Consider the following 50,915-nt stretch of genomic DNA (forward strand, 5'->3'; position numbering starts at 1 on the left):
AAGCTGAAACAGAATAGGTGCAGCATTCTGTTAAACAATCCTTTCTGAACTAGAGGGCTTTTACAGTTCACAGTCTTTGTTTTCAGCTTGAGATTCTAGATACCAGAATAGATTGATATCAATGCAACACACTGTAGATAACACTAGAGGTCTAATTCCACATTCAGGGGATCTGCTCAGTGGAAAAATATGTAAGAGAACAGTGCCTCTCCCCAAATAAAAATCCAGAGCACACCTTGAATTTTCTTTTCCTCCTTGCGAGAACCAATAATTGGTAACAAAAGCCAAAGAAAAATTTTGCTAAACTACGTCAAAGTAGCGTTGGGAACTGACCTTTCCGGGCCACAAACCAATAGGCACGTCAGAGTTCATCTCATAATGGCAACCCAGACTCAAGAGTACAGCAATGACATGAAAAAGTGTTTTTGGACTTGTTCACCTGACATAAGGCAGTATCTCCAGTAAATATTTATTTTAGCAGTATGGGACAGTACTTCCTGGTGTGTTGCCTCAGAACTGTTCGGTGAGTGGGATTACCATCGTTGCATGATAAGAAAAGAATGGCTACAGGCTGAAACCAGCTGAGCCCTGACCCAACTGGCTCAGCTGAACGCTGGTTCTCCTGGGGTTACCCTATTGAAATGGATGCTGATTTAAAGAATTCACGCAAAAGGAAGAAACAGTACTTGGAGAAATGCCACTGATTTTCTTGAGTCATGCCAGGGAAATATTTGACTTGCAGAAACTAGTCACTAACTGGAAGAGATGCCCTAAGGCTACAGATGAGGGCTTGACCATCCACACACATCAGAAGCAGCTACACACCAGTGGCAGCAGGATCATGGTCAAGTGCTTACAGGGAAGCTTTTCCTGGAAAAGGTGCCTGTGTTTAACTGTGCCAGTTCTAGTGGGGTGATTGTGACAACAGCCTAAAGAAGGAAACACAGGCTCTAGCCGCAGCCCAGCTTTCTCAGTGAAAGTGGCAATGCTGCTGCATGCAGAGGCAGAGCCACTTAGCAAGTAGGATAAGCTTCCAAGTGGGTCATTGTATCTATTTGCTTCCAGCCTAATGCATTCCTGAGCAGCCTGAAATCTGCTCGGGATTTTTGTTTCTATCCATTTAGGGGGTGGGGGAAGTAGACAGAAGATGTTTGACCCATTGACTGTCTCTGAGCTCAGAAAGCTGAAAGTTCTCATTGAAGAGGCCTTGCCTTGTCTCCATCTCAGCTAAATAGGACTCTGTACCTGCAAACAGATAACCAATGAATTCGCTTTAATATCTGGCCATTGGAGCTGTAAAGTAGTATTTCACAGGCCAGTTAGGTGTTGGACTGACTGAATAAATGAAGTGCCAGGTGTAACTGGGAACAGAGAAAGAGCATGGGAGGTTTCACATGATCCTCAGTTCAAAAGCACTCTGGAGATCATAGGATCATAGAATAGTTAGGGTTGGCAAGGACCTTAAGATCATCTAGTTCCAACCCCCCTGCCATGGCACCTCACACTAGACCATGTCACCCAAGACTCTGTCCAGCCTTCCAGCCTGGCCTTGAACACTGCCAGGGGTGAAGCATTTATCACTTCTCTGGGCAACCTGTTTCAATGCTTCACCACCTTCACAGTAAATAACTTCTTCCTTTTATCTATCATCTGTATGTTGGAGATGGGAATATGGTTTTGGTTCCAGCATTTCACTTGCTTGAAAAGCAGAATACATGCCAAAAATGAACAGGAAAGTACTCTTTTAAATCCATGCCATTCCCAGTTTCTGTATACAGTCTCATCATCACTAAAACTTGCAGGAGAACAGAAATCTAAGTACACCTGGTGAGATTAGATTGTGGTTTGTCTTTCTCCCACCTGAAGATAATGCAGAGGTGGAAAAGGTTTCTAATTGTGTTCTTGATAAGTCATCCTGCTGAGAAAGACTGATTTGCATGGTTTACATGAGTGTGTATCTGACTACTTAGAGTCTGTTTACTCTTCAGATGACAAAAGCATTCAAGAATGATTTCTTCCTCCTCCCGGAAAAGCACCGGGAAAAGAATGTCCTTTTTTTTGCAGTTGTTCTTTGAATTGTAAAAGCATGCATGCACTTGATTTGTATCAGTAAACACTTTTTCTGAGCTAATATGAAATTTATACATGAGCCTCACTGTCAAACAATTGCACACATGCCTTCTAAGTGAGTTGCTTTGCTCCAACAGTTAACAAAATTATTCAGAAATTCCTACCCTTTATAATCAAGCAAACCAGTCCACTGATTATTGTAAGGCTGGGAATGAGAGAGTTAGGTTCAATTCGATGATCCTTTTGGGTCCCTTCCAACTTAAGATATTTTATGATTCTATGATTCTAAAATTCATTACTTCAGCACAAACATCTTGTTGGATTTTGTTTTTCCTGTTACCACTAGTACCCGCAGTACACCACTGTGATCGTCAGGTACACCCAGCATCTCTTTTATTGTTTAGAAGGAAATAGAATAAAAACAAGCAATGAAATTCACCTCCTCTGAATTCAGCTAAGTTGTCTACCCTGACTCTCAAAATATCCAGGGCTGAGAAACTGGTGACTCTTCCATCGCTCTTACTGTAGTCTTAGGCTGAGAAAAATCATGCCAGGAATGAGCTGTAGGACAGGTTAGTTAAAACAATCTGAGCCTGCAGAGGCATAATACAGATTGCCCTATTGCATCACAATGATGACCCAATAAGCATGGGACTCTCAGGTAAGAATGGAGAAAAGAATGTACCATTCAACTCCAATGCCTATTCAAAGTGAAAGATTCCCACAATTTTAAGATCAGTAACATCATAATGGAACAATACATATGAAAGGAACCTGATATCAGCCAAAATGATTATTATGAAAAAGAATTACATTAAAGATTACTTAGGGCTAAATAGCTGCAGCATTCCCCTCAGGACAATTCCCAAAAGCCCCCAGAGAGAGCTGCACTCTAAGAAAGGACTCACAGTCCTCATTTCTCTTTCAAGTCACAAAAGACCAAACTACTCAAGGAGCAGAAATATGTGCCTTCCCTGTGTATTCTGAAGGTATTGGTGTATCATTTTGATCCCTGTTCACATAAGATACTGTCATCAGTACAATTGGACATGCTAGCTGGGAGTCAATCATTTATAACACAAATCATAGTCATGTAAACAGTAGTGAGACTGAACATCAGTCTTTCACCTCACACATGCAGCTCAGAGTTTGATGTTGGCAAATAATAAAAACCACTGCCAAGATAAGGACTCACAGTACCGGTGCAAATACAGTAACTTCGTAGTGTATATGTTAACTATGTTTTCATGCTCCTGATGCAGTGCTCACTGTGCGGAAGGAAAACAGCACTTTGCTTTCCTACAGTGACCCACAGTCACAGCCAAAGTAGGTCCAGGACTGCTGGGGAGAAGAATACAAATGTGCTTCTGAGCTGAGTCCTGCCTCTCTGACTGAACTGCAGTTGTGTAAATGATTGCTGGTTCCCTTCTAAGGGAAATGAAGTGATGCGTGTGTTTATGGGTTTATAATGTGCAGTCTCTTCAGACAGGACTTTTCAAGGGCATCAGCTGTCTCTAGACTGTCTTGTAATAACCTTGGTTTATACACCACTATGGGATTAAAGATTAGCCACCTTGCCCCATTAACAGCATCACTGAAACAGGAGAAGATGTCCTCCTTGAAATGCAATTTATTCGACAAGCATTTAGAGCAAAATATTTAGCTAATTTCCATAACTGCATATAATACTAAAAGGAAAAAGAACAAGAGAGAAGTATGGTCATTTGAAGGTTACTCACAGCTGTTTTATAAGGAAAGCATTTGCTAGGGAAGCATTAAATGGGATTAATGGATAAATGGGAAGCATGAAATGTTTCTTTCAGTTTATGCTCATGTTCTCCTCTTTGGGCATTTTGTTTCCACACATCCACATTCATCTACATGCATGTATGTGAATTGGACTGTTTTATGCTCAGAGCAAACCAGTTCCACCTTCATTTCATGACTCCTTTTTTCATGGCAGCAAATGCATTTGTGTTCCATTTCACTGGCCTCAAAGGAATACCTATAGAAATGAGATTTGCACATCAGTCTGCTGCCTGTTGTTTTCCCAAACTGATCCATATTTGCTGCTCAAAAATGGAAGTACTTCTAAGGAGCAGAGGAACAAAATTTCCTATTTTTCTGATTATTCATGGCGTATTTTATCAGGATGCTATTAGCCATGCAGGGTCAGATCCTTTGATATCAATGGGGAAAATCCCAGTAACATTACTGGATTTTGGATCAGGTCCATTCTGGCAAGACAGAAAGGAGTAATTCATGCAGAAACCAGAGAGCAGGAAAAAACTCCAGTAAGCACAAGAGCTGTTAAAAACCACATAAGAATATGTGAAGCAAGTTGAATTTAGTTGATGTTTTTTCAAAGGGATCTATTTTCCTAAGATAAGGCGTTCAGGTCCCACTAAAGACATTGATAATGACTGACAGCACACCCAGTTTCTCTACCAGGCCCTTCTAAACAGCAGGAAGGGGACGAACAGCTGCAGCCCGTTGGCAACAAGAACACAGGAAGATCAGACATGGGGGCAGGCAGAGAAAGGTTTCCTACTTACACAGAATAGGTACTGCACGTCCCTTCACAAAAGGGCACTGGGACTGGAGCAGCTGATTTACAGTTGTTGTGGACGATATACTGCTCCTTCACATTGCGTTTGCATTTATGCGGCAGATCGATACCTGTGCAAGAACATACTTCTGTTAGACTTCTTCAGACTGGGAAGTGTATGTTTTGCAAGTTATGTGCTAGGAAATCAAGGGCAGATCAACCTACTAAAACTTTTTTGCAGTTCAAATGCATAACCAAAGAAGCAAATGAGGGTGCAAAGAGGCATTAACACAGTGTCCCCATTGGAAGAATGAGGCAGATTTTTAGCCTCAGCTGTGAGGTACAAAACTTCACTGCTGCTGTAACAGTCGAGTCTGTGGAAACTGCAGACTCTCAGTGCATACAGAAACAGGACTACAAGCAGGGGAGAACCTAATAGTGTTGGAATAGAGAATCAGTGATTTAATGCACTCACATGTCTTACAACAGCCATCTGAAGTCACATCAACTGTCCCCTGTATTGAAAGCAAACATGACCAGAATAGTTCAGAGGCAGAAATTTCTAAGCAATTAGTAGCAGTCGTGAGAGTTCAGGCATATTCCCTCATCTCTAACCTATGCAGATTCTGCATCAGACCTGCTTGTACCAATTATATACAAAACTGCTTAAAAAAAAAACAAAAAAAAAAACAACCCAAAAGCAAAGGCAGTGAATTTTCTTAAAACTGCCTATCCTCTCACAAGCCAGGTAAAATATCCTGTAACACATGCCTGACCTTATGCAGGTACTACTGAAGCCGGAGCAAAACCCCAAGCCCCAGGGAATGACAGCTGATCCTGGAATTGAACAGCCTGACCAAAACCTACCTCAAAGCTAATTCAGGTCAATGGCTGTCTTTGTCCCTGCTTTGGTTTTCAGATCAGCTGTGAAGCCCTACAACAGTTACTGGAAGCCACAAATTGCTGAAAGTCAGGGCATGAATTGCTCACTCATGTACCACTTACTTGCTTAGTGATGCACCAGTTACCAGCAGACATCGGTTTCCTCAGGGGCCCATTGTGAGTTACCTTTTTGCTCAACTGCATTTCTTAACACTGGTGTTTCTTAAGTGATGAAAAATCCCACCTTGCTATTGCCCCAGTAATCTTCTCTTTCAAGTTCTAGTGCTTATCCCACAACAGTAAAATATGTAGGTTGTTTGCAAACAGTTTTTCTTACTTCCATGGGACACTCCATTCAGGGATGAAAAAGGACATTTCTTTAAAACAAGGACAATCAGCTCAGAAAGATGAAGAAATACTGAAGTGTCTTATACAAAACAGAAAAGAAAACTCCCAGACCAGCAGGGCTCATTGCAGAAGTCTTTTTTTCTGGCTGTAAAGTACTTACTGGGACACAGTTTGATTCTTCAAATGGTAAGCAGACCTTTACTGTGCTAGTCAAGGAAAACTGGCCCGCTGATTCAGTGCACGTGTACTGAGTACAGTTATCATATGGAGCTTTATAACTCTTTCCAACCTAAATAAAACCAGGAAAAAAACAAAACAAAACAAAACAAACCTAACCCAATATAGTATAACAATAAAAATAGAATAATGCAAAAATACTACAGTCAATGAACTGGCAGAAGCACAGGGTTTTTCATATCACTCTGAAAGTACAGAGGCATCTGGAATTATATCTGCAAATCAAGTATTAGATTCACTTACTACCAGCCCATGCAAAATCCCTTCTGTGGCCACTTAGGTGGAAAGAATTATCAGGGAATAAAAGATGAAATGAAAATGGAAAAGATGTAGAATGCAATAGCAACCAGAGAAGGGATAGCATGAAAGACAACAGTGACTGGTTGACACAGTGTCATTAACCCTTCACAGGAGTAGCAGGCTGTAATAGAATCAAAGAGCTAGCCTTGAGTCTCAGTCCATGTCTACACAACACTACACTACAGCAGCTATGCCACTTTTTTGGTTTCTGCCTCAGCAAATTCAGAACTAGGGGTAGAACAATTATATCAGCTCATTCACACTATTTAACCCTGTATCTCCAAGACAAGATAATGACCCAGTTTCACAACAAAGCAGTATGATGTGAAGCCAGCTTATGCATCACTGCAGTATTACACAGTGTCACCATCCTCTCCAAATTCTTTCGGTTGCATATCAGAAGGAGGTAGGGTAACATGAATTCCATTCCTGCCAGAGATGCATAATTCTCAGCACAGCAGAGAGCAGCTGTATAACATCTACATTTACTTTGGATATACAGACATTTTTAAATCTTCCAGAGTTCTTCCTAGCCTCAAAATGTATGACACTGGTTCAAAAAATGCTGAGGTTTTTTTTATAATCTAGCCTTGTGTGCAGAGTAGGGAAACGCTTACCTCAATGGTCACATTGCCAAATGGAAAACTTGCCACACATGCCACTTGCTGGCACTGGCTGCAGCACTGACCATCCTCTTCCACACTGCGGAAACCCTGGGGGAATAAAGTTTGCATTTAGCCATGTTATCTGATGTCTTGTTCATGAAACACCTTTGGATCAAAGCCACAGTGGAGATGACAGAGAAAATGAGTCAACTTTCTGGTTTCATTTCTATTGTCTTTAGAAACCACTGTAAGTCTGACAATCAAAGCTGATAATTCTTTCTCTTATTGAATGGTGACTTCTGGGTACCTCTGTTACCATCAAGACCCTGTCTTTGTTATTCTGGCTAACATACAAGTCAGGCCAAATAAATTCATTCAGTGTATGATTACTGGCACAATCTACTACCAGTGCTTGGTCTGATACCAGTATCCACAAGAACTGCTGCTGTCAGACATGTGAAGATCATGCAACAATTATTCCCTCCCCTGCGTTTGAGGTATCTTGGTGGGTGTGGCTGGCTTCAGGATAAAGGATAATGGTTTTATCCATTTTTAGGACTGACAGCGGTCTGGCCTTATCTGGGCAAGAATGGAAGAGAAACCACTCTGCTTATATTCAGTAATAGACTGAACAGTTTGTGTGCAAACTCTCAGCTCACAGTACTGAGAAGTATCTGAAAATGTATAAACTATTGTGCAGTTTCTTTACAATCTTAATTTTTGAGATGACTGTGGGCAACACCAACAGAACTGCACAAACGTTGTCTTTCAGCAGTCAGTTTGCCCTTGCTCTCCCTCAGGGAATGTCTCCAAGGGTGGTCTTTTAAACATGCTAGACCAAAAATAACCAGCATCTTAAAAAGGACTTTACAAAAAAATCTAATAGATTGTATCCTTCTGTCTTTCAGTGGGGAAGCAGTTATTCTATGCCAGTTCTAGAGTACAACACCTCGACAGCAATTGACCATGGTTGAGCAGGCTGAGTGTGCAGCACTGACCTGCTGGCAGGTGGTTTGGCATTTCACTGGAACACACCGGATATGATTGGTCTGTGTTACAACATCCTGTTCATCTGTGCACACACAGTCCTCACAAGAGCTTTTAGGCACCATTGCCCCAGGCTGGAAATATAGAGAGAGGAGACAGGCCATGGCAAGAATTCAGTGGGTTCTAGAATAAACGTAACATCCCCAAGACTATCAAAACTGAATGTTATGCTTTTGATTTATTTTTGGAAGAACTTCCTGAAATTAATACCTCCAGATCCCTAAAACCTCACACTGCCAGTATCACAAAATGAACTGAAGGCTGACACTCCCAAGTGCATCAGTGGTGTTAAATAAATTATTACAATATCTCATAAATTCCATGCATCAATTTTCATTAATTTTGACCTAGTAGTTAATCTTACAATATCTAACAAAATTCAAAATTTGTATTCAATCACAATTCTGACTTACTGACTCTGAAATATAGGTAAAATCCCATTTAGTAAGCAAGATACTGGTCTCTAACATTACCTGCTCAGGAACAGTTACAATAGTACATACTGTCAGGGAAAAATTACGGGCATTCTAATCCTACTTTTTATGTGCCCGTGGACAAGAAAATTTCAGAAAATTCTTACTTAGGCAGCATTAACCTGTGGGAAGAAATGTCTGGAAGAAAACCTACCTTAAATTCAACTCCTTCAGAAACACATACACCTTTTGGTACTGCAAGAAAAAGGAAAATTTAAACGATGTGCTGGAATGATGTAAAGAGTTACTCTTCTTATCTGTGAATTGTGAGTGATTTAGAGGAGACATAGAACTGGACTTATTCAGTAGCCTTAGTATTCCACACAAAAGGGGAAAAATATTAATTAGTACATAGTGCTAATTGTTATTTGGAGCCCCACATGTAACATGTGTTCAGATGTTATGCATGAAGTGGAGTATAATTCTATATCCTGATATTTTCTATATGGGAAAATCTGTTTACCTCATGGGGTTTTACCCATACTTGAAATTAGTTGAGCTTTTCTTTATTGTTAACCACCTTACTGGTAGCAAAGCCAATGGGAAGCTGTGTCAGGCATGTGAATCTGGAATTATAATTTGTCAGCAGAGCTTCTGGATGGGTTCAATGTAGCTGACATTCAGTATCTGACCAATAACTTGCACTCACTGAATACTAGCTAAAGAGAACTTGCACTAGTTACTCCACCCACCTCCCTCCCCAAAAATCACCAGTTGTAAAAACTGGAAGGGGAAGGGAAGGGGAGAAGATACTGATTATGATTTTGACTCATTTAGAAAAAAATTGAGCAGTTCAATGAATAAGTAAAACCCTTTAAGGAAACATGGTACTTACTACAGGAGAAAATAGGACAGCAACCATCCTCAGATATAGCAACCACTGGCTGGAAGCCTAAGTCACATCCTGTTTTGTTGATAATGCAGGTTTTTATGTCACATTCTGCAATATACAACAGAGATAAAGTAAGCCGAAGCATTCCATCCAGCAGTGCTACTTGCACACAAAGCTTGAACATCTAAGGAATTGGGTAGAAATAGATGATTCTTGAACCACACATTTTTTGAGTTTGGGAGATGTCCAGATGAAGTATCTCTAAGCATGCTTTACTGTAAAGCTCTTCCCTGGACATATACTTCTGGCCCTTGTTCCCGCTTCTCTTCCCCCACTTGAGTTCTGTATTTCTGAAAAAATAAAAACCCTCACATCGAAGAAGTGACAGAGGAACAAATCGGGGTAAAGATAAATGAGTCAGAGGGTGATAAAAATGAAGAGGTGGTGGATGAGAGCAAAAGATGTAAAGGTTGGGACATGCAAGGCAAAACACCCTGACGATGTCCACTGTTCCCTTCAAGGCATCCAAGAAACCTAATGGACCTCTGCCTGGTAGCATGAAGGGATGAGGAACAGAAAACCATCCCACCACCATTATCAGGATACCCTGTCCTGCATTCGTAGGTACTGAGAATGGCCAGGGTTAGGGACAGGTTGATGAGGAAGTCCTGCGCTGCAGTGGGCATTTGGGAGGATGCAAATGGAAAGGTGAGGGCAGAGATATATCAAGAACCACCACAGGAAGCCTTGGGGGAGTCTGAAAGATGAGAACATACACCCTTACTGGATGACTCTCTGTGCAAGAATCACCCTCTAATCTCATAAGTGAGAAGAGCCAGAGGATACTTTGAAGCACCTGCTCATCCCAATGATCTGTGGGGGATTTTCCAACATAAGTGTCTGATGGTTCATGGCACCAGTTTAGAATACAAGCCAGACCAGAAGAAGTCTCTTCTGATAGCAAGAACTCCTGACATGTAGATGGAAGAAATGACCTCTCCAGTGTGTTTATCTGAATTTGGTACCTGTGGGGTGCCAGATCTCACTTGCGGGTTGCTGCTAAAGGCAAATGAGACTACATTATGACATCTGAATTATCTACTCACCACAGACTGTAGCTGTGCAGCATGGGTCATCCAGACGTGTTTTAGTTTTGCGTACAAAGCCCTCTTTAGTGCAGTTGATGGGTGGAGATTTAGCACAAGGGCGGGGGAAGCAAGAGATGTTCAAGGTCTCTTCATCACAAGTACAGTATTGACAGTCATGCTCCCAAGCCTCTCTAGGCTGTGTAAACAATAGGGATAGTAGTTCAGAGAGGAAAAACTAGAAGCATTATATTAATGCTTCAAGACAATGAAGGGCTGAATTACCCTAGTTTATATTGTAGGAAAATCACAGTTCAGATTCCAGAGGAAGAAGAAGGGAACAGTATGAAAAGATGCTATTATCTGACAACCTTCCTTTGCAGTTATATGCCTTTCCAGAAGGGAAGTCTGGTAGTTTTACCAGGAAACAGTGATTCCCACAAACTGCTATTGCAGTTCGTTGCTTAGGATTAAAAGAAGAAACTCATGCAGTCATTTTTACAGGTCACATCACCCAGATACAGTATAAAGACAGTATTTTTCCTTTTTCTCACCTGTTTCACTGACCCGTCTTGTGCAGTGCAACCTATAAAATTAATTACAGATTACTTTTATGGTAACTGAACTGGGGAAAACAACAGAAGCAGGAGGACAGGAATGGAAGGAAGGACTTGAAATCTGAGAAACAGCCACAAAGAGAGATCCAGAATGCAAAGTCACAGGTTCTGTGCCCAAAACCATCCAAAGGTCCTCTTTCTTCTTCTGAAAGTTGCACTTCCTGCATAAGAGCAGGCAGAAACTGCCAATCTGAAACAATTTCAGCCTAGATCAGGTCAGTATCATGGTCTTCCCCTGTTCCCTCTGTACCCAGAACACCCCCCGTAAGGGAGGCAGAACTTCTAGTCAGGCTCTTACCCCTTCCCATTGCCCCATTTACATTATTTCTTACCACAGACAGAAATACAAATGCCATCATGATCATTCAGCAGAATTTTTCCATCAGGACAGTAGCATCCCTCAACAAACACTGGTGTGTTATTTTGGGAGGGAAGGGTTTTTCTAATGACTCCTCTGTAAAATTAGAATATAAACAGGAATGAATGAGAGGTAGAAATGTGTCCCAGGGCAATCAGACACCTAATTCCCAGGGGAATGTGAACTTCCAACCTTCCTCTTCAATTTTCAAGATACGGACTTGAAAAATTGCCATAGGAAATGACCCACCTGCTGAAGCAAGTGTCTCTTTTTGCTTCTCCACATGGCTTGTATACCTGATCCTGAACACAGCTGGCCTCTGTGGAGCATTACAGCATACAAGTTAGAAAGCTCAGACCTATGTGTATTCTTTGTTGCACAAGGGATGAACTGCACAGAGTAACGCAGCCTTCCCCATGGGTTCTCGCAGCCCAGGCTCCTGCCCAGGGACGGGGTCCCCTTCAGCTTCAGCAAGAGGGGATCGATGTACTCAGCAAGCTGCTTGCGACAGTACTATTAGGGTTTACCCCTGAATCACTGGGTGCCCCTGAGCAGGGTAAAGCACTGAGGGAAAAGCTGCGTGCTGTCACCTAGTGACGGAGTTACAGGTAACACACAGGGCTCCTCAGCTGAGCTGCTCGGGAGAAAGAGCATGACCCTATTTCCCACTTGTTTTGTGCCATTTCTGGACTGGAACAACCTCTTTGACTTGTTCCTGCTTTTTCTCAGGTCCAGAGCAGCTCAGGAAGGATTGAAGACTGATGATGTGGAGGAACACAAACGGGTGTGTAGGTGAGGAAAGAACAGACCAGGGCTGTTTCACCACCAGCAGGTCTTTCCAGGCTTACCACACTCTCCATTCGCCTGCCTCCTCCAGTCCACACAGACCCCGTGGAGCCCACACAATGCTGCATACGTCTGCATGCTCTGGCACTCGGAGCTGGGGTACTGTTCCGAGCATCCACTGGCCACACACGCCTCGTAGTAGGGTTGTGGGTGGACCACGCTGTGGCACTCTGTCAAGTTCCTGTGCAAAGCAAGGAGACATGGCATTTCACTTTCTTGGGCTACTTCCAAGGAAGAATTCAACTCACAACCAAACTTCTCCCACCCCAGAGGCCTCAGGGTAAAGATGCAGCTACAAATTGCTCTAATAGGCAGTACACCCACACAGCTTAATTAAGAGTGAGCTTTATCTCCCATTCTTTACAATGCTTTGAAATGAAGCAATTTTATGTTGAGCTAGTACTTGCAAAGGGAAGTCTTCTGCACAGTTCACAGCCATTATTCTATATGCTGACAGTTTTATGCCAGCATGTTTGACAATCCTGGTTTGAACCATGGATTTATTTAAAGAACAGACACACACATTTACTTACTATATTCTGACTGAGTTCCTTTTTATCCAAAGCTTTGAGATACGGAATTATAACTACTTCCTGGTTGGCTCCTCCAGAAATGACAGGCAGGGGGTGTGCCAAGCAGCAGGCACTATTAAGAGAGGACTGATTTTGATGGTACAGCTGAAAAGTGTCTGCCAAACTCAGGAACATTCACACATAATTTTACTGCTCAGTTTTCCAAGGTATGCTAGCTTCATATTTTCATCATTTCTTATAAGCAGTTCACCTAATGCAATGTAGTGAAGCACAAAATTATCTTGTGGGCTTATTTTTTCTGGCACTTTTGCAAGATGTCTTACCAGATGATTTTACACAGATTGGAAGGCTCACAGTGCTGATGATCAATTTCAGCTGGTTCTGAAACACCTGGATTACAGTATCTGTTGGTAGGACCTGGGACTTTCCAATCTAATGCCATCTCTTTGAAGGACTTGATAACTTCACCATTCCTCTTCATAGCATCATCAAATTTCTGGTTGGTACAGGTACCTGGTAGCAATGTAAAAGCAAAGTGAAAGCTCGAGGACAGCTGATGTTGATGAATCTGCTTTTAGAGAAAACCTGGAGGGAAGTTCTCCTTCTTGTGGGAAGGTAGCAACATGTGGGGTCCTATCTGAGTTCACAAGAATCACTTGTGGGAAAGAAGGCTGGAAGAAATAGTTTGCCAGTTACTCATGAAAACCAGAGTTGATGTCTTGGTTGATGCCTTTCTCCTGATGCCAAAGCGACTGAGATGTTTTTATCTAGCACAGAACTCTCCAGATTTTGTACATTCACATATTAAATAGATCTGATCAAGAAGAAAGGCTTAGAAAGAGCCTATCTCCATCCACCAACAGGCTGTGAAAAGAATGAAAGTGACTTAAAACTCTGTCTTTTGACACTGTCTTTCCACCAAATAGAAATACATCTATTAAAATTAGGGAGAAATAGAAATCAGTGAATTTGCAAGCATTTAGAGATGTTTACAAGGGCATGAGGGAAAGAAGTAGAAAAATTTATTGCATTCATTACTGGCAGTTGATGAGGACACTCACCACACAGTCCCATGGTACTGTTGTAAAACTTTCCGAAAGGCAGTTTTATGTAAAATGCAAGTCGACTGTAGGAGACATAAACTTCTAATTCAGGAATTTCTACTATGACATAGAGGCCGGAACTGGTTATCCTGATACCATTCTTGGAAATGTCTGGAACAATTTTCTTATCATTAAACAAAACCTAAAAAGAAGAGAAACAAAAGTCTGTATGGACACCCTTCTGTTGAGTAAGGTATGAGGTTTGTGCAACTGGAAAGTAGAGCAGCACAGGTTCATACTTCAGGTGAACCAAAAGAAGTCTGTCAAAGGCAATCATTTAAGCAGTTCTCTATGATTCCTTTTTAATATGTAGTAATTTCTTTTTTATTATTCATGTCAGTGTCCTGGGTTCAGCAGTAGCAGTCATTTTTCTCCTTCTTAGTAGCTGGTGCAGTGCTGTGGTGTTGACTTTCAGCCTGAGAACAATGCTAATAACACCGATGTTTTTAGTTGTTGCTCAGTAATGTTTACTCCAACCAAGGACTTTCTGAGTCTCATGCTCTGCCAGGGAGAAGGGGAAGCCGGGAGGAAGCAGAGACAGGACACCTGACCCAAACTAGCCCAAATGGTATTCCATAACACAGCACGTCATGCCCAGGGATGTAGAACTGAGGACAGTTACCCGAAAGGCATACACTGCTCGGCTGGGCTGGGTATCGGTCGGCGGGTGGTGAGTGGTTGTATTCTCTTCCCTTGTTATTTCCTTTATCATTATTATTATTGGTGGCAGCAGCAGTGATCTGTGTTATACCTTAGTTACTGGACTGTTCTTATCTCAACCCGTGGGAGTTACATTCTTTCGATTCTCCACCCCATGCCTCCAGGAGGCGGGGGGCGGAAGAGGGGGCAGTGAGCAAGCGGCTGCATGGTTCTGGGCTGCTGGCTGGGCTTGAACCACGACAGTCAGGAAGAAAAACACAACTTTCAATCATGTGATAATTTCCTAAGTTTTTAGCATATACAAATTTTTCTTGACACCAAGGAAAAAATAGAGAGAGAAAGCAATGTAATTACATTTCCTACTCACTGCATTTTTACAAGTTTCATTCTTTGCTATGACAGGTCATTTGGCAGTACAGTAATACAACTACAGCAAAATAACACTGAGAATTAATTTTTCATAATACTTTACCAAGTTTGTTTCTTTTCCATATTCCATTGCTTGTGTCAGAACAACAACAGAGTTAGAGTGAAAAATGAGAAGGGACATTGAACAAATTGCTCCATCAATGGCACTGCAGTAGTAGTTGTCTATATGAATCCAGAAGTTGTGAGTGTCAGGATGAGTTGACTTCACAAGCACATAGGTGCAGTTTTCTTTAAAATGATAATACGTTCCATCAAAAGTCACATAATGCTCATTTCCCCATCCACTGCAAATACCTGAAAGACAGAGTGATAGGCTTTAAGCTAGGTTTCTGATCTTCCTGTAAGTACAAGCTGGTTTTAACCCTTTTACTTGTTTTCAGTGAGAGCTGAAATAACCAGTTTGGTAAAGAAAAATTAGCCTAGCAATGACGCTGTTATGTGCTCTTAAAAGCAAATGCATTAAATAGGACTTCTTTTCAATTATATCCTGATGAATTAATATGAACATAATACAGGTGCTGATCACATAGACATCTTTCTTATGACCAAACTGAACATAACATAAATTTCCAGATTTCTCCTGCTGCAGTACTTACACTGACACTCAAAGACTTCACAGCAACCAGTTTCATCATAGTGTTTTGTGAATGGGAAACCACTGACACAGAGTTTCAGTTGCTGAGGTGGGCAAATCACGCTGGACAGTTTAATATTGTTTCCTTCTCCCAGGCAAGTCGCAATCTGGCAGTTTCCGAAGTTCCATGTTTCATTAAACTATTGATGGATTGAAAAAGGAGAGGCACATAACAAAGCAATGTAACAAAGTCTTTAAAATCAACAGAGTTGATTGTCTAATGTGGCATTATTCACTATCATCTATTCTTTCTCTGGAAACCAGGCAATATGAAACATATAGCAATCAACAGAGCCTTGATACCTACTTCTGTTCTACAATATTTTGTATAGGACTCAGTATTAAGGGCCTGACCTCATTTCTGATGACGGGACACTGCCAGGTGTGCTTTCCTAGCCTTTGTTCATCTTAGGTAACTCTATCCACTTATGATCACTTAGATGTTTCAGGTGAACAGAATAATCTTTAATTTATTCCCTCAGTAATTTGAGGGTTTCTGGTACACTTCTAAATCATATAATTCAGCCACACCTGCAGACCAGCTGTAATAGTGTTACTATCATCAGAGGATAACACTAAATTCTGGCCGCAGGCAATGTGGTAGCTAAAGAAACACATATTCTTTCATTCTCTCACCTTTCTGGGGGGAATCAGCCCAAGACAATCGCTCACAAGAGTCCCTGTTGAAGCAGCAACTTGGCTTGGTGCACTGGGAGCAGGTGCTAGTGGACAGGCTTCAAAGTTTGGATCACAGGTCTTGATGGCCTCAGTATGACCACTTTTACACTCTGCCCAAATTAATTCAATCTGACATGACGCATTGCAAATGGAGTAAGCGCAGTGACCTGATACATTCACTGGCAAAGAAACATTTTCTCCTGCAAGACCAAACCAAAAGTTAGTGCTGGACTATGCATGAAACTGGTACCTCTCAAGGCCTATGCATCACAGACCAGCCACATATTCAGCCCTGTATTTAGCTATCTGTTCTGCATGTACCCAGTGGCCATGTTCAGATGTGACTGCAACTCCTTGAATTCAGGGACTGAATCAGAGCTCAATTCATCCAAACGGCAAAGGCTGAGGGAGAGCCACAGACAGCTAATCTAAAATTCTGCTCTTAAGTACGTCAGTGGGAATTGAAAATGAGTACAAGAAGAGAGAATATCAAGTATATCACTAAGTGCATCTGGTCTTCACAAAGACCAGGAGATAGGTGGTTCAGTAGCTACGAAGAGATGAAGAAGAGTCTTCCCTCGTCTGGTTTTGGAATATGACTGTGGATTACAAGCACATGTTCAGCAGTTTAGGATTTAGGGCTTGTGTAAGCTTCCTCATATCAGGGAGATCCAAACCAGGACAAAGTCATAAGATATAGGAGAGTTGTTAGTTACAGCTCAAAGATGTAACAAGATGTGGTAATGTGTAACTGCAAAAGGTTGAATGAGCACTTGCTGAAGCACTTTTATCTAACAGTACATCTTCCCACACCAGTGGTGCAGAAAAAAAAATTGGTTTCTCACCCATTTGTATCAATTGTCCATTGTCATTGCAGAAGCAGGGAGTGGCTACCATTGACGATGGAGGTGTAGATGTTACACGTTGCATTTGTGCTTCTGCAGGAAATGAGCACAATATTAAAATCCTTTGCTACTCTACTTTAAGCCCTATGGCATTTATTACATTCTCTACAAACACAAAAAGGGGAACAAAAAATAATTTTTATACCACCACCACATTCTCTACATGTACACACTACGAACGTCATCTCTGTATTTATATATATTTATTACACTGTGTACTACTAGAATAATACACACACACATTTCCTCTTGTAGTTATTTTTTTTTTAATCTATATAGAATACAGTAAACCACCCTCCTACCATTGCTTATTAATTCCAATTTAGGATTTCTTTGAACTTTCTAAACCTGCAGGATGTCACCTGACTTTGGAGAAGTGATTTTGCTTTTTAATGCTTTGTTGCAAAGAATCTTTTCATTTAAATACAGACAGATCATTTTGACATTCTACTATGCCACCTACACTCTGCTTTCAATAGTCCTTCCTTTCCTAGCTATTACTGCACTATAATTCTTATTTCAGTTAACACATTTAGTAAATACCAAACACATGGGTGTGTATCTTTAGCTCTTCCACTTGAGTGGAAAGCCTAACTTTCAATTTTCTTTGTTCCCTTTGTATAATTTGCTACTAGGATCATACACAATTTTTATGCTATAATAATGCATCAAAATTCTGCCTTTATTTCTTTCTACTTCCTATTTTCTGTTCATTCACATCCCCTTCACCCTGCAACTTCTCTTTTGAGAGGGGAGTAAAACACCAGGCAACTTTATTTTCTTGCTTCAGAGAGTATTTGAGACTGACTTATTCCAATGCAGAAAACAGTACAATAAAAAATAGTGTGATAAAGAAGGAGTAAAACAAGGTTTAGAAGTAAGAAATATTGAGACTGAGAGTTGAGAGTGTCAACTGTGGTATGCCATAGGTTATTGTAAAAGCTGTACTGAAAAATGGCTGAATCTCCCTATTCTCTGTTTACCCCATTGACAGTAAAAATCTATAAAAATTACACTTTTGGTCTCCACTATGAGACCCACAAGTTTTGACCCCTCATTCCTTAACCTTCAACTGCCTTAAATTCTTTGACATGCAGTAGGAGTGTGTTTCCAAGAAGAAGGAAACTTATTACCATTACAGACTTCCAGAAAATCACCACCAAACATCTTACAAATCTAGTACCTTGTGCTGGTGTAGATGGTGTTCTGCAAGGGATGAATGTTTTAATGATCTCCCCATTAGGGCCACAGACAGCATCACCACACTTGGTCCCATATGCTTGGCTGTATACAGTTTCATTTAAGGCGTAGGTCTTTCCATTGTAGCAGCAAAGGCATTCTGAGGCATCAAAAAGAGCAAATGCTGCGGTAACAGGGGACACTTGTAATATAAACACAACTGAAAAGAAAAACAAACTCTGGATTTACTCTTCTGTAGCTAATATCAAGCATGAATTAGCTGGCTGAAATAAAAATCTCAGTTTCTGCTTGAGAAGTTGCACTGGAAGTCTACCTCATTTACTTAAAATAGGTCAGATTTTCATGGTTGCTGGTGTTTCTTGAAGTCAGCCTGCATAGAGGAACTACTGGCTAGTAAAAGCATTAGAACTGACACTGTCCTTACCCAGCATGGAACTCGGGTGCATTTCCCCTTGGCAGGGAATGTGACTGGGACTACTGCCCTGATGAGTGATAAAATACTGGCTCAGAAGATGCTGCACAGCTATTTCTATCCACTAATGAGGAATATGTGGTGATAATTTAAATAAATGAGAAACTCCTCAGGTTTTGGAGAATATGCATTCAGGAACCAAAGGGAATATATCTATTACTGTAACAAAATCAGTAAAATTGAAGATGTGCTGTCTCCTGGGAAGATGTGGGAATGAACTGATTACATACCTTAAGCAAGTGTGTCCTTTAAGCACACAAATATGTCTCTTATGAGATAGCTGTCTAGGCTTATTATGAAATTAGTGGACAGGAAACAGCTACATGGACTTCTACAAGATTTGACCCACCTAAAAATGCTCATTAAAACAGTGACTATAAATGGCCTGCTTCAGACTGCTTTCTGTCTGTCTTCACTGACTACCAAAGAAGTATAAACATGGAGAAGTCGCATTTACCTGGGTGAGATGTATCCCACATTTCATGCCTCTCTCCTTTCTCTCTATTATTAACCTTCAGACAGTTTTTCAAATTAAAGGTTGCATTTGGCTTATTAAAGTATATCTGTACTGCTGTGCATCCACCTACTGAACTAGCTAGCTAGAGTCCTATTACCAGTACGCCTGCGGTAGCATGTGGTGTTGGGTTTTTCCAGTCCTATACTGGAATACACTATTCCATACTGTTCTTTTCTATACCTATACTCGGTGAATAGTGAGGGTGGTGAAAAGTTACCTTTGGAGTCTTCAGTACACAGTTTCTGTTCAGGATCACTGAAGATAAAGAGAAAAGAAGACTTGGTTTATTGACTTGAATAACAATGTCTGCAACAGTATCTGGTTTTACATAAAAGCCTGCTCCTGTGGGATTTAATGACAATTGCCACTGTCTGTGAACATAAACTAAACATTGCTTAGCTTGTTCTTTTCAGGGCTGTTTTCCCTCTCTCACCGTCAATGACCTACCATGACGTGCAGCTGGGGAGGGAGACACACTCCCTGCTCTCCTCATCAAAATATGGCTTATCAGGACTGCACTCTGGGTAACAGCCTGAAAGGTTAAAGTAAACAAAGCATTCTTAGTCTGCTTTACATAGATCCAGGGAAAACACATAAATACCTCTATCAGATGCAGATTTGATCCCAAAATTAATGTAATCCCAGTACAGATGTTCTTTATACTACAATTATTTTTCCACATCTTCTTTTTCCCTCTCTCCCAAAAGTTTTGTTTGTCAACAGATAATTATTCTTTGCAAAATTAGATTGAATGACCTTTTATCTGTCACCAGATTTAAAGGCAACAGACAAATTATGCTACAACTTGCACCATCACATGGGGAATTACCCAGGTAAATGAGTTTCTGGGGCAAATGAGATAGTCTTTCAGTAACCTTGATGCTTAAGACATTTAAAACGAGACTACTAGCCTCAACTTCCATAAACTTCATGAAAGTAAAACAAGAATTACCTTCTAAACTGTACAGCAAGTTCCCACATTTCCCTTGTGGGTTCCTGCAAGTCTTAAGACAAGGGGCTCCACAGGGTTTATAGAACCACTCATGTTTGTCAGGTGGATTGTAATAATCACAGAACACAGCTGGAATAGACGAATAAAAAATCTGTAAGTCTCAGACACCAAACAGGGGTTATTTTCTAAATCTTGTAAACAAGAGCTTGTTAAGTCATGTGTGCACAGTGATGTAAAAATTCTGCTCTTCTATATCTCCCATGTGCATGAGTGCACAGAGCACTGCTTTTCTGTGAGCGTTTTCAGTGCAACACTTACGGCAAATGGCAGGAGTTCTCCAGTTGATACAGACACCAGCTCTGCTACAGCTTCTTGAATAAGCAGCAACTGAGGTACAAAAGCACTCACAGTCTCCCACACTGTCACAGCCACAGAAGTCAGAAATACAAGATTCATAATACGGTATTGGGTTCACCTATCAAAACACCAACACATCTATTACCACAGAGTACCTGCTCCACTGCATTTTAATGAGAGAATTTTCACCACCCACTGGCAGTTTCTTTGTCAGAACCAGGCTGTTTGTAACAACCTGAGATCATCATGAAGGAGACATGACATCTTATACAGGTAGTTTTCTGTTCTGTTCTTCCAATGCAGGTAGAATTGGACTCTAAATCTTCTAATTCTCATGTGTGTAATACAAGCATTTATGCTTAAAATGTTTTCCAGCGTGATTTCTGCAGGACTGACCTGCCTTGCTTTGGCTTAGCACAACTATATAGGGTGTACACTCTCCAGCTGAGTGATAGTGATTAATTATTAAATATTTCCACTGAACTTCACATCTCTTGTGTTTTAACCTGTACCAGCATTAACTAACCAAGGAAAATTAGCCATGTTTGCTTTTAAAATGGCTTATTAAACTGCACTGAAGCTTTGTACAGACATTGTCATTAAGAATTAGTAGCCTTGTTTCTGTTTAGATTAATTCAAGTTGTGTCTAAAATAAACCAAATAATCTCTCTAAGTAATTTGAATAAACTTTCCCAAGGATCCCCATATAAACAGTCCTATGCTAACGTATCTCCGGACTTTACAAACTGATACCTAAGTTTTTACTTCTGGTGGCCGACTATTATTCTCATAGCAGCCTTCCAGTATCTCAAGGGGGCCTATAGGGATGCTGGGGATGGACCCTTCATTAGGGACTGTAGTGACAGGACAAGGGGTAACGGGTTAAAATGGGAAGTTTAGATTGGATATAAGGGAGGAAATTCTTTCCTGTTAGGGTGGTGAGGCACTGGAATGGGCTGCCCAGGGAGGTTGTGAATACTCCATCCCTGGCAGTGTTCAAGGCCAGGTTGGACAGAGCCTTGGGTGAGATGGTTTAGTGTGAGGTGTCCCTGCCCATGGCAGGGGGATTGGAACTAGATGATCTTAAGGTTCTTTCCAACCCTAACTATTCTATGATTTTGATTCTATGATACTATGATTCTATGATTCTTATTGTCTTCAGTTGCTCAAAACAGGCACTGTTGTTTCCTCAATATTGTGCAACAGGATTCAACTGGCATAGCCGTAAAGTGAGGTTTTGAAAGAGGTAATCCTTATACACAACGATGCTGTGTAATAGCCTTTAATAGTAAAAATTTGTGTGCAAATGTGTTTTATAATAGCAACAAATACCTAATATTTCTGAACAAATACTAAGGGTGATAGAACAGGATTACCTTACTGTGACAGGCTTCAAAGATGTTACTCTTAATGATGCTGCAGTGCTTTTGTCCCAGAGCAGTCTTGAAAGGCTGATCAGCACACAGGTCCGTCATGTTGACATTTGAGCAGGTACTTGTTATTTTCCAGCTGTTTCCAAACTCCTGGATACTCATCTCCATGGACTGCCCTCTAGTTGTGAAGTCATTTCTTGAGCGGCCATCAAAGTCCCCACAAAGGCCACAGACTTTTCCCTGGGTAATTTGTGTAGGCACAGTAAATACTTTGGTTATTTTGTGTTCAGCCCACTGTTTGACAGAAATAAACAACAGAGCAGGCTAAGGCAAAATAGCTGCAAATCTCTAAACAGCCATCACAATGAGGCTTAGAAAAAGCTGGACTTCAAATGACGAAATCAATCTGTTAGCCCTCCAATACGGCAAAAAGTCTGTCTCCTAGCTCCAAATATTCTGGAGCTCTTCATACTAACTGAACAATGAAATAAAACAACACACAAGACATGGCCTGATTGATTCTTCTTGACCACCAAACCAAACACTTTTCCAAGCCCTGCTTTTCAAACTGGAGTTTCAAGTGCTTTGAATTCTCCATTCTTTGAGTTTGAAAGCATAACTGTCTGTCCATCCCATACCTACCTGGAAAGATGGTGCCACGTGAACAACAACAGTAGTCTTCTGGTCCCACATGAAGTTCATCCCTTGATTTGTTTCAATCACAATATAACCTCCTCTGAGATCCACTTGGTAATTCTTCTCAGCTCCTGGATCAGTGGCTATCTCTTGAATTCTTCCTTCCAAGAGCCTTATTTCACTGCTCTATAAGGAACAGAGAAACTGCATGGAAGGAAGTCCAATAGAAATCTTTGTGGAACAGCACTGGTATTCTGCGTCTTGTCCTTCATTTTACTTTTCTTTAGCCTTTACACTATATCTTGATCTATTGCCAGACATGTGAGCCGTAAGGAAGACCCACTGAGTTCAGTCTTACCTCAACAGGTAAGTCTTACCTCACAGCCACAGAAATTGTCCTCATTCTAGATGAAATCTATTCTGCTGGAACAGCAGCTCCTGAGTGCACGGGTAATGGGGCATGTTAGTACACCCCTTGTCACGCCGCTTTGTTTCACTATCCTCTCACCTCCTACTATGGGAGAAATCTTTTTTGTGTACACTTTGGGGAAACACTAAGCCTGAGCTGGACAGAAGAAGAAATTCTTTCCTCTGTAGTTACATCTGCCATGTGCTCAAACCACGGTACAGAAACATGCTTCTCTAAAACCTTTACCATTTCTCCTATACTGATAATGTCGCAGATGCAAATACACCCACACACACATGCACAAACATGGAGTGCAGTTGACTTCCTCCATCTGTCCCCTCACCTGTAGAAGTTTCCATCCCTGTTAACAGCAAACAACTAAACATTTACCAGCTTTCCTGCCTCTACTTTTTGGCTGTTTGACTTCCATATGGATACAATACTAACTGCTACAAAATAAAGACGACAGCTCCTCACTTATAAGCAGTTCTAGACAAACCTCAAAAATTAGTGTGATCTTTAGGGAGCAGATGGAGAGTGACTTCCCACAGGCGTTGTTCTGAATTACAATTCGGAAGGTGCCAGCATCCTTGTTATTGGGGCAAAAATCCTTAGAAAGATAGATAACTTGTATTAGATCTTTTCACGCAACCAGGCTACTCTTAAGCATTTTCAGGAACTCTAAATGAATGACATTTGAATCTGACTTCTGCTATTTTGCCACTTCTATTCACCAAACTCTGGGCATTTTAGAAGAATCTGGTGGCAGTTGAACTGGTGTTGGGTTCATACTTGACCAGGAACTTCAAGAGAAAAAACAAGAAAAAATTGAGCTTTTCATAGCACAAATCCTGCACAATCAAAAAGGGGCTTCATTTTTTCCTTAAAATTAGCAAAACCAACTGTAATTTGGGAATGACAAAATGTCTCAAGGGGTACTGTTTCATTACGTGCAATTGTTATACATGAGGCTCACATATTAACCTTACGTGTTTCTGTCACAACAAAAGCACTGTCAGTCTTGAATGGCTGAGAGAAGCACTTAGCTTTTCAACTCCACACCAATTTCTTTCCATTACAGGTGCTGGAATTACATAAGGAAAGGTCTGTCCGGTCGAGGAATTAATCGTTTAGGATCCCAGAGTGCCCTCTTGTGTCACTTCTGAGGGTTAATTGCTTTGCTCTAGGTGCAAGAGGAGGGGAGTAGGCTCTGCTCATCAGTATTGACTATTTTGCCCTTTAATTAATCAGACTGAACTCTACAGTGTAAGCTTTGAAAAGCATAATGATAGGAAAGTGAAAAAAATCGATACCTGAGCTAGGATATAGTCACAGTCTCCCAGGAAATCAAACTTCTCCCCATCAAAGCTCATGTAATGTCCATTTCCATACACAGTGCAGGTTCCTTTGCAGGGATTGTCTGTGCAGTTCCACTCCCTTTTGTTGCAGGTGCTGGGAGGTTAAATGCAAAGAATCACTATCTTTGATTTTTCCTCAAAACCCAAAGAGGGGCAGAGTAATTCATAGGTTTGTCTTCTGCAGTACTTCAAAGAAAGCAGTCATCTCTCATTCTTCCAGGTTTACCCTCACAGATGTTTTGAGACCATGCCATGAGATGGTTTACTAATCAGAAAGTTCACGTTTAGTACCAAGACATGTATGAACTTTGTCAATTTTTGTTTATTTTTTTCCTTCAAGTATCATTAAATCATTAAGTCCTGGCAGCAGACAGTGGGATTTATGACATAAGTTCAAGGTGAAGAACTGAATATTTCAGCTATTTCTGAATATTAATCTGTGAGGCATCATGTGGTCAGTTCTGTTCCTCACTGCAGAGGTGTGAACCAATATTATCCCTGTCTTCCTTTGTGTGTTGTGTCTGGCTGAGATGAAGTTAATTTTCCCCCAAGCAGACCTCACAGTGCTGTGCTTTGTACTGGTAGCTAGAAAGGTGTTGACGACACACCAGTGTTTTGGCTACTGCTGAGCAGTGTGCACACAGTATCAAGGCTGTCCCTCCAACATTCTCCCTCACAAGTAGGCTGTAGGGTGGGCAAGATTTGGGAGGGGACATCGCCAGGACAGCTGACCCAAACTGACCAAAGGGATGTTCTGTACCATATGGCATATGCTCAGCAATAAAAGCTAAGAGAAAGGAGGAATGGGGACATTTATTATTACATTTGTATTCTAGAGCAATCACTTTGTGTACTGAAGCCCTTCCCTGATAAGAAGTAGGGAATAAATCTGAGAGTTTTTTGCTTTCCCACAGCCTTTGCTTTTTCTTTATTAAATCGCCTTTATTTTGACCGATGACGTTTTTTCTATCTTATTTTCTTTCCCCCATCCTGCTGAGGAGGGGAGTAATAGAGCAGCTTGTTAGGCACCTGGCGTCCGGCTGTCAGACCTTGACAAACTTCCCCTCCAGTTCATGGTGACCACAGACAGAAAATCTTTATTGCTATACCCTTGACACAGAGACTGTGATTTTTTTCCCATGTGTGTCCTGTTCTCATAAGAAAACAAAGCCCTAACTGCAAAAAAACCCTCTTAATGGCCTCTGTGACTGCTTATCAGGGTTTGGCTTCACATGCTAAACTTGATTGCTTGTACCACGGTGATCAGACCAAAATGTTTCTGACACATTTTCTGTACGGTTTCTTGGCAGGACTATACAGTGTCATCCTCACTAAATAATGGGTAAGGATTAAAATCATTTTACCCACCATGATCAGTAATAGCAATGAAGTCTGTGGTAGAGTTATACCAGCAATTGGAGCAACTACAGCCTTAATTTATCTTGAGAACTCTGCACTTGGAAGCACTGCAAGTCACAAGAAGATCATTGTAAATCCTCCCTCCTCCAAATTCAGTTCTTTTCTGGTGTTCAGCTGTGCTCAACAGACACAGACCCCTTACGGAATGACCAGCCACAGACCAACTGGATGAGGCTGGTACTTCTAAAGCTTGTGTGGAAGCAGTTTACAAAAGGATGGAAATTATTTGACAGGATGTTTTGGTACTTGTTCTCCCCAAATTCAGGCTCATGCAGTGTGTTGCAGAGGGGAAATGGTTCCCCTTTGATTTTTATTAGAAGCCTGACGACTCTAATGATGAAAACACAGACTTCAAAACGCACTGATAATTTTAACAGCTTTGTTATAAAGCATGGTACCCTGGAGTAACATACCATGTGTTGCAGTCCACTTTGATGGTTTCCCCAGGTTTATAAAACTGTCCTCCATGAACACATGGGCATTGATCTTTGGGAATACATCCTCCACTGCCATCCAATACCAGCCCATCAGGACACATGCAGCCAGAAGCACATTCTGTGACATACTGTGTATATGAAGACATAACACAAGGCAACTTGTTAATGCACAGAAGCTACAGGGAGCCAGCAGAAGTGCTAGCTCTGGATGCCAGTATTTTGTGTATTCTTTTTTAAGCATGTAACTGTAAATTAGTGACAACCAAATTACAAGTATTACAATCAAATGGCAAGTGTTACAGCTATGTGGGTAGCTATAGCTGCTGTGTTATCATTAAAGTAGCTGGTCTGTGAACAGCATAACATGTTACCAACAGCATTTTTTGAGGACAATCATATGTGCACAATCATGTTGTCCCATGTTCCTGCTAGGAGATGAAGTCCTTACACAGTGCATGTCCTGTGTCTTGCAACTTTTCTGACACTCTGATCCAGTTGCACCGGGACCTGCAGAGCTGCAATTGAAGTAATACATAGGAGCAGGGCAATCTATAGGAGGAAGAAAACATTTTAGGAAGGCAATTTAGTGAAAACAATAAGGACGCTGTCAGCAATTGTAAACCAGATCATTTCAGAGGGCAGCATATGTCTAGCATTTACAGTTTCTATTAGCTCCTGCCCACCAGCAGTGTGGGGAGAAGAAAACAGAGAACTAAGCTTTGAGAAATATCCTCATCTTTTAAAAAATTCATCAAGTCTGGTGACATTTTTACAAAGATAACTACTATCAATAACCAGCACATTTCTGGGAGAAGGCAAAAAAGGTATAAAATACTAAAATGTTACAGAAAGTGAGATAAACACAGAAAAACATTATAAATACTAACTAATACCATAATGCCATTATTTAACAAAATCTCACCTTTCACCAGGACAGTCTCTCCAATGCAGTCTAATCTTCCTTGAATGCATTTGCTAAAAAGATTCCATAAAATGAAACACATTAGCTCTTTGCATATTTTTCTCTCACTAAAGAGAAAGGTATTACAAAGCTTCACTAGTCACACAAATAACAAATTCCTATCAAAATGAGTATTTGGTACAGCTATCAGGTTCACAGACATAAACTACCATCCCCAGAAGGAAGATTAAGACACCCAGCTCTTAAATACTCTTCCTCCATCTGCCACTGGTTTACCGTGTGATTTCCCTAAATCAAAATTTTCCTAAGAATCCATTTTCCACTCCATGGGATGAGATTAGTACTTTTTTAAAGGAGAACTATTAAATTACAAAATGAACCTGTGTTTACAAAAAAGTATCAAATCCTCAGAAAAAAAACTGTGGGATTTGAGAGAGAAAATATCTAAAGATGCAAGTAAATCATTTGAATAAAACCGCCTTCCCCTGCTATTTGCACTGCTGTCCTGAACTGCTTGAAAACAAGAAAAATAACAATTGTTTTTCACTATGATGCATATTATTATGTTTTTTTTAGTATTTCTCCCCCAGTTTTCTCTTTCCCTCTCTCTCTTCTTAAAAATCTCAGTTTAAAAACAGATTTTTCTTTTTCTGGACTTTTTTTTTTTTTAATAGTCTGCAGGATGTTGTGTTGGAGGGTGTTTCTTACATCATGTCTTCATTTCAAAGCAAAAAACTCTCCCAAGCCCCCTTACTTCTAGAAAACTTGCTCCCACTGCATATGGAATTTTTTTACCCAACAACGAGCTTTGCATAGACATAGGCTGCAAACATTACTCTCCTTAATGTGTTTTCAGGTTCTTGTTTGGTAACAGGAATATAGGTTCTTAACCTTTGCTGTGGCTGCACTTCCCTGCCAGGGAAATACTTGCTTTGGTAGAACCTAGAAGCTTGACATTACTCCTTACAGTAAAGAGACACCATTCAGGGATTAGAGCCCTGACATCCCCCAGGTATGCAGCCTTTGTATCATCAGAGCATCTTACCACATCAGTTTGTCCTCTTGGAAAGAGTTGCCAGGCTGAACAATCTTGCCTTTGTAGTAGCAGGGACAGTCATCTGGAGTTACACATTCCTCCTCATCATTGAGGTAAGTCCCTTCAGGGCAACCACAGCCCTCCATAGGAGCAATCTGAACTTTACACAGTGGATCAGGTTCATCCAGCGAGCGGCAAGACTGGTTACAGTATTTCACACTATAGTTATAAACCATAGTCTCAGGACACTCCTCAGAGGGATCTTTGCAAAAGAAATAAAATGGATGTATGGCCTTCTCTGTGCAATCATCACTCATGCTATTGACTCAGCATTCTGCATATTGGTAGCCACAAATGTGCTTTTTTCAAACTGTAAGTCCTTGTCTCCCAGTGGTCTGAGGGAAACCTGCCCACTACATTATACTGAATACTGAAATACTCAGCAGGGTATATCTTGACTGAATAAAGGAATCATTAGAATTTTACAATTGGTACAATTTACATTTCTATTTTATACCAAGAACTGAACTAAATAACTTCTGAATTGTAACTGTAGTTAAAAACTAATTTTCTGTAATTTACTACTGATTTCTTTGGCTGGGAATAGCTTAAGAAATGAACATATTTTGTAAGGGGTAAATTTTGACGTTAAATGGACAGTGCCAAGGAACTCTGCTACCAAAGAAAGCGTGTTTGGATTTTCATAGATGTCCTGAAGAAAACTCTTGTCCTCCAGGGAAATCAGAAAGAACAGTGTTTAAGACCTCTGGTGGAACAAACAGTTAAATACCAATATCTAAAGAGGTCAGCTGATCCTGTAAGACAGTGAAAAGCTGGTTAATTTTCCCAGGCTACCAAGAAACAACATCTTCAAAACTCTACCATAAAATCCGCAGTAGTGATCCATATGAATGACAGCAAATTCTGTCAGGAAACATCACCCCCATTAAGGTTGTAGTTTTCAAGAGAGCCTGGCATCCAGATTCCTCTGAAATTCAACAATAAATGGGGATCTACTCATCTTGGACATCTTTCTAGATCAAATCCATAGGTTTAACCCCACAATTGATTTTCAGATATGCACAGATGTACTAGAAGATACAGGGGAGTTGCTCATAGGCAAATGTCCTAATCAGCTTTGCAGCAATGTTATCACCTTATCAGCAATAGGTTCTATGCCTCAGAAAAGCTCTGTATGGTTTTCCAGTCCATGACCATAGTACACTTTCTTAGATTAGTTAGCATGTTAAGATTGTGTACACATTCAAAACCACCACCTCCAAGAACAAAAACCAGTTAGTTTCCTGGTCTTACCTGAGGCAGACACAATAATATCCTGTGTATAAACCATGCAAGCCATACTCTCCTACTTTGTAGGCATACTATAAAGATGCATCAACTGGTATTTGTAGATCAAAATAGGCCAAATAAGAAAGATATTAATAAAGATGTTGAACATGAGTTTACATCAGATTTGCCTGAATGGGTGTCTCAATTGTTAGCTATTAAGGCAATAAAACATTGCATTTACTTTCTCCCTTTAACTTTTTCATAGAGGAAAAAGATCACTTTTGGTAAAGTGAGATCTGGTAAGAGAAAGGTTATTTGTTCTTAGTACTCATTGTCACAGATTTGTAATCTTAGATTATATACATCACAGCTGGAGGCATGAGTGCAGAGAACATGAGCATATCAAAACCAGCTTCAGGCTAGCTTGCAAAAGGAGCATCAGAAAAGCAGTGCCATGACTTAGCAGAGGCTACTAACTGTGATGGTCTTCTGGGAAACCAGTAACTCAAGTAATGGTTCATGCTTCCACTAAAGATTGTGTCACACACATGCATTGTCAACTGTTAGCTAGTAGGGTGTACTTATTTCATACGCACTGCTGACTTCAATGTAGACATCCCTTAAGATATAACCTGTCTTGGATGCTGCCCACAGCCCAGCACAGTTGGACACAGCTGCAAGAGCCAGAAAGGCCTTTCCATCCTCTGCAATGGGACAAATCACTGAGGGTAACTGTTCTGGCCCATTTATTCTTTCACTTATGAATAGCGCAACCTTCAATCTTATCATAAGCATGTTCCTGAAAGATTATTTCTTCTGGTAAAGGCCTAAAATGATTGTGCTGATTAAGCCATTAGCATTTTTTTCCCAAGGTTACTGCACTGTTTGAGTCAATATTATCTACTGTGCCATGAGTCCACAGATTTCAGTCTAACCCATGCTGCAAACCAGTCTTGCTTTGGCATAAAAAAGTGTTAGTAATTCTGTGTTGATAACAAAGCTTTCAGTAAACAGCAACTGTGTCTAATACATAAATCTGCATGATTCTAGGATAATTTGCTATGGATTACACTGTGTTCCCTCTGAATTTGTTCAGCACAGTTTTATTAAAATGCTCTTACTGTAATCTTAAATGCCTTCAACAAAGCACCATACATTGTTACATTGTTTGTTTCTACTAAATATCCCAGCTAGCCTCTAAGTCAAGGCAATTAAATAGATGATAGCTGCATGAAAGCTGCATAAAAATAATTGTTGTGGTGTTTCCTATTCAGATATGTTATTAGTCAAGAAACCCATACATTTATTTTCATGTTAATATAGGCAAATGTCACTTGAACTAGCTGACTGCCAGTGAAAAAAATAGAAATGCTGAGGTAAAGTTCAGAAATTGGGACTTGTGAGTTTTATTCTCAGCTCTGATACCATCTCATCATAAATTCTGGCCGTGCCATAGGAAAAAAAAAAAGTGGACTCTGAACCATGGATTTAGTAACAATGTGTATGTCCACAAAACTTTTATTCAGTTGTTAGATAGTCCTATGCTGAAAAAGCCTTTAAACACTTCCACAATCTCAGATGTATGTATTAAAAAACATTACTATTTTACATGGAAAAATGCAGCTAATGAAAGTGATGCCATTTGTATGGGAGATGTCTGACACAAGAGGGCTGAGATGAAGTTCAAAAAAGGTATCAGAATTAAAATACATGGGAAAGCTCATGTATTCAAAACTAACCTAATTACAACTTCTTGTTATTATATACACCTTATACTATTTTCCTTCTTTGGGTACTGAATTCACCTAATATTTACACAAGGAACATGCATCATAAGAAGATGAAATGGACATGAACTGATTTTGACAGGCAGTTTTTTATAGAATGTATGCATATTCTGTTTTTCAAAGACCCCCTAGCTTGATGACAAAGTACAAAACACATTCACTGCCACAGTTTGGGATCTCCTGAAGCTCTTCCTCTATATCCCTACTATAGGTATTTTAGGTTGCATACCACAGATGCCCTGTCTCCAGCCCTTCAGGGATACGCCTGCTGCAGCACAGTCTCTGGAGTAGGTAGAGAGCACACTACACAGAGCAACTTCACTCTTCTCAGAATTACAGGTGTCATACATACATTTCTAGGGGACAGAAAAGGACATGGGTATTATTAAGCCCAGCTCAGAGGAGAAATAGGGAAACACAGAATCATACAGTAATTCAAAAAGTAATGAACCAATATTTTTTAAAAAAGTATTATTACCAATGAAACTAAATTTGTAATATCTCTAAAAGAAAACATATGCTAATGAAATACTATCCAAACTTGAGAAACAAGAAATCAATTGCAGTTGCTTAACACTATATCTAACACTCACAAATAGATGAATAATAAGAATGATAAGGATATTTACAGTTAATTAAAGCACTAAGAAATGTCTATACCAGCCTCCCATGAGGATATACAATCTAGGACATGTGAGAATATGTCATCTGAAAATATACAGGACTAAAAATACTGCACAGCAATGGCTGGCACTTGTGTATCTGCCTAGTATGCAGGTAAGATACACACAATTAAATGACATGTACATAACAGAAGATGATTTAATAGAGAAACATTTATAATGACATCAAAAGAAATAGTTAGGAAAGTATAAAGCAGATTTAAAGCTCAAGTTCTTTCAATTGGGTGGCTGGACAGAACAACCCTGATACAGCCAGTCACTCAGGAGCAGTAAGGTCATACTGCATAGATGATGGTATACCCTGCCATTACTGGTCTCATAGAAAATGTTTTCACAAATCATGGTTTCAGCAGAAGTAACAGACATATCCATAGGAACTGATTATTACTTTTCCTTAATTGAAAATTGCGAATTCCTTACTTAACATGAATTCTCAAGCAGACATATTTTCTGAGGGAAACCTGGGAGAGGAAAAGCATAAGCCATGTGTTTAAAGGTACCTGAAGACATTAATTTTTAGGCAAAATTTCATGTTCAGGTATTTTCTCAGTAAATCGTATCACACACACCCCCTACAAGAATCTTCTGCATTTTACAGAAACCTCTTTACTATTCACGTAAATATCGTAACTCTCTAGCTCAGCCAACTTCCCCAACAGCTGTAACACCAAGAGTACTTACGGGCAGCTTCTTGCATTTTAAATATTAGGAGACTAACATGATTTCAAAGTAATAAATGGGACATAAATTGTGTAAATATGTGATATAGTCTCCCTTTAGGGGTGAATTTTAAACAACGACAGAAGGAATCCATGGAGCTCAAAAAGCTCTCAGTTCAGTTCCACACAGAAACACTGATTTGGCTTTTCAATGAGTGAACAGTTTTCAAGAATAATAAACCCATTTTTTCCTATTTTCCTTCTGGATCATGCAACAGAACTGTCAACAATGGCAGTCACTTAATATTTTCAAGGCTGCTTTCAAGCTCATAAAGGCCCCTTTTGTCTTGCATAAACTCTTATTTTGTAATTTTTCTCATCAGCATAAGTGAACTTCTTTGCAAACAGGCATTAATGTAATCTATTTCACTCCCCTAGGCCAGACTGTCTTCATGGCAGACCAGTTTCTGGGCTAGATTAAACCACCCATTTAGACCAGTGCCTTACCTTGATGTATACTGAAGGCTCTACAACAGAATGGCAGGCAGCAAACACGCTGCTTGTATTGGACAGAAGAGAACACCATTGTTGGGCAAATTTTTCTGAAGTGGGAAAAAAACACCATTATCTATATTCACTTAAACTGCATTACTAATTGATTCAATGTTCTTATCAGGTTTCACACAGAACTAGAATGTCCTGAAATGTTCAGATAATGCTGTAAAGAAATACGGGGAATTAAAATATCAAGGCAACAAGCACAGTTGGATGGTGACCACCCATCTCCCTAAAAGAAAGGTTTCACCTTCCAAATAGTAACATTATTACTGTGGCTGGGTTAGCAGAACATCTGCAAAACCTCCCCATTTTCATTGTTTTCCATCAAACTTTGCTAATTCTTTACATTCAAGCAATTCTTTATAGTCAAGGAACAGGACCAAATATGTAATGATCAGTGAGCTGTATGCCTATGAGCTGCAGCTTTAGTCACATGTGGCAATATCTAGGACAGTACAAACTGAATACTGTATGTAGCCAAACCCTGTCAAAGTGAGAAACCAGACAGGCACCTAGTAAAGTACAATGCTTGCTGAAGTCGGTACTGCTGATAACTCATTCCTTTTGCCTTAAGCACAGCTGTAGCAACCTAGATTGGATTAAGATCTTGCCCTAATATTGATAACTAAGTATGCTCTGCCTTAAACCTATATTGTTCTTATTGATGCTTTGTGTGCTTTTGGAGTCATCAGTGTTGGCCCTTTCTCCAGCAGTGCAGTTGTTTTGTTTTAAAAGCAAAGCTGTCACCTCAAAGACCAATGTGTTCTCTATTAATATACTTAAAGGCAGTGGCTTTTGATGTTTATGAGATTTCCAAAGCTTTTCTGGTTATCTGCCATATGAAAATTATTTAGCATTGATAATCCAGGCATGAAAAGCCTACTACCTTTATCCACGCTGTTTGAACAAGGATCTTCAAAGCTGTCCTCAACATCAAAACAGCTGGCTCTAGTTTTCCAAGAGTTACCAAAAGCGGAAGCTGAATCTTCCACCGCTCCAGTGACTGTTCTGAAGTCGTCAGTCTGGATGTTATTGAAATTGCCACAAAGACCTCGTGTGGGTGATGGCAGGAAAAAAAAAAGGCAAAAGAAAAAAAAAATCACTAGTGGAAAAAGGAACGGCTCCTGTCAGAATGCTCTTAGCCCTTCTCCTGGGAGAAGCCCATTTTTCCTCACAGATTTCCTGATGGTCCCACAAATCAGACAGCACCCTGTCTTTAGAGTATAATTGTTATTTTTCTGCATTACATTTGCACTTAGTGTTAGCACAAAGATTGGAAGCTGCTTAAATGTGCTTCTGTAAACACTGGCTGACAAAGTACCGTCATCAAAGGCTTACGAGATAAGAAAATCACAAAAGTAAAACAAAACAGGTAGGAGAGACAGGATGTGATCCCGTTAGAGAGATAGGAAACAAAAGCACAAAAAGCTTAAATGATATAATCAGGAGACTAGTGGCAAAACCAAGTACACAATCTGCATCTCAAGTTTCTGAGAAAGGTCTGCTTTTACAAATAGGGTCTAAAACACCTGCACACACTAAACATCACAGAGTTATCTAATTTTCTTTAGTAAATTGAAGGGATTAGCCAACGCTTTGTTTCAGGAAGGTTAAAGGTTTAACTGGGGATTCTAACATATCAAAATCAATATAAAATCAAATCATGTGTTCACCTCAAGTGATAGACAAGCAGCTATAACTCAGTTTAAGAGCTAACTGGAAGAGCATGATCTTTCCTACCAGATGTGCGATTCTGATAAGAATGATTGACTGTTATGGAGAGCTGCATTACAGGTTTCATTTGCACTTGAATCTGTACTCCAGTTGAGCTCAAGACTTTGATGAAAAATGTAGAGGGTCTGAAGATGGTGATGCCATCTGAAGAGGAGAAAAAAAAGAAAAAGAAATATGTGCAATTGCAAATCTTTACGAAGCTGAGTAAACAGGAACTGCCATTTACCAATGCATCCAGTGTAACACAGGAATTCCCAGGGAGTCCCAGACCTAGCAGCCACCCAGGTTAAATGACCTAACAATGAGCAGGATCATATTATTTTCAGAAAAAGGAAGAGGAATCCCTCTGTAAATAAATGTAGGCTATTCTGGGGAAGGTGTGAGAAGGACACTTACCTTTGCTTACTGGCAGCTTCACAATGAAATTGTTCATGTAGATATTTCCACAGGAACATATTTTTATTGTCTGCAGCGAAAAAGAAAAAAGAAAAAGCCCACAGCAGTGAATGAATATGACATGAGACAGACAACAGCAACCTGACAAGCTTCATTAAGCATTAAGAAGTAGTGTTTTTAAAACATGGTCATCTCTGGGGTCAATGTAACACAGTGTCTGGATGACCTACAATAACATAGAGCAAATCTGGCGATAACAAAAAATGAAAAACTCTCTTCATAAGCAACAGTTTTGACTGAGTTCTCTCAAATATCATGTTACATGTAGGGTTGGATATACCTCATTGAAAACGCAACATACCTAAAATGAGAGCTATCTGATTCAAACTCTCTCAGTAGTCAATAGAGGAAAACAGGCACCTCTGGAACATCTCATACCTTAGGTGAGCTGACTTGTCCTTTGGAGATCCCCATCTTTCTTTATTGACTATAGGAGGACGCTAGAATGTTAGAACTCCTAACATGGTTGGGACTGTACCAGTTAAATACCAGGTGCTCAGGATGAATCTGTATAACCTTAGAATGCATAAATACCATCCCTAACTTGGCTTCCACTGAATTCAGTGTGAATCATGGCATAATCTTCAGTAGGAGAAGCCTTTGGCCTTAGTTTTGAAAATTCTGCTACTTCACTCATTTCATCAGGAAAAACCTCTGGATTCAGAAAAGAAGGGAATCTTGTAGAAATTTCAATCTTTCTTTCAAAAAGAAATAAGTGAAAATCTTTGAAGTCATGAAAAGAGAGGGAAAACTGACAAGGATTTTTAGCCATTCACCTCTGAAAAAAATGGAAAAGCCAGAATACAAAAGAACTGGAAAAGAAATATCTCATAGAACAAAACCAATAAACACATGCACTGCATCACCCGCTGGTATTAATCTTGCAGTTTCAGTATTGAAACAGACCAAAATGAGTCCACAGAGTTAGAGAAATCCCGTCTTTGAATCTATATAGAAGTGACATATTATGTGCCACTAACTAAAGCAAGTTACTTACAGTTCTTCCTAGAGTGACTAATACATTCTTTAAGCAAGTCATTGTCTTTGATGTCCCACACTGGATAATCTCTCCAATCACCACAAATGTATCATCAGTATTCTGAAGAGGTGAGAAAAAGGATGTGTAGACATTGTTAGCATGCTACAGGAAAGGAGCCAGAAGAGAGAAAAGGTATCTCTGAAAGGCTAAAATGCAATAATGAAATAACTGGGGCACTTAATCGCTAACTGCAAACTGCTTTATTTCATTGCCAAATTCAATAATACTCACTGCCTTTCCTGCACTGTTTCTTTGCTATCAACCTGTGTGGATCACATATTTGCAGACAGTTCTGTGGAATTCAATCCTTCTGCAGGAATTTTTGCTCATCCACTTTCTCTCACTTGCAATCCATTGCAGATGGGAAAATGTATGTGGTTTAAGACTGAGCTTGTGTTGAAGAACTTTGCTGGATTTGTGCCACTTAATTAAATTAAGTTATATAAAGCTTCATCACAACTTGATGCCTCATGCTACTCATGAGATTCAGGAGTCAAATGGGAGTTTGTTCGTACCTTAGCTAAGACATAATGGCAGTTGCCATGAAAATTGAATCTCTTATTATCGAACGTTGTTATGTGGAATCCTCCATCTATATTGCAAATTCCAGAACAGGGCAAAGAGATACAGCTCCAGTGGCCTCCTTTGCAGGTACTGTACAAAACCCAAAAAGGCATAGTTAGAATAAACATAACTTTAAAGGAGCAAAGATACATCTGTATCTGAATCCTCAGAGGTGAAACCTCTTTGTCTTTCTGCCTTGGCTGCTTATTAAATCCATGTGTGAAGAAGACATTATATTTGGCCCTTAAAGTGTGAAAGTTGAATGCCTCTTAATGAGAGTTAACTGCCCTGGGCTTCAAACTAGCTGCTTTAGAGAAACACTGAGTTGAGTAAGCAAGAAATGTTTTTTTAGGCCTAAACTGTTTGCTTGGCTTTTTAAAGATAGAATTAACCTCTTCAAGCAGGATCTTGCAACATTTTATGCTACTGATGCAACTGTTCAGCAAGGTGCTGATGCAACATTTCAGCAACTAATTGTAGAGGACCTGAGATAATAAGCAGCTACAATTCTTAGAGCTGTGGAGAACAGCCTGGCCATAGCCTAGCTCAGGTTTTGTGAGGAATAAGTGAGGATGCAGCTAAATGGGAACCACTGAGAGTCCATCAAATTCAGTTCCTCAAAATTGCAGCTTGTGAGGAGTATTTCCTCAAATTGCAGGAAATATTCGACCCAAAGGGGCTTGCAGAACATCTGGCTTACCCTACCATGCACCACAGTATATTTCAATTCTCACTACAGTAAAAGTTAGGCCTATGGTCAAGAAATGATGTGGTGGGAGCTCAAATAACACAAATGACTGTTCATTTATTAGATGGGTATCTAGTAAGAAATAAAACTGTTTTGAGAATAATATACCCGAGGCCTGATCACCTTTCACTAGCGTAGAGTGGATACGGGTTCAAGCTACAGATTTTTTTTTCTAAATCAAGTAATTCTTAAAGATCAGGACTTTTTAGATTGGATATTAGGAAAAAAATCTTCACGGAGAGGGTGATCGGGTATTGGGACAGGAAAGTGGTGGAATCATCATCTCTAGAAGTGTTTGAAAACCATGTAGATGAGGCCCTCGGTGACGTGGTTTAGTGGTGGCCTTGACAGCCCTGGGGAAATGGTTGGACTTGATAATCTTAAAGGCCTTTTCCTACCTAGTTGATTCTATGATTCTGTGATTGAGATCCAGGCCTTCAAACATCCGTTTGTAGGCCTAGAGGAGGTTGGAAATTTAACTCATTACCATGATATGACACCTTGCCACATTTTAGTGGCCAGTGCCTCTGAGCTAACCATAGAAGAGTCTCAGTTTTCCACATTCTGAAATCTTGAGCTCAGGTTTTGCTAGCAGTTCCAGGTGAGGGTGGTAACTGTGTGTGGTTGAGGTCTACCTGTAAGTTTTCCTGTACTGTTGAAATTTAGACCCAGAGTGTGCACTATTATTCAAGACAAATAGTAGAAGGGGGGGGAGGGGAAAGGAGAAAGGAACATAATGCAGCCTATCAAAGCTCTGAAATGCTTCTGCTTTGTTAGTGTAAAAAAGTTTACAAAGTACCAGTTTTGGCAGGGAGTGGAGTAGGTCCCTCTGGATGCGTAGACTTTGCCTTGAAACATACAGGGACAGCTGTCTCTGGGGATGCATTTTTTGCCACCAAGGTCATCAAGGATAGTTCCTGTTCAGGCACATTGGCTAGTTAGTATTCCTTTGGTGAGTCTGGGAAACACCATCAAGGAAGATTAGAGCAAGGAAAAAACTCTGGAGTATTCAGCATTTCTGTAAATGAATGGGGTATATTTTAAGAAAAAAAAGGGCCCTTTCAGGTGTTAGTGGGTGGGAAATGTTTTTTAATTAAAAGTAAGCAAGGCAAACCTCAAAGAATACTGCAATAGAATTGCACTAGAATTTGTCACTGTGAGTAGGATTATCAAGTGCCAGACTGCAAGGATGTGAGCCAGTTTCCATCCTTTTCTAATAGCGAATGTAACAGAAATCAGACCCTCATCTTAGCTTCTACTTCATGTGCAAATTTACACATGCACACAGCTAGCTATGCTGTAATATCACATGACTTATGCTACAGCAATATCTAGCCTTTTAACAGGGTGGCACCTCACCTGACTTCATCTGCATTCTTACTGTCTAGAGACCACCTCTCCTCGTTCTACATCTGTACCATTTTTTTATGTCTAGTCCTTAGAAATCTTTCCCTCCCCTTCTCCAGTGTCAGGATCTTGAATCTTTAGAGAGCCAGTTCTTTCAAGAAGAAAGTTGTTAAATTATGCTAGAAGAAACAGTTTATTCATCGGTTTTAGTATAAAATGTTAATGAAAAAAAATGCCCCTAACTGAAAGGGAACAACCTCCCTCTTTTTTCCCTTGACATATGTGATGCATTGGAAGAGGCAAACTGCCTTACCAGGAGGACAGAAACAGCCATCTGTACATGGGGCTTTACAAATCTTGCTCCTTTCTGGGTCAGCACATGTGTCAGCACAGGAGTTTCCACATTCCATGTACACCATGTTGTTTGGGCATTCCTGATCTACAAGACAAAATGAAAAATGGCATATGTTAACGGTGCATTTATAAGAGCTCTCATATCAATATCTCACGCCCCAACCCCTTCGTCCTCCTTTACCCCATAGCTTGTTTTTAAAAAATTCCGGATGTGTCATGTTTGTTTAAACCCTAAAGGAATTTTTTATGATTACTTTTACTTCATCTTTGGACAAAACAGTACTGCTGGGAAATATGAGTTATTTCACATTATTTTACTTGCTCAAGGTTGGCTGGGCTGAAGTCATGATGCAAGCAAAGGGCACTGGAATAATTTATGGAGTCATAATAGCTTGTTTTTGCCTGAAGCCTAAGTCATTCTGGCATTAATTTTCTACCCCAATCCACACCATCAGTTTGGAAGAACTACCTGTAGACTTCCCTCTGGATTTACAGTGATTTTCTGCTCAGTAGCTGAACTACTGAATATGAAAGCACAGGATAAGCTAAGGACAAACACGTTAGACTTCTTAGCGACTTCGGAATAGATGTCAACATTTAAAAAAATACTATTCATGAGTTAACTGTGCATGGAAAAATTCAAAAAATAACTGGAGAAAATGTAGCCGTAAGGAGGATGGGGACAATATTAAGATATAGTTCTAATTTTAGGCATAAAATCAAGTTAAATTTGTAGAAGATTTTCCATTAACAATGTCTCTGTGAAAGTACTTCTACAGATCGACTCACAGGAGTTAAAATCGCTCTTAGTTTTGCTCTGCTGGGATCAGAATATATGTGTATATATCTAACCTGAAAGAAATCTCCAGAGCAGCAGTTACTTACAGCAAAGTTCTTTGGTTCTCCATTCCCCAGGGTCTCCTTTCCTGAGGACACAATCTCGAGAGTACTGGTTTAATGTGCTGCATATGCAGCTGGAAACCAAGTCAAAGTGAGAAGAATTAAGTGCACAGTGGCACATATCCTCAGTGCAGGTCTCTACATAGTCGTCAAAAGCAACAACTTTGGGGCAGTTTCCAAAACGAGACATAAGCTTCTTGCATCTTTTTCTCTGTAAAATGAAAAGAAGAAAAAGAAAAGAAATACTTGACATTTACCAACTTTCAGGTTCATGGATGTGCATTCCAATTTTTGATGACACAATTCCAGGTTCACAGGATAATTCAGACTGGATGGGACCTCAGGAAACTATGCAGTCTAACTTTGTCATGACTTCCTTTTTCATGGACTGGAAATTCAACTGTGCATTTTCCCACTAGCTATTTCCTTATATATATATATATATCCTATATATTTCCTTATATCCTATTATAATAGGATATTCTTTCTGCCATAAGACCAACATTTTGCTCAGACTCATGGATAAAATTCAGGTCAGTGCATACTCTGTAACTAACACTTGTTTGAACAGTCTCTCCAGCACTGTAGTTCAGGAGCATTTATACTTCTTGGCCACACATACTTACATATTTACTGCATCTATTGTCTTCCCTCCTAGGATGTCTTCCAGTGCGGTCATCTGGACTCACATCAGCACACTTTCCTGATGGATCCTCTACTTTGTGGAAGTTCCCAAACTGCCTTGGATGCATTTTATACCCTGCAAAATCCCCAGATGTATCTGAGTATCTGCCTGCAATTCTTTAGATCACTTAATGTACTGTAAAAATGCTCTTAATCTTTAGGTTCTAAGGCAATACGCTCTTCATCAAATGCCCAAATTTAACCACAGCATGCATATTATAGAAGATGACAAGCTGGTATGACTTCTGTTGAGCTACAGCCAGGAACCTGGAACACTTGTATCAAGGCCTGCCATCAGCCTGGGCATTTATAACAAATCACATGAGACTCTTGACCTTTCTGTCGTACATCATCACTTCCAAATACTTGTATTTATTATGGGTGTATTTGATCTTACAGAGTTTTGCATTTGCATGTGTAATGATATTTTAGTATTTTAGTTTGCCTTCTACTATCACAGTCTAGTACAGCTGTAGGTGTAAATGTTTGTAATCATCTGGAAACCTATATTTATAGGCTAGAAAAGATGGGAAGTGGAAGCAGGAGGAATACAGGCACACAATACATGTATGGTGACCATTATACTAGCTTGAGGGGTGCATTTTCCGAAAGCATTACCAGAAACACAAAATCCTGGATTTAAGAAATATTTCTAACAAAGTTTTAAACTTACCTATTTTTATGGAGACCATGCATAAATAGCTAATCTTTGATATTTTTTTTTTTTTTAAGTTTTAATAGACAGATTTTTGACCAAGTCTATGCCCTTTTACTGAGTCAGTCCCTTAGCTAAGTGCAGGCCTTAGAGAATGACTTTTCCACTCCAGGAAAGAGTAGGATCAGCTGCAGGATTGTAGCCTCTGCTGTTTGCTGCGCTGGCGTCTTTCCAGTCCAGTGCAATATCTGAAGGTGTCAGTGGATGGCACCACCGCTTCTGCAAAGATGCTCCGTGAAATCGGCTCAGTGATGAAGCTTTCATTTCATTACAGAGGCAAAAATAATCATACTTGATACCCAGCTTGAAAATTATCAAAATAGAATGACAGAAAATGCACCTGTGCCTCATTTGAGAATACAAGTTCCTTAAAGTTTGCTATTGTAAGTGGGAAACCTGGCAATGTTACTGCATGATAGCAGGCAGTTAATCTGGATCGAAAAGGTTTGAGACTCTTGCAAGTTTGTGAACAGCAGAGGAACTCAGATCATCGCAGAACGTCCCTAAAATACATCTCCTGTATATGGAAATGTTAATGTATTTCAGTCTCTATCAGCAAATCTGAAACCCTACTTAGAGGAAACTGATATCAAGTTTCATGTCAAGTATTAACAATTCTATCCTATGTGGAATATGCTATATTCATGACCTACCATCCAAAACCAAATCATTCTTCTCACTGCCATCATAGTTCCCGCATAGACCACATATTTTCTCTTTATATGTTTCTTCTAGGTCCAGCTACAAAACAAAAGGAAAGAGGAAACCCAGAGTTCAAAGGCTTTTTACCACACCTGCAGCACATGTTACTAAGTGGTCTGCAACTGGAAAGCACAGTAAAGAAATCCTCATTACCAGTTTGTAGCAGTCTCCTTTTCTGTTACAAACCTGCCATAGAACTTACATGCAGACAGGTTTAATTTAACTGGGAAGACAATCCCCTAGCAACAGTTGTTCTAACTGAAGCATGCTGAATACTGCACTAATACTTGGACCAGTGCCTCCCAATATAGAGACACTAGTATATAGACATGTGGTACCTCTTGCAAGGTACCACAGCTCTACTCTGGGGAGGTTAGATAACTAACCTGCTGGATGCTGAAAACAGCAGTTTCTGGTCAGCTTTTAACCATACCTAAGGCTTTTTCTAGTCCATAGGCTAAACAGAAAACAGTTTTTCTGGGAATGGGTCTGTCCAGCATAACTTGTTCTGCCCATATTCAGGGGCAATAAAGAATTAGGTTAGCACATTATTGTCTTGCTGCATGAGACTGTTGCACCTAATCATTTCTACATGCTTGGAAGGCTGTACTTGTGCCACTCAGGACCACCGAAAAAAAAAATGTGGTGCTTTTCCTACAAGTGTGTCACCCTAAAATTGTGTCCACTGTACAGGTGATGCCTGTAATACTTCAGTTGTTAATTTTACAGGGGAAGGGGGGAAGCAAATATTTCATTAAATCAGAATTTGAATACCACTTGATTGCTTCCTGATTTTTTTTCTTCTCTGTATTCACCATCTACTCTGTCTCCGAACTGCAAAACATGACATACAACTTTCATTTATTTACTGATCATGGAAGATAAGCATTCACACCCAAAAGTGTAAATACACTGTTGCAGAAAACTACATTTTAGGGTGGATATATAGAGGGAAAATTCCACATAACAAGGCTTTGGAATGAGAGCAGCCACCACACAGAGAGACTGAACTGGCCACACAGATTAGTTTCCCACACAGGATGTGCATCCATTCAGAGGATAACTAACAAGTCAGAGCTGGAGGGACTAGCTGTGCTGCTGCGAGAGCCCCATGGAGGAAGCAGATAACTACAGATGTGCTATCTCCAGGGTTAACAGTGGCACTTTTTGCCAAATAAAATGAGTTGGGAACACCTAGGGGTTGTGACTACATGTCCTTTCCCCATGACAATATTACCTAGTTTGGTAAATCCCTATCAGCTTATTGATAAAATGAAACAATCGCTTATATTAACATGGTGCCTGCATCTAACTCTGCTTTTCATCATTGATGAGGGTCACCATGAGAAAAACAACTAACTGGCTGTTCATACTAGGAGAGTGTCAGCCCAGTTCCACTTGAGTGTGAGGCCCAGCTTGGAAGTGACTTGGAAGTAAGTACAGGTGTCCTCAATCAGGATGCTCTTCAAGCTGAAGGGCATGTGGATCCTGGAAATTGGAAAGAACAAAATAGATCGCATTGAAAAAAAGTCTGATTAAGTCCTCTCAGAGATATAAGAAGAAAAAGTAGAGACAAAAGGATGTAAATAAGCCATAGGGACATTCTTTTCAATGTCAACCTTCATCCACACACTGTATTAAATTTAGGTGTGATCACCTTGTCCACTGTGACCTTTCACCACCCTTAATCCATAACACAGTGTATTTTGGTCATGAGTGTGTCAATACTACATTAGCCACTCAACTGATAGCAGTGCTCTTCACTTATGCAGTATTTTTAACTTTCTGTGTGCAGCTTGCTTTCTGGTTCATTTCAGATTGGAGCTAGAGGTGTGGATTTTCACTTCTGAAACTTCTGTCTTTTGTGTAAGAAGATCCCAAGGCAATCTGTGACCTGCAAAGCAGTGCTATTTTCTAGACTAATCTATCTGGAAACAGAAAGCTTTTTCTAAGAGGACCATCTGTTCCTGAACAGCAACATACCACAGTAGGGTTAGTACCACAGAAACAGTGTTTTGAGAAAAAAAAGCAAATACAAAGTTACTACAAAACCAAAATCTTCAATAAATAAAGTGTTGATTTTATCTCCTCCATTCCCTCCCAAATCAAAGCAACATTAAGGAAATCTATGCATTCTTTTTATAACATACATATTGCCTTTTGCTTAGCATGTTCAAGTTGATCCCTGGGAGATGTAGTTTATGTGCTTCTGGTCTCCTCCTCCATTATGGGGTGGACTATTTGCAATACCTTATTCAAAGTGCTATGAATATCATACACAGTCATTTGCACCTCTGCAGAATAGGACCCCTTTCTAGACATACAATCTTTAATGCTAATATGTAACATTAAAATTGCTGCACAAGAAACAACAGTATGGCTTTACTCACTTGTTCCCATTCACCGTGATGCCTGTCTCCTTCACCTCCAAGATCACTCCATCAATAGTGACAGTGAAGTAGATCAGGAAGCTATTCTTGTTACTGCGCCTGATCTGGATGTTAAAGTCCTGGTAGCTGTCATTGCAGTGTGAAGCGAAGACATATGTGCAGGTTCCAGGAAAAGTGAATTTAACACGGTCAAATGTAAGAAAGTGGAAATTGCCCCAGGTGGCACATTCACTCCTACTGACAGTAGAGACCTGGACTAAAGAAAAAGTCATAGGAGGGAAGCTTAGAAATTCAACCCACATGAGGTGCTTTACCTTTTTTTTGTTGAAAAACATGAAAGAAGAGATTTTAAAAGACAAAAATGTTAACTCCTGGAAGACACTAGCATATGGGAAGGAGTTTCATCTCACTGAACATTTGAAGTCCATGCCAGAGATACTTCCAATGTAAGCAGATGAGCCCAGTCTCCTTTGAAGTTAACAGTGAGAAGCAGAAGAGGTTCAGCTTCCCTACCTTACATATCCACCTAAGAAGAAGATGCTCCAAGATGGAATGTTTCTCGCCATTGTCTATCAAGGTTGCTGAGGTGTGCCAGTGCAGATAGCACCCCACAGCATTTACACTGTAGATACCTTTACACTGTAAATATCTAAGGTGAAGTGAGGGAAATCCCATCCTGGCTGCCTAAATCTCATTTTTACTTTTGAAATACTGCTACTTAACACAGGCAAGATTTTGGTTCAGTCTTGAATTGAGTCCCTTCCAGGACATACCATGGGTGGCATGACCCTTCAGCAAAATGACAGCCGCTGACCTTAGGAGTTGAGGCTCCCATCAGCTTCAGCTTTTGGCTTACAGCTACTTCTTTTTCCTTTCAACCAAAACTCAGATCTTGGACCTCTGAGTTGTACCTCTGTCAAAGGTATTGATATATACTTGAAGTGCATATAAGACATCACTTCAGAAAGTAGTTTTCATACTGCACAAAGCCAGTATGAGTCGCCTTGAATTAAATAAGATGGGCTTGCTACAAAATGCTTTTAGCATATCTTCTAGGCCAATCTCAAAGAACGACAAATGAAAACGGGCAAATTCTTTTGTATTGTTTATGTAGCATATTTGGGAAATTCAATGTAGCAACATCCATCACAGATCAAATGAGAAACAGTCATTAATATACTCAGTGAACTCTAAGATTTTATTAAATATTCCTACCTAAGAATCAGCAAGTGCATAATGAAAAAATAATATATTGATGTTAGAAATGTACAACACAAACTCCAGTGCCAAGAAGCCCTTACAGAAACAGCTTTTTAAAAGGACTGGAATTTGCCATGGGTGTTTGCAGCCCTGAAGGGGAGTAGTGAAATTTAGCCCTTTTCTACACAATAATGAGAGTAAATAAGAAAGTTTGGCTATTCTTGAAAGTGGAGTTGCTAGAATTACTGAGACAGTAATAACTGTCACGTAAATTGTTTGTGTATTAAGCAACCAGGTAAAGTATAAGACATTCAAAACCAAACCAGGAGGTAACAGTGCAGCAGACCACAAAAAATGTGATTAATCCTAATACAGTATTTCATACTGGTCAATCAAGCCTAGCAGGCATTATGGTAACATACTTCTTCTACAAAGAATATAGGTCAAATGTGTTGAAAAGAGTGTCACCATTTTAATATGATGCAAACTGTATCCAGCAAGTCTCCTCTTTAAGATTAGTTGCTTAGGACATAAAACAGTTGATAATCTAACTCGTAGTGGAAAAAAAGAAAGTAAACTACTTAAGTGGTTGACATTAAGGATGAAAATGTAAAATGTTAAACAGTATCTGGCATGCCTACAGCTCTATCATGAACATGTTACACATTTTAATTTGAGAACTCTATTTGTCACCTATGGGGAGCAATATGTGAGCAAATAATCTGAGAATTAGATTTTTTTCTTACCTATCTGAAATGGTTCTTTGCTGCTGCAACAGCTCCAAATTAGGCAAAAGATCCAAAATGACCTCCCCTTTTTTATATCCATCTTGCCATGCAGTGGTGACTTGAAAATCCTTCCAGAGCAGTGTTTTTTTTCATGGCTTATAGGCACATATTTATACTCCAGTAATTTGGCATGAGAACAAAACATTGATGGCAGGGTCCCTGAAAGGTGGAGCTTCATTCAATTTTCCTTCAGTGGTTCGTGTTTAGCACCCAACAATCTCCTGTATTTCAGACAAGACAAGTATCCAGTTCACTCTTGCTTTATGTGGAGACAGAGAGCTATACCTTCATTACTTCTTTTCTTTTATATAGGTCCCCCCACTGCTACATAGCTGTTTTTTCTTTGTCAACAATAGCTTTTATTTTTCATAACATCTGATTAGTAACAATCAATCATAGACCTCTTTCAGAGCTTTTCCCTGGCTTGCACATCAGCACAGTCCCCCAGCTCAAGAAAAAGTGTTGCTTCTATTAGCTCAATGGCAGCTTCTAAGTGTTAGAGCAAAAAATGTAAGGTCAGGCATAATGTATAGTTTATTTAGAGCAAAAACTTTTGGAAGGAGGGCAAAGTTCTTTAAGAAGTACATACAAAATATCTAACAAAAAAAGACAGAGATTTACTGCTTCAACAGACCAGGAATGATACTGGTTCACAAAGTGCAAACTTCTCACCTCTGCACAAATGGGATTTAATAGCACCACTCAGACATACAAGTTAATGCATTCTTTATGCACAGAGAGGTAGTGGTTTCTCCAAACATCATGAGGCAGCAGTGCCCAGCTCCCACCAAACTGTACATCACATTCCTTCACCTCCTAAATTATGCTGCCGCAAAAGGGTCCTTTGGTACTATCAGTGTTTTAATACTCTGTGACACGATCCTAGAAAATCCAGCAGGCTCAGTCACAAGCTGATCTACATTCCATTGTAGATGGAATCACTGGGGGATATGCATGCACTTTTATCTGGCTGGCAGACAGTAAGCTGGTCCTTGAGAACTGTGTCCTTCTCACTGCTTTACCAAGCTTTCCAGCATTTATAAAGTTAAGCGTCCTAAAGCTGTCCCACTGCTTCTTTCAGCTATTCTCCCTACATAGTTAGGAGCCACTTACTAAGTGACTTGCAGAATTGCAGGTGCGAATGTCTGCCAGATGATTTGCTGCTGCTACTGCTTTTAACAAAATCCTGCTCTAGTAGGTGAGAGCATTGTGCAGTACATGAAACATGAGTTCATGTTACCCCTTTCCTACTGTCCGTGTCCCATTAATTCCATTGTCAGTCACACTTCAGGCTAGGCACTACTGGAAGGTAAAGCCTGTTCTCGAAGCCCTGCCATTTTGGCTGGAATACAGAACCAACAGAATACAGATTTATGGCACTGCTGATGGAAGTAATATGCTTCTGCTGTTTTTCCTTTTTATCACAATGCATCTTTCCCCCTGATTTCCATCCAAATAGTTACAAAATAAACCAGAAGAACATCTGGTAGATAAACTGAACCACAAGAATATGGCATTATAAGTATAAGGATAATCTGAAACTGTACACATTGCATTAGCAACACTCCAATTCAATAGATACTCCAATTCAGCAGATGGTAACTTTCAAGCTGAGCTCTTGTTCAGGCCACAGAACAGTCTTAATGTCAGGTGTGGGGAAGGGCTGTGAAGTCCAGGAGAAAAAGCACATAGGTCGGTAGACCACAAATGCTGGCAAAAGAGCTTAGCTGAGGATAAAGATGGAAAGACAAAACCTATTAATTTTCACAAATCAGTATTTCCCAAATCAATTTACCAAATCACCCAAATAGGGTGATTTGTAACAGGCAGCAGAAAAGCAGGGAATGGATCTCTGTCATTAATTGTGGATTCAAATACATGAAGAATGCCTTCAGTATTTTAGAGCTTAATTGAGGATAAAGACGGAAAGCTGAAACATACTAATTTTCCTAAATCAATGCTAATATCAAAATGCAAACACAGAACTCTGCTGAGACAGAGTCCATTTTTTAGTCACGATCCTCTTTCTTTCCCATTCCCACCTGGGCAATCAAGGGACTTCTTTCATTCATTCAAAAAAAATCCCTTTATTCCCAGTGGGCAGAACAAAAGCAGCAGAAACCACATATAAACTACTTGTGAAAGACAGCCTTCAGGTTGGAGTAGTCCTTAGATTAAAAAGACATGATGAGGCTGACCACTGCAACTCCCAGCACTTTGTCTTCTATGTGTTGGGTGGTTCAAGGGCATGGCAGGGTGGTCAGGAGGGATGAGCTGAGGCATGATTTTCCCCTGCAAGCCCTGCTTAGCACTTAGGGGACTGAGAAGAACATGAACAGCATATGTTAAAACTGCATCCAAGGAACAGACAAAATAAAACATTTCACTATACCAATATCCACTTATGCTTCACTCAGCAGAGAAATTAATACCAGTTATCTGGGATCCTCCCCAGAGAAAAGAAAGAGCACATCTCTTGCTACTCAGAGGAACAGGAAACCCAGTCCTCATGCTCTGTTCCTAGCCATTTTCTTACCTCTGCTTCTCTGCTTTGCCATTTTTGCCATTCCTTTGCCATTTCTTTGAGAGCAGGATTCCTGTCAGTGGCTAACCAGAGCTGCTGCTTCTGGCCTCTCCACAGAAAGTGCTGCCTATATTCCTTAGAAATCACTGGATGCTTCAATCTCCTGCAATGATTTCAGGGCTACTGACAGTATATTTGCATTCAAGTAAAGCTTTTGTATTAAAGTGCGGCAACAGTCAGGTTTTTCAGAAGAAGTACATGATAGCTTTTCAGAAAGAAATTCAGACTGACGGGGAGTTTATGGGTATGTTGATCACTTACTACTGAATCATTGCTATTACAGGCATGCTACTTATAACTATTGCTCCTGCAGTGACATACCAGGATTAATAACTCTTCCTTTTATTGGACCCTGTGGCATAAGAGACCTTCACACTCCTGCAGCTGTACTAGCAATAAGAACAATTCTTCTTAACCTCCTGGCAGCCCATTTCATGGATCATTTGCCATTAAAGGGCATGTGATTTTAGTAAATACAATAGGTAAATATTAACTCTGCTTCTTTATCGCCACTGACTTACTGGAGAGAAACCATCATGAAGCTAATGTAATACACCAGTGACTCACAACTTGTTTTTTCATACAAACCCGGTAAAGAGGCACTGAAATTAGGGGCATCTGGTGAATTAATGCCATTCATAGCCAGCTACTGTACTGAAGCCCGGAAGATATATTTTTATCACACCCCTCTGTCAAAAGGGGATCCCATACTGTGAAGTGTTAAGGCTAGCAAGACTTTTGTCTGGTAGCCTTAACACCGCACTAGGTCAGTCCAAGCAATGGTGGGATTCAGTTTGGAAATCCTCTGATATTCCAGTTCAATTCAGGCACAGCTGGTGTTGCTTGTTAAAATATGAGTCCATTACAAAGCGATGTTTTACAAGCACTGCCTAGATAATAATTCTAAAGAAATGCTGTATACTTCATTAACAAGGCAATGTTAGCTAGAAAAGCAATTAATTTGGATTTGGTGCCAAACCCTTTTGTGCCAAAAATCCACATTCTAAATTGCCAGAAAACCAGCATGGATTATATTTTTATCCTTGGTATAATCCCATAAAATTTAGGAAATTCATATCACAGATTTATTTGGTGCATCAGATTTGCATCTATCACACAGTTAATTAAAATACATCAAGAATGCATTCAGTATTTTAATTTTCATAGGAGATGGTTGGGTGTTTTCTTTCAGTTTTCCTTAGAATGAACAGAAAGCTCCTTAAACTTTCATCTTGACAAAGGGTTCCTTGACTTTTCCTGAACTAATCAAGGGCATTAGTTGCTCGTTTGTAAGAAATCAGTTCAGTTGCTCTTTTCTGATTTGGTTTTGTGGTTGGCTTTTTTGGTTTTTTTCCTTTTTTTTTAAGAAGATGCAAGTCTTTCAAAATCCATACACAAGGAGTAATGACATGGCTGACTGGTGTTTGTGCACACAGGTCTCATTGACCACATGGC

The 50,915-nt window shown here is 40.0% G+C and overlaps 1 protein-coding gene across 5 annotated transcripts; it reads right to left on the reverse strand.

The window, feature by feature from the left end:
* Positions 1–3,685: 3,685 nt before the first annotated feature.
* On the reverse strand, positions 3,686–49,706 carry LOC133274226 (mucin-5B). Of its 5 annotated transcripts, XM_061463114.1 has the most exons (48): positions 49,413–49,703; positions 46,835–47,035; positions 44,889–45,144; positions 43,872–43,986; positions 42,450–42,537; positions 41,024–41,157; positions 40,383–40,608; positions 39,457–39,582; positions 38,596–38,713; positions 37,000–37,138; positions 36,443–36,544; positions 35,386–35,455; positions 34,996–35,133; positions 34,142–34,306; positions 33,205–33,299; positions 31,585–31,711; positions 28,288–28,540; positions 27,243–27,295; positions 26,769–26,869; positions 26,297–26,448; positions 24,420–24,558; positions 23,606–23,716; positions 22,704–22,883; positions 22,065–22,301; positions 20,650–20,806; positions 20,332–20,460; positions 19,827–19,911; positions 19,597–19,634; positions 18,374–18,529; positions 17,131–17,223; positions 16,244–16,485; positions 15,570–15,747; positions 15,017–15,267; positions 13,843–14,026; positions 13,105–13,294; positions 12,251–12,429; positions 11,652–11,721; positions 11,377–11,498; positions 10,982–11,013; positions 10,449–10,626; positions 9,346–9,450; positions 8,665–8,705; positions 7,989–8,111; positions 7,003–7,098; positions 6,009–6,137; positions 5,094–5,133; positions 4,626–4,749; positions 3,686–4,075 (listed from the first exon to the last, which is right to left on the reverse strand). In XM_061463114.1, the coding sequence occupies exons 1-48, from the start codon at positions 49,441–49,443 to the stop codon at positions 3,901–3,903; spliced, it is 6,474 nt and encodes a 2,157-aa protein (XP_061319098.1). In that variant the 5' UTR covers positions 49,444–49,703; the 3' UTR covers positions 3,686–3,900. The 5 variants fall into 5 exon arrangements, 3 of the variants coding, with proteins under 3 accessions (XP_061319098.1, XP_061319100.1, XP_061319101.1); XM_061463116.1 differs by lacking the exons at positions 44,889–45,144; positions 46,835–47,035; positions 49,413–49,703 and having other exon boundaries at positions 43,859–44,212; XR_009745070.1 differs by lacking the exons at positions 3,686–4,075; positions 4,626–4,749; positions 5,094–5,133; positions 6,009–6,137 and adding an exon at positions 7,381–7,569 and having other exon boundaries at positions 49,413–49,706.
* Between the last annotated feature and the right edge of the window lie 1,209 nt (positions 49,707–50,915).

This window comes from Pezoporus flaviventris, unplaced genomic scaffold (assembly GCF_033815535.1).
Source record: "Pezoporus flaviventris isolate CSIRO_AGI_PZ_B2104156 unplaced genomic scaffold, CSIRO_AGI_Pfla_v1 ptg000036l, whole genome shotgun sequence".
Lineage (NCBI taxonomy): Eukaryota > Metazoa > Chordata > Aves > Psittaciformes > Psittacidae > Pezoporus > Pezoporus flaviventris.

Bases quoted from the DNA above. Each gene is read 5' to 3' on its own strand.
- LOC133274226 (XM_061463114.1), bottom strand. From the start codon at position 49,443: ATGGCAAAAATGGCAAAGCAGAGAAGCAGAG. The intron at 27,296-28,287 runs GTAAGATGCTCT...GAATCTTTTTAG, and splicing joins CAAGAGGACAAACTGATGTG to CAAATGCATTCAAGGAAGAT. The intron at 15,268-15,569 runs GTAAGTACTGCA...TCTGTCTTTCAG, and splicing joins TGAAGTCTTTGAGTGTCAGT to GTATTTGCAGTGGATGGGGA.